This window comes from Convolutriloba macropyga, chromosome 1, assembly GCF_964194025.1.
Source record: "Convolutriloba macropyga chromosome 1, txConMacr16.3, whole genome shotgun sequence".
NCBI classification, from domain to species: domain Eukaryota; kingdom Metazoa; phylum Xenacoelomorpha; order Acoela; family Convolutidae; genus Convolutriloba; species Convolutriloba macropyga.
This window is the reverse complement of record NC_134468.1, coordinates 22160670-22232758: the sequence shown is the minus strand read 5'-3', so window position 1 is coordinate 22232758 and position 72089 is coordinate 22160670. Positions and strand designations below refer to the sequence as shown.

The 72089-nt window shown below is 35.0% G+C and overlaps 4 protein-coding genes across 5 annotated transcripts in view; 3 read left to right on the top strand and 1 right to left on the bottom strand.

The window, feature by feature from the left end:
* LOC142336488 (uncharacterized) overlaps nucleotides 1-1689 on the top strand; it is a 10917-nt gene extending 9228 nt beyond the window's left edge. For both annotated transcript variants that reach the window (XM_075385383.1, XM_075385375.1), the window contains one exon: nucleotides 352-1689. In XM_075385383.1, the coding sequence (XP_075241498.1) occupies nucleotides 352-1560 (1209 nt within the window). In that variant the 3' untranslated portion in view covers nucleotides 1561-1689. The remainder of the gene's footprint in view (nucleotides 1-351) is intronic.
* Nucleotides 1690-4566: 2877 nt separating this feature from the next.
* Nucleotides 4567-5318, top strand: LOC142347185 (uncharacterized). Its single transcript, XM_075398916.1, has one exon. It carries the CDS (start codon nucleotides 4715-4717, stop codon nucleotides 5243-5245), a length of 531 nt encoding a protein of 176 aa, XP_075255031.1. The 5' UTR covers nucleotides 4567-4714; the 3' UTR covers nucleotides 5246-5318.
* A 19027-nt stretch (nucleotides 5319-24345) lies between these two features.
* Nucleotides 24346-49863, bottom strand: LOC142347169 (uncharacterized). The gene is made up of 3 exons (XM_075398915.1): nucleotides 49507-49863; nucleotides 37629-37837; nucleotides 24346-24925 (listed from the first exon to the last, which is right to left on the bottom strand). The coding sequence occupies exons 1-3, from the start codon at nucleotides 49538-49540 to the stop codon at nucleotides 24782-24784; spliced, it is 387 nt and encodes a 128-aa protein (XP_075255030.1). The 5' UTR covers nucleotides 49541-49863; the 3' UTR covers nucleotides 24346-24781.
* On the top strand, nucleotides 27455-33308 carry LOC142347153 (maleylacetoacetate isomerase-like). Its single transcript, XM_075398914.1, has 2 exons — nucleotides 27455-28282; nucleotides 33009-33308. Exons 1-2 carry the CDS (start codon nucleotides 27739-27741, stop codon nucleotides 33140-33142), a joined length of 678 nt encoding a protein of 225 aa, XP_075255029.1. The 5' UTR covers nucleotides 27455-27738; the 3' UTR covers nucleotides 33143-33308.
* Nucleotides 49864-72089: the final 22226 nt, after the last annotated feature.

Here is a 72089-nt window from a genome sequence, read left to right as displayed (position 1 = left end):
TATTTAAGCTGTGCTTCTCTAGTGGCGTGTATTTTATAGACCGCTAAAAACGTATATCGACGCAGTATGATTTGTTATCTACGCACCATAGTATGCTTGTATCAGAAAGGTATACTACAAGTAATAGCTTGTTAAATGGTTTTGGTTGAAAATAATTGACTGAAAATGAACGAAAAATTTTAAATTCTCTTAAACACGCATAGTTTCTTTGATCATATTTTCTTTCACATTTGGTAGTTTTCTACAACTATATTTTCGCTTTCTGCATACTTTGGTCTTTGTTCAAATTAGAATTTATCTGAAGCTGTTTACTTTATAATAGCTGAGTTATTTATTTTTAATTTGCTTTAGATAAAGCAGTCACATTGGTCCGTCAACATAGTTGCCAGCTCGCTCTTTTTGACCTTGGATGAAATTTCAAACGGCGGCGCAGATTCAACAGACTTGCAAACAAATATGGATCCGGCCGAAATAGAATCAAAGCCTATCAAAATAGAATCGATGCGGAAGAAGTGGGATCAAGTATTCCATTTTGCATTGAAAGAAAACGAACTTCAGCAGAGGCAGAATGAAGTTTTCGAGGAGATGAAGAATCGTAAGACGACGTCACAGTGGAGTATGCCGAACGGATCAGTCGCGAATAGACAGTTTTCAAATAGTAGTTTGGACCATTTGCCTATTGAGAAACGCCCCACTTGCGATAGAATTGAAATCGTTCCTCAAAACGATGCCGACGAGTCAATTCGTGTCAGAAGCCGAACTCTAGAGTGGAACCAACGAATCAATGCCGTCAACGACGGATCTCAGAGCCCCCTTGGACTTGACCGTTCTCTGAATGCCGGATCAAGTAACGCAACTAGTCCAATCATAGTGGAAAGTCCAAAGAAATTTGACAGTCCTCAGAAACTTGATAACCCTGTGAAAATCGACAGTCCAAAGAAACCAAATGATTCTATGAAGCTTGACAGCCCAAAACAATTTGATTGTCCTCAGAAACTTGATAGCCCCGTGAAGCTTGACAGTCCAAAGAAACTAAATGGTTCTATGAAGATTGAAAGTCCAAAACAATTTGACAGTCCTCAGAAACTTGACAGTCCCAAGAAAGCTGATGTTTTAATGGATATGCGAATTGATAAAAGCAAAGAGAGAGAAAGAATAAAGTTCCAAGAGTTGGAACAAAAGCGGAAGTTGCGTTCTCAGAAGGGAAATTTAAGTGCCATTGAATCCTCGTCATCGGGCTTTGACCAACCGGGTTTCGGTTTTCTCTCGGAGCCGAAACATGTCACAATTCAAGAGAAAGATGATACCAGTGGACGAATAACTATCACATCGAATGGAGAAATAAACTCGCCTATTGTGACAAAGGAAAATGAACACAAGAAAGCTAAAGAAGTAATTGAGATTATAAAGATTGATCCAGTTCAAGATTCCCAATCCCCAGTTGCTCCTAAAACGAAGAAGAAAATTGCGCCACCACCCCCACCTGCATCGCACTATATGAATGGACATGCCAATCACATGCACGTTGGCAAAGCCCAAGTCACCGTTGAGAAACTGTGACTCACCATTGTCATTTATCAACGAAACTATACATATCAAAACTTAAAACAAGTTTAGTTAGGATATTTAATGTTTAAAATGCGTAATTTGTATACATATCATTTTGATTTAGTTTATTTTTCACGATTATCTGCTATTTTCTGCATTAGGGTTTAGCAGTTCTCTGCGTAATGGAAATGTGCGAGCGGCTTAGATGTCTTTTCAGCCGATACTTCAACGTATTTCTGGCCATTCAAGCTTTTTTTTCCAATTTCCAGTTATTGCCTTTGAGCGGCTCTATAGATGCATTAAAAGAAAAATTCAAAGCAATTAAGAGATAATAATTTCTGCTATGATAATGCTATTCGGACACCATTTTTGAGCTTTGTTAATTTTTAGGCTTTGCTATTTGGTCATACGGGGCATTTGGTCTTACTTCGAATTTCACGAAGTATTCACGTATTTCATTTCTCAAAATTGCGAATACTGTGACCAACTTTTGAATTGCGAATACTGTGACCAATTACGCAAACAAAATTATTTTATTTTGTTTGCGTAATTTGCCCCAATTTAACCAAATTTTTGCTAAATCATGCAATTTTGGTTATTTTATCTCAATATTCCGTCATTTTATAACCACTTTACATTCGCTTCAATCTTAAATGTTTATTTAAATTTATTTCAGAATTTGAATTTGAGTCTATCATATCCACATTTTCATCTAATATGCATTGTAGGCAAAAATATTTGGGCAACGAAATAATTTCGAATTTTTAACTGCTCTAAAGCGGAGTTTTTAGCTATTGTATTAGTCATGCTGGTCGTTTTCACGCAATCTTCCTGCTACGGACTCGTTTCTTTTTTTTTTCGTTTGGCCATTGACTATTCGTCCTTAAAACGGGTTAATCAGGTGAAGCCGAGAGGGCCACCCGCGTCAATTAAGCTTTAGCCTATCTAAGCCGGAGCTAATTACTGACAATTAGCTCCAGCTGATTGTCAATAATTACTGTCAATTGAGAGCAATTAGCCAGACGTTAGACGGTTATGTTCAGTTTTGAGAGATTTTTGAATCTTCATTTTTTCAATTGTTTTGGTGCTCAATCATTCAAAATGGTTTGAATTCGGTCAGCTGGGCATGCCACGAATGTTCGGATTTGGCGGGAAGCATTGTCTCTATAATTTTCTCTAATCAATTTTGGGCCATTAATTTGGCAATTTTTGTGTTTTAATTTGTTATTTCGAACTAGTTTTCATTATTAACTCAAGTGAGCAAATTTTGTTCGAAAATTTTTTTTTGTAATGTTGACGAAAGTTTTTCGTTTGCAAAAGTTACGAAAGTAGCAGAGGAATATTTTTTGCCAGATTATCAACGAGTGTTTTTCATTTTTTTCTAGTTTTCGTGAAAAATCAAAGAATATTTGTCCCTATGTAAAAAGTATTTTTGATTTGTGATCGAAATCTAACATTTAAATATGAACTTTTTAATTCTTAGTTTTCAGTGAAGTTGCTTGGTTTCCAATTATTTTGCTTGTCAAATGTTTATATGGCTGTTATATCACAGTTCTCAACATATTTAGGATTGGAAACTCTTGTGGGTATTTAAATTTGCAGACATTGTTCTATTACAAACCTTTTTCTGCTGTTTCCACACCCTTTCACGATAGTGAAAGTTCCGATGTACATCTGAACAGCAGAAGGTAGTCAAAACCCACTCAATGATCTTATTGTTTAGATTGTGTCTAGATTTTGAAACTAATAACCAAAATTATGAGTTATGAATTTGTCTGGATTTGTTTTTTTGATTGATGCTGACAGAGCTTTATTTTTTAACTGAGTTTTTCAAATACCTTCTTTGAAAGCATCTTGTTTTCCGTTCTCTACACTTTCAACGGTGCGAGTTTTCATAGCAGGGCTAATATCATTGGCGAAAACAATGAATATTTTTGTGTAATGCTGACTTTAAACCTATTTGTCGATTTTTATTGTTTATATTTAATGTCTAAGATTTAATACCTGGGCATTGTTAGATCTCAGCTCAATTTTGACATGCTTTTGTAGTGAAGACTTCGTTAGCGACAAGTTCGTTAGCGACAAGTTCGTTAGCGGCAAGTTCGTGTTCGAGTCATCTTGTTTCGGCATCTGTTAAGTTTATTAATTGCTCTCAAACAAAGTTTGTAGCAATTATATTAGTCCTTCTGGACTTTTTGGCTGATGGTTTGTTTCGTCTGAACATTGCCTTTTCATCATCTTTGTCTTGCGGCTCACCAGCCTCTGACATGCGATTCATCGAAACTGTTGGAGAGATATATATCTTTGATTTGACCCCTTCTCACTTAACTCCCCCTCCCCCTCACTTGGTCGCCCACCCCCCCCCCCCTCCCCCAATGATTACCACGCCCCCATGCTCACCCCACCCTCAATTAAGTCAAATCTAGCCTCTATAAGCCGCAGCTAGCTACTGATTAAATCAACCGATCGCCAGTTGCTTGAGAGCAAATTACCCGGCGTTAGTCGGTTATGTTTTTTCCGTTTTATTTGCCGCTTTTTTGTCAAATATTTTTCTGCTAACCCCGTGTGTACAAATGATCAAATCAAGTTAATGGTGTATGAAATTATAAAGATTGCAATTTGCTAAATTTTGTTTTTGTTACAAAATTGTTCTGTTCATGCGGCATCTGTGCAGCTAAAAACGTTTGACATTTCTGGAGCTGGCCTTCAATTTAGGATGATGTAAAAAAAATTTTATGATTTTTAGCTTTCCTAAGACTTCAAGTACTATTTAGAACATGGCTGATAATCTTGTAGCTATACAAAATTAGCTTGATGGCAAAAAAATAATTCACTTCCTTGTCAGTGAATAAATAAATTGATTGATAGCAACTTAAAGACATAACTTGCAGACAGCCGCAATGCTGTATCGACAAACATGGCAGGCTTTGTTATGTTTACCAGGTGGCAAATTTGCAGGAAACATTTATATGAGTGGCGTCATTGCCTTCATGCTCACATTTTGCTTCATTTGCTTGTCAATTCCGTTGCTTCTAAGTTCAAGAATGAACCCAAGAAAACTATAACAATGTGATGTTTTCTTTTTAAAAACCTTTTGTGGTGAAAGTCACGGCTGTTCCTTGTCGATAGTTGTTTTGACACCCTTCAGGTTCTTCTAGATTGCAATATGAGCCACAGTAGTAAAGCCCCTTTAGACACCCACCACCGACATAATCCATCTGCAATTCCACAAACATCTACAGAGTCTGCACAGCGGAAGCGCAAAAGCAGTCCACTGAATGAGTCGGAACCGACACGTGAACAGAAACGAAAATCAGAGCATTCAGAATCAAAAGATGAAGTATCAACGAAAGCAAAACTTGGAAAGCATACCAGCACAGCAATGAAACAAAACAGTGCGCCCATCAAGAGCAGTTCAAAAGTGACTGACCGGCCTAAAATGACGGTGGCTAATGTTTTCGGTGGAGACAGTTCGGATGACGACGAAGAAATGCCTTTTGAGGCAAAGTTAAGGCTGAAAAATATGGGTAAAAATACACCAACATCAACTGGTCCCAACTCGTTTGGAAAAGTAACTGGAAAAGGATTCATCGACCCCAGAGTGCAATGGAAAAAGGTCATTGAGGATGCAAAGAAGAAAACAGACGAAGAGGAAGATAGATACAAATCCCAAATTAGATCTACTTCAAATTCTTGATTCCATTAATATTGATAGAGGTTATTATTGATTATTTATCTGTGGGACGTGAATTAATGATGCTTTTGTGAAAGACGTTATTTCTTAGGCCATTAGTTAGCGGGAATCTATTCAGGTTTTAGACTCCTCGACTTAAATAAGGCTTCTTTGATACAATAGAGCAATTAACATAGGCACAAATGACTGCTTTTCTCGGAACAATCGAGTAAATTGATATAGTCAATATAATGTGCGGTTGATATACTTCTCTCTCAGTAACGATTGCCTTTTGCGTATTTCTTTTGAGGATTTATGTGTAACTGTAAATTGACGAGGTTGGATTCAAGTTTTGTTAACAATTAATCGAATTTGAAACGTATCGGAGTGCTGCAGTCTTTTTTTTCTGTTTTCCAGAAGGACGAGAGATAGATAGAAATAAATAAGGCGCTCGTATTAATTGGAAGAAAAATGTTTGGACGAATCGGCGTCAAAAGTGCCCGGTAGTCGAATTTCCACGTTGTTGAAGCCTATCATCGTACAACATGTTTTCACGGTGTTGGTGATTTTTTTTCAGTTGTTCTCTTCGCGTTTGTGAAGCTTGTCAACGATCAATTTGAATTCTGAAGGTATTAATATATGGTTATTGTTTTGAATTTTTGAACAATTAAAAAAACGGCACCTGTCCCTTTCTGCACTAATTTTTTGGTAACATAGTAATTGCTCGCGTTAATCACCAACGTGTGATAAATTTGCATGTCCGACAATTATAACTACAAGGAGGCTGGGTAATCGGCGTGTACATGTTGCGACTCGTCTCAACAGCAATAGTCGCTCAGCTCAAATTCTTACATCAAAATTGAAGTAAAAATTGGAGATAAAGCCAAGGTTTACTGAAAACTGAAGAAGTTTAACCAAAAAACTATAAAAGTTAAACTAGAAAGACAATTTAACAAGTTAAACAGTTAAAGACAGAAAAGACAATTTTAAAATCACAGAAATGAGTGTCAGTAAAGATGTTTCATTCATCATAAGGGAAAATTCGCTAAAAGGGGGAAATTCACGCTGACGAGGAAATTGTAAATTCTCACATATAGAAGCGACTGAATGAAAACTTAAGATCGAGGGTAACTCACTCAATTTTGATTAAGTTCAGTCGTCTTTTCTTAAATTTTATCTCATTGAAAATATAGGAGCTGAGTAATTTTTTGAAAAATTAAATTAAAAAATTTTTGAACAAATCTTGAACAAAAACTAATAATTGCAACTGTTAATTTTGAAAGAAATATATTGAATATATAGTTATTACAGTATACAGAGCCCATGAAAATTAAAAATACCAGGATGTTACTTAAACAAATTTTTATCGAGAAATACTATGGAAGTTAATTCTGTGAGAAGGAATTTTTGGGTTTCGTAATTTCTTGGGGAGATATCGAGGTTTAAAGTTTTGTGTGAGCACTTGATATTTGGCATGATCTTCACTTTTTTGCCCAAATTTTCTATAAAAATGTTAATTCAAAATTAGAGTTCACGCTAAAAATGAAACAATTTGACGTTCCTAATAGACGAAAAGCAATAGAAGGATTAGTTTTAGTGTCATCGGTAAATTCTATCAAAAAAATTCGAATTCTGTTGGAGCGCTGTTTTATTTTAATCTCTTCGTATTTTTTTGTTCGTTTTCTGCATGTCAATTAGAGACTAGTCTCTTTTTTCAAATCCAGGTTCAATTAATGGCAAACCTCATTTACAGTCAAATGAGGCCCAATGAACAAATAATTTGTTTTCAAGGAATCGATCATGTATTTTCCTTCGACAACTTTTGTAATTTTTAATAAAATTGTGATTTCGTTTTTCATGTTTAATTGTATTTTTATAGTTCTTTGGTATAGACTTGTTGAATAAAAGTGCAATTGGATGCATAAAGAGCATTAAGTGAACCTGTTTAGGGCTCTGAGTGGAAATGTGCTGTTAAGACTTAAAAAAAAAATTCTAAAAATTCGTTGTTAACCGATTTTAAACTCATTCCTGTGAACGTGTAGTTCACTCCCACTAACCACAGCAGCCATGTTTTTGCCACTTAATTCAAGTCTAAATTTGTTGGTGGTTTTATGCGCTAACTATTGGTTGTATGACTTCGATGTAACTATTTGATATCGTTCTCAGTCATAATTTTTTTGGTGATGACAGATTGTTGTACTTAATTACAGATGTCATTGGCTTCCCATTGATGCAGAATTTAGCGTTCTGATTGATTTCGATTGAAAGCTACTAATTTTATTATCTTTGATACTTCCAGATTTCTCAGACATTTCGTAGTTTTTGTATAATTGTTCATATTTGTTGTTTTTTGAAGTCTTAGAGTATTACAATAACCAGGATCCGATTGGCGTGGACAAAATATTTGAACATAAAAACAGTTTTCTCTGAAAGGCTTTTTATTGGCTGCGACACTGTCCTCGGGTAATCGGCGTGTACGTGTTCCGACTCCTCTCATCACTAATAGTTTCTCAGCTGAAATTCTTGCCACTATAACCAAATCTTAAATTTGGTGGTAATTTTATGTTCTAACTATTGGTTTTATGACTTCGATGTTAGAAATTTTCGTATATTTTTTTCTATTTTTTGGATATTTGTTTATAATTCTAGTTCTTTTCGAAATCTTATCAACTTATCTCAGCATTGACCGATCCCATTTGCGCTTAGGAGACGTCCAGTTAAACATAGATCAGGTTTTCAGAAAATAGCTTATGGTTTTTATGGCTTTGTTACTTTCTTCTCGTTCTCGGACTTTTCTATCGAAATTTATGTTTCCGCCTGTATTTGTTGTCGTTGTCATTTTTTTTTGGTGATGACAGATTTTTGGGCTTAATTACAGATGTCATTTGCTTCCCATTGAGGCAGATTTTAGCGTTTTTTTTATTTCGATTGAAAGCTGCTGCTTTTATTATCTTTGATACTTAGAGTTTTCTCAAACATTTCGTGGTTTTTGTCTAATTGTTCATATTTGTTGTTTTTTGAAGTCACAGTTTTACAATTGGTGTGGACAAAATAGTGACTTTTGAAAGTTATTTAGTTTAAAAAATGACATTGTTCAACTTCTTTTTTTTGTGGATTTGTTGCCTATTCTCATCCCACACAAGTCTCAATTGCTTTGTAGTTAAGAAAAAGTCGTTGTTTCAAAGTGAAAACACCATTATTGAAAAGATAAAGCCTCAATGAGGATTTCATTTAAGTTCATTTGAGAGGGATGTAACCTATATTTTTTCTGAGACTACGCTGCAAGGTGACAAAATTAAGATAAAAATTGGCAAAGCTAAAAAACGTTATTTTTCGAAAGCAAACATTGTCATAACCATAAGCTTTCAACTAAAAAATAAATAAATTGATTAACTTATAGCAGCATAAGAAGCGAATTGGACCTTTCATTTGTGAGATTAAGTCAATGGACAACCAAATGACGAATACTGGCACAAGTCAAAATTTCAACAATTTTACGCAAATAGTGTTGAAGCAAAAAAGTAAAGCTTCTCACTGAAGTTACAATATCTGTTCATTAGACCCGCAGTTGGACTTAAATTTGATCCATTAGTAATTGACTTTCGATTTGAGATTTTCTAATCTCTAATTAAATTAAAAAAGGGCAAAGTTAAAAAACACTTCTATACTTTTTGAAGACAGTTAAGTTCAACTTCACCAAAACTATTAGCTGTCAACCGACATTATTTAATAGCTGCAATTTTTGATCCGTAGGAAAACACTGAGTTATAATATTATTATTTAGTATGTCATACGACTGCAAAAACGAATACCTGCAATAATAATCAAAATCAGTTAAATTTTGCTAGAAAACGTCGAAGCCGTTTATGTCATAATCTATTTCATAAAAACGTCGAATATTTAACTTTTTTAAGGCTATTTATATGATTTTTTACTTTTGATTAATGTGATAGTATGACAAGACGGTACCACAAAACGCGAATTAGCCGAAAAGTCAAATAAAAGTTATTTAAATTTATCGTATCGAAGAATAAACGACTGTTTAAAATATAAAAAAGCAATGACGACTGACTTATGATTCACATAATAAAGGATAGGATGCAACCCCCACCCCTGTCGCTCTCTCTCTCTCTCTCTCTCTCTCTCTCTCTCTCTCTCTCTCTTTGCTGGTAGTACGCTGCAAGGTGACAAAATAAGGTAAAATGTGGCAAAGTTTAAAAAAAATGTTATTTTTTTTCGAAAACAAACATTTCTTGAAAACGCCAAAACAACCTTAAGCAAATTTTATAAACTATTGAGTCTTTGAACTGATTTCAAATGCAGTGTTTGAAATTCGATTCTCGCAAAAGTTTGTTTTGGCAACGTTATAAATCCATGTCGGCAGAGTTGTGTGTGACAGTTGTGTTGTGTCTTGTATTTAAAAGCCAACCTCTGTATCACAAAAATCAGCGAGTGAACAAATTTTATTCATTGAAACGCTTCAGAAATTTTAGTTCGACTTCGACAAATCTGTGAGAACGCAGTTCAATTGATCGGATTTTTCTCTGTGGTTGCCTATGTAGAATTCAAAATGCACCTGAGGTGGTTCGGGCTCAGCCTCTAAAATTCCAACAAGTTTTAGAAAAATAACTCTTCAAGTCTTGTCCTGACTAAATTAGTTTTCGTAGCCGAGTTCATCTCTCATAAAGCCCTACTGCCTAAATAAAAAGACGAGAACTATCCTATGTTGCCCACCAAGTTGCCGGTACCAGCAGCTATCTGCCAGTATTGATGTCATCTATCAGGTTATATATCCGGAACACGGCTTATCTAGTTGGTGGACTCCGTTGCACTCACAAAAAAGAGAAGCTTTACCTACAAAAGTTAGTTAAAAATAACTTGGAATAAATTACGAAATATAGTCCGCAATGTAAATAGTAAGAAGAGATAATTATTTCCAAGGATTATTTTTAATAGCCGCATACCGTTAGCTGGGGCTGTTATTGGCCTTCTCTTGGTTTTTTACATTTCAAAGAATTTGAATTGTATTGGGGCGCTGTCTTTTTTTGCGACTCGAAGAGGAGTTTTTGGAGAAGTCCTTTTTTAAAATCACTTAAGTTGGAGTGAATTTTGAAGCAGGAAATGAAATGCGTGAAATAATTTTGGAGTGATTTTGGTCCTGAACAAAGTTTGAACATTTTGAAGAGTGGAAGCAAAAAGAGTGGTAAACAATTTCCGTAAGCGAGCGAAATTGTGTGTTCATGTGCGGGTTTTTAAAACCGTTTTTTGTTTATTTTTTGGTTTAGAAGTTTGATTATGATATTGTATTATTTTTAGGGTTGTTTTGACAGTGGTTTGTAGGTTTCTGGTCATTAATATGATTTTTTTGTACCATTTTGCAGGTTTTTCAGCTATTTTGAAATTTGGCAAATTTTTTTTGAATTTTGTTTTGTTATACTGCTTTGTATGGGCTTTGAATAGACGCATATTAGTTATGGAGTCTTTAGGTACCAAGTGATTACAGTTTCAAAGGTATTAAACGATTTTTTTTGTTAGGAGAAATCACAATAAACTGAGAAAATTTAAATTAATTATTTTTCTTAATTTTTTGCTGTTTTTCGTTTTTTTTTCTAATCTTAAAAAAAGCATCTTAGCCTATTTTGCTTGCCTACCTATTATATTGGAGGCTTTTCAATACTCTATGTGCTCCGATATACGTTTTTTGGCTCTATTTGCTCTCGTGAAATCAAAAAATGTATAATTTTTTAAAAGATTTTGTTACAAATTGTTTTTAAATGCCCTTCTTAAATTTTTTTTAGCATTTGGGGATACCTATAGTCCGAATCAGTTGTTTTTGATTAATGTTGTTGGTTTTGATTTTAGTTTTTTGTCAATTTAAATATAATTGAGTATTTTTTATAAAGATTTCTGCGATTTTTCGTGTTTTTTTGCTTGTTTTTGCTGAAATCTTTGTGTTGTGTGCTTTTTGCTACTTTTTACAGTTATAGTTTTGAATAGAAATCTTTTTAGAGGTGTTGATGGAATTTTTTTAGTGCACTTTTCAATGACTTTCGTTCTTTGTCTTTACTTTGTAAATCGACAATGTTTTGGATTGGTGTACGCTTTTTCAGAAGTAGTATTAAGAGTTTTTTTTAAATAATGATTTGGATTCAGCATAATTGCAGTCGAGCCATAATTTGTGGCTAAATTTTGTTGCAGTTTTATAAAGAATATATTTGGTTTTGTTCTTCATTTCTTTCTCTTACCTCCGTTTTCTCTACTTGAAAATATGTGCTGGTTTTTTCTCTCAATTTGCAGTCGTTCAACGAAATAAAACTAAAGATATCGCATGGGTTTTCGCAAAAAGTTGTTTTTTAAACTTGCAACTCAATATGAAATTTTAGCACATGCTTTATCGTCTTTTGTGGTCAGATACTTCTTCATTCTTTTTCATTTTCTTGTTTTAAAGTGAATAATGTTATTCAGTTGGAGAAGCATTGTGTTGTTTTTTGTGGTCACTCAGTAGATTAAGATTTATATTAGTTAGGGGCGTTAGTTTTTTCCTACTAGTCGTTTCCGGAATTCTTCCGGCTTTGTTTTAAGATATGTTAACACATTTTCATGATTTTTTGAAGTCAAATTGTAGTGATTTTGGTCACGCCGAAACAGGAAGTAGAGTGAAAAAGCGAGTAGTTTTGCGGCGTGAAATTTTTTCACTCTAATTTTAAAGTAGCGTGAGAAAACGTTGTTTTGACAAAAATTTGCTTTCGCTAGTGGTTTTTTGTTCACATGCGGATTTTGACATTGATTTAGAGTTTTTTTTATGTTTTAAGTTTTTTTCAATTCCCTCATAGTCCGTTTTCGGTCTAGGTTTTGTTTAGTCAATGAGAATTTTTTGAATTAAACGTCAGGACTTGTTCTGCTATGTTTTTCAATTCGTCTTCAAGATGTTTGTTACGAGCATTTGACGTCACATCCACATCAAATCTGCTTTTTGTTCATTCGTTCATATAGTTTTATTTGAATTGCGTGCGTGAAGTCATTTCTCACTCAATAGTGGAGCGAGTTGTTTTGTTCATTCGCTCGATTAAGTTTTGGGTCAGACGTGACTTACCTCACTCTTAAAAATGACTTCCTCACTTTGAAATTGACTTTTGTTTACTTGAATTCAAAGAGATAAGGTCAATTGAATGTGTGTTTTTTCTAAATGAAGGTTATTTGAGAGCAGGTAATAGAGACAGCAATGAGTTATACAGATTCCTTATCAAACATAACATATCATCCTTTAATGAAAAGAGTATCTTTTTGGTCAGTCTTTTTACTGTTTTTTGAGACCGTAGATCTACGAAGCTATGGCGGCTATTTTCTGGCAATCTGCTTGCTATATTTATTATTGTTTATGAAACAGTCCCAATTGGTCTCATGATTAATTTGATTTCATTCCGTAATAAGTAGTTAACCTCTATATTGGGCTGAGAAATCTGAATATCTTAAGAGCTTCAAAATCTGATCAGATGAGTCAAAGTCAGTTTATCAAGATCAATATTTGCTGAATAAATCCCTTACGTTCTAACTTAGTTAGCCATTACAATTTTCAATTCGATTCAAAATTTCTGAGAAATAATTTTTTGCTATTGATTTTTTTTGCCTGATGTTATCGGAGGAATTTTACTGTATTTTACAAGTCAATTTCGATTTGTATTTTTTCTTAATTGTGAATTGAATTGTATCAAAATAAGTCAATTGAATCAATGTTTTTTAATAGCCGCGAAGCTATAGTGATTGTTATTGGGGACATCGTGGGATTTTACAATTCAAAGAATTTGAATTGTATTGTGGCGCTGTTTTCTTTTTTAAAGATGTGTTCACACATTTTTCAATGACTTTGATCTTTCAAAACGGGATAAACAGGTAAAGCACAGCGGACATTAAGTTTCATTACAGGTCCAAAGTAGATGTTAGCAGTCCTTCAATTGCTTAGAGTGGTGGAGCTGCTGGGATGGCCTCAATTTAAGGTTAAAAGGTCATTTTTAGGACTTTTTGGGCTCAAAATGGTACAATTTTTCATATTTTGTGATTTTTCTTTAGTTTTTTGTTTGGTTAGTCTTAGGTTGAAGTTTTTAAAAGTTGATGAAGGCCTTTTGCGAGACAAATTTACTCGTTATGACCATTTTATGAGCTATATGTTTTGGTACTACAAACACAAAGACGCAAAATGATACTAATTTTTGCAATTTTTATGAAACTTTTGTAATTTTTTTGAGTTTTACCAGTTTCAGGGGCCAGGGAGTCTTCTATAGGGTTTGATAATATGGCACTGTATTGTTTCTAGTAACAATGGATTGGTTTTCTACATTTTAATGTCTCGAATTTTAGCATTTTTTGATAAAATCTGCAATTTTTTTAAAGCTTTCCTTAAGTTTTTGTCAATTTTTGATATCTGTCCATTTTCAAGTGCCAGGACACCTATTCCACGATCTGAAAAAAGAAACTGTATGGTTGTTAGTTTCAATGGATTTGTTTTAAACAATTTGACCTTTCGAATTTTAAAAATTTTCTGGTAAAATTTTATAAGTTTTTTCCAAACATTTGTCTTTCACTCAGTTTTTCTTGCCTAAGTAGCCAGATAACCTCATACAGGGTTTGATAGTATTTATTATCTAGTTGCTAGGGGGGCAATTTAATGGTTTTCAACATTTTAAAAGAGCAAATTTCTTGAATATATATGAATTTTTTTATAAAAATTATTGCCTAGCGATCTTTGAACCAATTATTTTTTTAAGGCTTGGAATTGAGTTACTGGATAGCCTCTAGAGGCACAGAGTTGATTTCTAAGATATTAATATCGCAATTTTTAGCAGTATTTCATTAAAATTTGCAATTGATTTCATTTCTTAAAAAATTTTTGTTATTTTCGAGTTAATCGATCTTCAATGGCCAATGAGTTTTTTCAAGCCTTGCAGATGTAATACTGCACCAATTTCAGACACAAAATTTGGTTTTGAACATATTTTTGAAATCGGTATATTTAAAGGGATTAAATTTTGCCTTAGGGGTAAAAGCTACTAAGTTTTTGCGATAATTATATTTTTGTTCAGTTTGTTTGATTGTTTGTTTCTATGTTTTGAGATTACTTTGTTTGTGTTTTGGCTGGCATTGTTCAATTGATCTGGTGGTCAGGTAGAGTACTTCTAAGTGTTTCAATCAATTCTTTGAGTTTTATTTCAGGACTTGTCCTGCTATGTTTTTTTTAATTCGCCGTCTCCATCGATGATTCTTTCGACCTGACTGCTTGGAATTGACTTTTTCAATGAATTCAGTGACTTCTACTGCTTTACAGTTAAAATTTGTGTACAAGACGTCATTTCTGCTCTAGTTCAATTGCTTGACTTACTTCACTCAAAAAAATGACTTCTGAACTCACTTATGGAACTTTAAATTTTATTAACATTTACTAGTGTGCATCTAGTAAGTAGTGCCAAACTTACATGCTCCAATTCTTCTTTATTAGTCTTGAGTTTTGGATTCAGAATGTCAATTTTGAAAAGGCTCTTTTAGGACTTTTTCCTTATAGACCGTATGTGTCATAAAATTGACTGTCCGAATATATCCCGAAAAGTCTAGTGGTCTATTAAAGGACCTGTGGTCGATCTGTCTATCTTATTTCTTTAGTTGTTTCAGTTCATGGAAGGCCACAAGCGTCTATCGCGGCTCTTTTCAGGCAATCTACTGGCTATGTTTTCCTTTTTTGAACATTTTTTTCACAAAAAGTGCCCCTCCCCCCTGTCAAATATTGGTAACAGCGGCGTTGCGAAGTAGTTAAAATTGCTGGGATGCGTCCGCTGAAGCATACTTCAATTAGTATTCATTGGTAAAAAAAATCTATACTTAGATACGAAAGTCGGTTTCGCATTAGTGTTTCCCTAAAAGCAATGGTATGCTGTCTCTTTGGTTGGCAATATCAAGCTTTTTCAAAAAATGTCACGAAAATTTGGGTTGTTTTCGGTTTTCTGCGAGTGGTATTTTTTTCAAAGTACCGCTGTTTTTGGGACTGTTACTGTCTTCAATCTTCACTTTTAAATTTCCTTGTACCTTTTGACCCTATTTGCTTGAAAAGTTACAAAAACAATAAATGTTTCTTTTTCAGCGCTTCAGTTTTGGACTTCTCTGTTTTATTCACTCAAAGATTTGACTCTAATACAATTCACAATTTTTCTTTCCATGGGATTTTTGAGTCAGTTAACAGGAGTTTCACTGAATGGAAGCAGAAATCAGAACTTTCAAGAGATATACTATCTATTTTTTATTTGTTGTGAAGTGGAATTTTGACAGTGCGGGTGTTATGCTTGCTCAATGATTTTCTTGCTAATTTTCATGGTAGGTTAAATCAAAAACAGTTCGTGATTCATTTCTTGTATTTTTTTCAAGTTCTGAATTTTTAATCAGAACCTGGCTGTGTGGCGGTATATTTGTACAAAAGCGTTCTCCAGCGAACATGATTTTTTGCGCTCATAGAATATTAGAACTTTCTTGGCCAAGCTTGCACTCAAGAGAGCGTTGTTTTTTGGTTTTCTCTTCTGCATTCTTTTAAGTTTTGCTGATCCCTCTTATGTTACAAATTTTCCACAAGTTTCTTCCTGGGTTTATCCGGGGTTGGTAACTGGTGTATTAGCCGGTGGATGGGATGTTTGAACTAGTTTTGGGGACATTAGGCAAATGTCAAGTAAAGCACTTACTTAAAGAGGGTACTTCCAAGTCCACTTGACGCTATGAAATACTAATGTGTTCCTAATGAATGTCGTTACATGAAAATGAGTAAATAACCTATTTGGTAACCGGTGTATTATCCGGTGGATGGGATGTTTGAACTAGTTTTGGGGACATTAGGCAAATGTCAAATAAAGCACTTAGCACTTAAAGAGGGTACTTCCAAGTCCACTTGACGCTATGAAATACTAATGTGTTCCTAATGAAGGTCGTTACATGAAAATTAGTACATAAAGCTTATTTAAATAATACCATTATTACAAACTGTTTTTGCCCCTCGATAACATTCGGGCAAAGGTAATCGGCAAAAAATTGAAACCATAAAAAATATTTTCATTGCTTTATTCTGAATATTTTAAGAGTTATGGGGCGTAAAAATTCTAGAAAAATGTTGCCTTAAATGCTGGACGGACATAAAATGAAGTTCTTCAATTGCAAAATAATGAAAAGATTGTGACCATCTTTGTAAGCTATTCTCATGCAGACATTTTTTGAGGGTCACTTGGATACTTTATAGCGTCAAGTGGAGTTTGAAGTACCGCTTTTAAGTGTTTTATTTGGTATTGGCGTAATATCTACGAAACTTAAGTTCCAACTTTTTGCCTAATGCTACAAAAATAGTGTTCGCCTAATCGAGTTTTCGCCTAATATTCTGCGTTACGTATTTTTCATTCTTTTCTTGCATCTGAGTAGTTTAGTGCTCTGACCTGAACCACAGCTCCAGAGAGCGACGAGTTGCTCTAGATCTGAATTAGGCTGCGGTTACTGGCGAGGAATATTTGTTTTGTGCTCAAATGTTAAAACAATTTGTACCAAGCTCGGAGTCTATTCCTTTGCATTCTGTTGATTGAGCTTCGCTATTCACTCTTATATGATACAAAGTGTTTTGACAAGTTATTTCGAAAGTTTTTTTGTGCTGGCGTATTTTTGTTCAATCTTTTGTTTGTTTTTCTACGTTGTTCTTCAAACTTCAAACGCGCACTGAATTGACTCTTATTGTAATTGATTTTCATGCTATGAGTATACATTATGTCAAAGAATTTCTATTTGCGTTGTGTATTGAGACTTTCATCTGCTTTTATTTTTTTGTTTCGTCTTTTCACTTCTTGAAAATCATTGTTTCGGAAAAGTAAAGGCATCGGTTGAGAATTTCAGGAGTTCAGGAGAAACATTCTATAGATATGTTAGAGTTACCGACGAGCTGGTCTGGAACCTCCCACTAAGTGCCCCCTGATCAATGCTTGTTGTTCCCCATGAGTTTGCAGCAATTCTATTTTACATAGCCCCCTCTTGAACCCTAGACATATATTTTTAAATCGAGCAAAATTCTGCCATAGGAACTAGCGCAATTCGTCCAAAGTTTGGCTAATACTTTTGCTAAATTTTATTGTCCTTTTATTTCAAAACCCAATCACTGTAGATATTTCACTCAATGCAAAATATATAGTTATGCTTATAGAAAAACATATGCTTATAGAAGAAAAACACGACTGCCAATTTTGCAACCCCTATTCTACTTGTCTGTTGTGTCCGAAAGAAATTAGGAAAAGACCAAGTAATTTTTTAATCCATTGTTTGTTGTAATCGATTGAACTTCTTAACTCTCTGCGCCAATTGGTTATAAAAATCCGTTCCATTATCAAGCAGATCTGGCTACCAAAATTTCAAAATGAGGCAAAAGTGACGAAGAGAGTTCTGAAGCTATCAAAAATAAAGTGATTGATACATAAAGAACGTGATATAAGATAATTTAAGTTTAAAATAGTTTTAATTTACCATTGTAAAAAACTGTAAAAGTTATCGACGAACGCTAGATAAGCTCTTTAGTTATCGAAGAAAGCTAGATAAGCTTTTTCTAATGAGGCCTTGCACGTACAGCTGAAAAACAGCTTGATCAATAAAAAATAAGTGCACCCAGTTCTGTTCGTAGATTCATCAGAAGTGTAATTATTGGGGCAGCTAGCTTGGTAATTTCTTTTCAGGCGCTGTGATTATGTCTTCTCGTCGCAGATTAACTGCTCATGATTTTTCTATCGGTGCTTCGATTTAACAGATTGGGTTTTGATTTTAGACAGATATGCCACCAAGCGGAGGTTACTTGACGCGAATCCGGCATTTCAAGTATCTGAAAAAGGACCCTACAATGAAGAAATGGAGGTATAAGTTCGAACTGGATGACGCTTCAGTTCCCTGGTCTTACGAATCGGATAAACGTCTGTCACATGTTATTGATTACGGTGAGCCTGTGCTTGGTTATTACTTGAACACTGAACAAGGAAGACAGAAATTTGTTCATATACCCGAGATGTGCCCTAAACTTGTAATTCCTGACCTTACGGGATTCAGACTAAAGCCTTATATGAGTTTGTCCGTTGAGAATAAAAGTCTGAAAGATATAAGTAAACCTTTGACCGCAAGAGATTTGTATGATGCCAATTATAGTAAATAGATTATTTGAACCTAATATTTTCTTTAGTTATGGAAAATTTCCAGAATTTTCCCCAAAAGTTAAAGAAAATGTAATCCAAATGATTCGACAATATTGTATTTTTCTTAATTATACTTGATAGAAATGAACTTTGTGATGTTTTATAGTGGTTGGCTTTTCGGCTTGTTTTGATGAGTTTGAATATAAATAAATAAATGATTAATTGCTCTTAAACGGGCTTTCCGAGTCCATTCTTAGCCCCTTTGTAGGCCGTTTTTTGTTTCATCTAAAAAATTCTTTGAATTTTAGTCCACAACTTGTGGCTGTTTGTTTTTTAGTTCGATTTTGTGATTGAACGATGTTTTTGTCTCAATCTTTTGACTTTTTGTCCTGAAAACGGGATAAACAGGTGAAGCCCAGAGGACATTAAGTTTTCTTAGAAAACCCAGGGTACGATTTCATCGCTCACTAAAAAATCGAGGCAGAGAGCTTAGGATGAACGTTTTAACTTAGAGTAAAAGATGTGGAAGTCTAATTTTTGGTCCTAAGAGTTAAAGAAGTGAGCCTAGTTTTGTTTTGTCCTTGACCCAATGTCCTATTGGGCACTAAGTTAGGGATAAAAGTTTAGACTTTCTTTTTTTGAATCAGACCGCTATAAATAATCAGCTGCTGCGCTATCAGAGGGGGAGAAGTTTGGTTTATTTCAGCTCTTGTATATTTTTAAGATATTTTTCACTAATGTGCGAATGAAATTATACACTCTCGTACCCTTTGGTTCTCTAAATACGTTAGCAATATCTTGGTCCCCCTCGGGCCTCTTGCCCAGCACTCGGGCGCAAGCGCCCTCATGTCGGCACTAATTCCCTCTGGCGACTAAGATTTTGTTTAACATATACTTAGAGCCTTTCGGCTTGCTAGACTCTAAGCATGTGATTAGCCTCAGCTCTTTTGGAGACATAAATTCGTAATGTGCAGGCCGGTTCTAAGATTTTGACACCCCATTCCACCCTTTCCCCGCAAATCCCCAACCTATCGCTTCTCCTGCACATCCCTCCACCCGTAAACTAGCGCGCGCGATCACCCTTGTCCACTATGCATTTTAGCATTTTTAACATGCGTTTTGAGCATGAGACAGAGAAGGTTCTAGCGGTATTGGTAGCTGACTTTTTTACATACATTGGCCTCACAGTAGATGTTTGGTCGTTATTTTTCTTAAATGATCTTATTCGTTCTAAGTGCTCAAGAAACTTTAGTAAAAATGCATGTCCTATATCAGCCAATTTGCGGTTATTGCAAACAAGCTTAAGTTTATAGAACTCAAAATTTTAGACTTTTTGGGTATAGTTAATTAAAGGCGCTGATGAACTCTTCCAAAATAATAATGGCGTTTTTAATTAAGTTTGAAAAATCAGTTTTTGTCATGCCAGCTTTAGCAGCTGATGTGTTATTGGTATAATTTTGTGATACATTATTATGGTGTTGTTCCGACCGAACTAAGTGACCGAACAATTTTAGGTATGTTTTAAGCAAATTGCAGCTAACTTCAGTTTCATTAGTTTCTTCATTCGAAAAACAAGTTCGAAAACAGAATACATTTAAATAGAACAAACAGTGGGCTATTTGGTGCTTTTACTTTCACAGGGTTATAAAATTTTACTTTTTTGTTGAAATAAAGCCTTTGAAGCCACTTTGTTGCGGTTGCCTTTAAAATTCGTTTTTCAGATTTTAAGTTGTTACAGAAGGTTTCTGTCTTATTCCCTAATTTTAATAAAGTGCAGAAATTGCACTTACATTTGAAGTACTTTCCAGAAGATAGTGAAGTTGGCTCTTTCTAGATAGGGTAAGTTGGCTCGAGTAGATTTGTTTAACTAATGGAAATCTTCATGTTCAATCAGTGTTTGAGATGTTATTGCTACAACGCCTTCCAGAATAAATATCAGATAAATATGGTTGCAATTCACAGTGAGGTTCACAATGTTCAATTTTTCTTTCAAAAGATTGCATTTTTGCGCCAATTGATGAGAATCTGCTTCAGAGAGTGTTTACAAACAAAAATTTGGTTGCAAAGGGATTCAGAAAAAAAGGAAAGTTGGACTGTTTTTCAACTATAACCCTCCATCATAAAACTTTTTTAATTACCCGAAACCCCGATTGTCTTCTGTTGTGCTACCTCCAAGGTTAGTTTTTTTTTGCTTGGTGTACAAATTTGTCATAAAATTGTCTTGAAAATAAAAGCTCTCATTACAAATTTCGAAATTAAAGGCTGGGTTGAGTGGGGTCGGAACATTGTATGCGAACGCACAATACCGATCATCCTTGTTCAAGTGTAAAATAGTTTTAATTTAACAGTGTAAAAAGGTTTAAAAGTTATCGACAAACGCTAGAACGAGCAATTTGTTTTTAATTAGGGCAACCGATAGCCAGCTCGGAGTCGTTAGTCAATTAACCCTGGAATGCTTTCATTGAAAAAGTATAATAAATCGTCAATGGAAATTCACTGATGAATTTGCCATGGTGGTGGTTTTTCCTCCTCGTTTTTATGAAGCCCGCTTTCTTAACAAAAGCAAAATTTAAAACTGTCATTGCAAGAGCCTTCGAACGATACCATTTGTCTGTTGGAAATATTGATCAATATTTGGCTAGGGCAAAAATCACAACAAAACAAAGAAACTCAGTCTAGCATGTAGTTCCTTACCTCGTTGTATGAGGTCAGTCAGAACAACACAAGCGGAGAGAATTGCAAATTATTTTTGAATTTTTCTCTATCTTTTATTTTGAACAAGGAGGCTCGTTAATGTGCATTCGTGCATAATGTTTCGACCCCGCTTATCCACAATTTTGGCTTAATTTTCTACCAAATGAGGAAATAGAAAACTTTCGAAAATTCGAATACTGTTCAAAATTATTTGGTTTATGAATAAAAAACTGCTTCCAACTCAAATCACTTAGTAAAGTGAATAGAACCACATTAGTGGGCCGATAAAACCTGCCATTAACAAGACTACGAGACAGACAAACAAAAAAAAAATCGAATAACAAAATACATTTACCGCCAAAACTCAATTTGTACTTTTTATTGAAAAAAATTAATAACCAAGTCAAAATGAAACCTAAGCTAAACAAATTAATCTGTACTTCACAAGAGGAAGATGAGACCAGATTTAACGGCAGCGTTAAAAAACACGTTTCTGTTTTTAAAAAATAATTTCAAATAATGAAAACTATTAGATAATAATTAAAATCTTTTAATTGGTTCAAGTTCATTCATATCTCAATATAAAGACAATGAAACCTTTCAATATACAGAATATGTCGTATATCTACAAAAACTTGATTAATATTTTATGAAAAACCAGTACTCTAGCCGTAAAAACAAAAACCAATGCACTAAAAACCCTAGATATGTTCAGTAGTGCCTTTTGTTCTGCAAGAACACTATACAGTGCAACCTGTAATTAATGAGACAAGGTAACAAGTAGAAGAAAAGAACAGCAAAGTTGAAAAACGTCTATTTTTATATGCAAAATTTGCTTTCAATGTCATGAAAAGTTTTAGCTAAAAACAATTAAGTAAATGGGTTCCTTTACTCGTGTATGGGAAGGCTTTATAGGCTGCAGTTATCGAGAATTGATCAAACGACTACAAAACGAACAAAGACAAAATTCAAAAATTATACTATTATTCTGAGGAAAACCCGTATCGAAGCCCTCAAAACAAGAAGCAATGCAGTAAAACAATTGATATGTTCAATCGTGCATTTTATTACAACCAGTTATTTTATATGCGACCTGTAGTTAATGAGACTAGAAAACAATTAGACAAAAAATAACAGCAATGCGCAAATTTAAAAAATGCGTCTATATTTTTTAAAACATTAGATTTCAAAGTCATGTAAAACTTTAACTACAACCTGTATCAGTAATAGAACCTGAATCAGTAAATAAGTTCCTTTGTCCAATCAGAGGAAGCCCCTAGCAGCTGCAATGTTCCAGAATTTTTTTAGGACTACAAGAATGAAGACAAAAAAGAAAAATCCGTTAAATTCTGCTGGAAGGCAGCTTCGAAGCAGTTGCATCGATAAACTGTTCACTTAAAAACTGAAATGTTCAATTGTTGTGCCTTCTTTTTATACGCCAATCAGTGAATATTTGACCTTTCAATAGTGTGAAAAGTCGAGAAAAGGAACCTCGAAGCTGGGAAAATGTCCACGAATCGAATTTTTTTTGTGAAAACCCGAAGTTTCAAGGCCGAATAGCATTTTTTTTGAAACCTAAAAATGCACTAAATATTAAATTTTGTTGCATAAGAAGCTGCGACCTGTCTTCGTTAGCCTTAAGCTCCAAATTGAGCAACATTAAGAGAAGAAAGTGGCAAAGCTCAATAAATCATTGTTTGTTTTGATAACCAGTATTTTTAGAAGTGAAAAGGGCCATACGTTTTCGACTAAGAGGACTAATTGGTTTCCTTGAAACTCTATAGGAAGCAATTGGACCTATCAGTGTTTGATATGCTTTTCTCTGAATCATTCTGTTCTGTAATTAGCATTAAAAATAAAAAGAATATTTTAAAAAAAGACTGACTGATTACAATCAGAATCCCTTTTGGACTGTGTAAAAGAACTAATAGACCAAAACCAGCCTTGCTACTGCTGTTCGTCCAATAGGAGCAGATGTTTGTTTCGAATGTTATTTACATGAAAATTTTGGCGAAAAAGTTAATATATCAGAAAAAATAATGGCTTTTGGATAATTATCGAGTTAAGTTAGCAAAAAAACGGCGAGTATCAATCCAAGAACACTGTCAAAGGGTGCATAAGTAAAACAATCTTCTTTAGAGTGAACGAAGATTGTGCCAGTAGTTTTTGGTGTTTTAATCCGGCAAACAAAGTGAACTAAAAAGTTTATTTCTTAATTTTTAGACAAAAATTGGATGAAGCAGTTCAAAAGCACTCTTCTGTTTTTAAAGTTAAAACCAAAAATACAGTTTTTACCATTTTTAACATACTTTTTAAAGCAATATTGGCAAATAATTTGGAAAAAATACGGAAAATGTGAACAATAATAACGAAAATCAGTCAATTATTCACAAAAATTTAAACCTCGATAACTCGGGGAAAAGACGAAATGAAAAAAAATCTATTTAGTTATATTTTCTACACTGGACGGGATTTCTAATGAAACCACTCACAACCCTCTGCGATGAATATGTCGATCCGAAAATTGAGAAAAAAACCCATTTGAGTATATAGTTCCTCCCCCACTAAAGTGGGTCGGAACAATAACACGTATCATAATTTCCTCTTTGGATTTTTTAAATTTATTTTAGGAGAGACTGGTTGATTTGGTATTTGATTATTTTGTTCCATTTAGTAGTAGCATTGCTCTTGGCTTCTAATTAGTTCGTTTATAACTTGGGAGGTTATAAGCAAAAGAAGCAAATATGGGGAACAATGAAAATATTCCCATAGTTTGTTGACACCATCTGTGAAACCACAATTACCATTCAGCAATTACATTGTTCGAATATTTTGTTTTTTCCATGTAAGCTTGATTTTAAGGAAACGAGAAAAATTTTTGACTGAATTTGCACATTCATTCAGTTTTTGTTTGCAGTGATTGGTGTCGATGATATTAAAATGTTATTGAAATTTCAAGTTAGTTTTAAGTATTGTGGCAAAATTTTTCAAACTTTTGTCTGTTTTGCTCTGTTGGCATCATGAAAAGGTTTTGCAAGCCTGCTGGGTTTGCATTAGTATTAATAATTACGTGCTGATTCTAAAAATATTAGTTATAAAATAGTTCAAAACTTCGGAGGCATATGCGTTCGCAAAACTTTAACTGAAGTTAACTGCACGAAAAAGAGGCAGTTTGATGCAACCTCTGACCCGCTTTTTACAAAAATTCGAATACCAATAACAAACAAAATTTTCCCTGTTTCTTGAATTGGGGGATTAGGCAATTTTTTTGCTCAATTTCAGCCGAAATGCAGCCAACATAAGTAAAATTTATAAACAAATTATCATTCAGTAACCAACAGAAAGAGTGAGGCCAGTTGAATAAATTTGCAATGTATGATTATTAGTTACCTTTTGCGCAGTTTAAGTGGGATAAATTTTATTTTAAAATCGACAGAATTAGTTGAAACAGGCTGAACACAACGATCCATTGATTTAAATGTTCCTTCCCCTACTAAAGTGAGGTCGGAACAACAAACACTCTGAACGATTCGTAATTGAATGAAAATAGAGCTGGGCATTGTCTTCCGAGAAAGTTTATTTGTAGAAAAATTGTTTTAAAACTAATAAAAGCTAATATACACAAGATGATTTTTTGTATGCAGGTTGTATAGGCTGGAAAGGATTTAAATATCTTGCATTGCGAAACTAGCTAGCAGCAGAAGAATGTCTTTGATAATAATTGCTGGTAGAATGGTTTGCTCTTTCTCTTGCCCTGGTTGGAGCCTGGTGGAGGTGCATTCATCTCAGCCTGCATCATTGACGTCATCACACTTGGCTTCTCTTTTAGCCGAAACTGGAAAAGAAAGAGCAAGCTGGGCTCGGTACATAAAATGGATTTTAAATTATTCTTCAAAATTGAATAGAAGTTTTTGATTGTCGACTATGAGGATTGTGCAGTTTGTCCGAAGTTTCATTTGTAGGAGATAGTGTTGTTCTTGAGCAGGTAAAGGTTTATTAATTGAACTCAAAATAGCTAACTGCACATAATTTAAGTATTTCTAGTTCGTATCAGTGTGGAAATTTACAGATCCGTTTAGATATAGATCAACTGATATGGGGTAATTTACATCTTCGGTAGGAACAAGTTTTTCCGTTGCTATTTAAGGGCAAGCAAGTACTAGTGAGTATCTTTGCACCTAACACATTATTCTCCTAATCTGGTTTATGATCATCAGTAATGATGGGAAGCTCAAATTTATCGCACAAACTTCTGGTTTGTTTATAACAGTAATTTCTGGTTTGACAATTTTTAACGAGGACAACGCAGTCCCACATAGAGTAGCCCTAAACTGCAAATTAGTCCCAGACAAAACAATCTAGGTCAATGAGATACTCAGATACATGAAATAGAAAATGTAGCTTGAAATCTTGAAAGAATGCTTTAAAGTCGGCAAAAAAACAAAACTAGGAAAGAGGTATAATCTAGATTTTGTTGCGTAGTCGAACTCTGTCATTGCATGTTGTAATACAACAGCTCCCAGAAGATGTGGCATCGGTAAGTTGGCAGTGAGGTGCAACCTCATAAGGCCATAGCCTTCAAAAGTGAGCAATTGTGATTTTTGGTTGTTTGCCTGATTACCATGAAAACAGTTTGCGATGATAGCATGACGGCAAACGTCGCGAGGGACTTTTATATGCTCATCAGTTAAAATAAAATCTGTCATTTTGTTCAAAAACAAGTTTTCCGTCCGTTTTTAATACTTTGATACATTGAATTTGATAAGCTTAATTGGGAGACTAACTTTTGTTAATGAATTCTTTGAGTCAGTATCTATTAAATGTTTGGGACTGTTTCGACTAATTTTTGGGACTCTTTCGTATCGCACTTTTGCAATTGAGGATTACTTTATCCGCGATTTTTTTCAGGTCACGAATTTGGGTTATTTTAGAAGCCATTATTTAATATTACTTCAACATCAGGTAAGAAAGTTTTCTGAAGACTAAGATCTAACTTTGAGCTTCAAGTGTAAATTTCTCAAATGCTAGAGGGAATTCAGTGGCGATGAGACTTGTTACACGATCAATTTAACATTTTTATTCCTCGTTGACATAATTTTCCTTGCTTTGGTGATATTACTGTGATTAAGGGATTTATGAGTGAAAATTATGACTGTATGTTGTAATGATTTTACTGTGGTGGAATTTTCGATGTGGCCTCTGGAGGCATAGTTTTATTTGATTTTTACAGACTTAGAAGTTAGCAAAATATTTAGTTATAACTCTTATAAGGACTAATTGGGGGAAAATGCGGTGTTATAAATTTTTATTTAGGTAGTTTTTTTTCAATTTTATCGTTGATAAAATTATTGCTTTTTTACTTCTATTAATTTTGTTTTTTTTGTGCATTGGTTTGTGTTTCTGTCTTTGTTCATTATATTGTGAGATTGTTGCCGATGGATGAATTAGTCCTTTGCATCCTTATAAAATTGTTACTCGCTCAAAAAAGAAGAATGTTTGCATGCCAGTTTGATATTTTCAATATAAATAGTGTCAGATAAGCTTCTCAAGATACATTTCTCAAATTAATATAAAGCACAAGAATAGTGGAACATAAGCAAGCTAGTGATTTTTGTCTTTAGTTTTTATTGCATTTTGTTAACGAAGGGAAATGTTGATAAAATTTTTGGCAAAATGCATGACTTGTTTCATTTCAATTAGTAATAACACTCAAAAAGGAAGCAAAAAGTACTAATGCCTTAGGTTAATCGGTTTGCACGACATTTACTGTCAGCCTAATGTTGATAGAAATTAAGTTGAAGTTTGCAAAAACTTTCTGCCCTGATAAGATGAACTGTTAATTTGCGTGGTACGCTTTTTTTTGTTGGCGTGATCCGCACAAAAGAATTGTCCCATAAGATTTGAGTTGGCGCAATATCAAAACAATGAGATACAAAGTCGATGCTATTTTATCGAGGTTCGTGCATCTAAAAATAGAGGTAACTGAAAGCGTAGTTAAATTGCTAAAGTCTTTGTTGTTACTGCTAATGTCTGTGCGTATTTTTATCACGTTCATCAGGATCAGATCATAAGTTGAATAGACAAAGCTTCGACTAGTGGAATGAAGAGATAATGGAGAACAACCCGAAATGGGGCTAGGCGTTCTCAACTCCATAGTATGTGTAGCCCCCAGAAAGGGCTAGGATTAAGTTGATTTCATCTTGCTTTCAGTTCATTTCAGTTTTTAAAATAACCTCAGTTGATATCTGATTTTATAAGGGAGTAATCGCTAAGGTCAGATAGCATTGGGTATTTGTTCGATCAGGTCACCTTTGCATAGTTTATATTTACATTTAATCACTTAGCAACATTTAACACTGGTGTATTTACCTTGCACCTTGTAGGTTCGAAAGTAAGCTTTGCAATCTGCTGTTGATGCCTACAAGACCTTAGTTCTAGCGAAGCAGTCTTACATTATCTAGTGTGCTCTGAAGACTTCAGAAAACCCGCCTTTTGAACATTTGAACTTGCTCTGAGTGTAAGGAGGGGTGTTGTTTATTGATTATCATTATCTCAGAACAAACAAAGTTATTGTAATTTCTTTTGAGCTAAGTTCTCTGAAGTTTGGAATAGTTAGTGCTTTATAACTAATTGAACCTAAAAACTGACATGGATTCAGATATGCCTAAAGTTATCCTGTACTCTTACTTCCGCAGCAGTTGTGCATGGAGGGTACGTTCCTTGTTGACCTTCAAAGGAATCGAATTTGAGTACAGGCCAATCAATTTGCTCAAATTGGAGCACAAAGAACCGGAATTCCTCAAGATCAACCCTGGAGGTCAGCTTCCAGCATTGGTCTTCAATGGACATGCAATGGCCGAATCAGGCACCATTATGGAGTTTTTGGAAGAAATGTACCCTGATCGGAATCCAGCAATGCCCACGGATCCATACCAACGTCAGATTGTGAGACGGCTTTGTGCGCATATTGGTGGCTTAATTCAACCTCTTCAGAACGCGTTTGTGTCCATGAAAATAGCCGATAAGTACGCTGATGGAGATGAAGAGAAGAAAGCGTTCATAAAGAAGGATTGGCCGAAATCTGTAGTTACCGACGGCTTCATGGCTCTTGAAAAGATGCTGGTTGAACACAGTGGCAAATATTGCGTAGGGGATAGCATCACTATGGCAGATTTCTTCTTAGTGCCTCAAGGTATTCAAGCTCTTCCTTTGATATCTTTCATTTTTGCACATTTTTTTCAAAGCAGGCGTCACAGGAAACAGGATGCAGATCCTTACTGCGTGTTTAAATGCTCTCAAACAAGTTTTAGTCATGTGCTCTTTTTTCATGAGATTTTTTGCTTGACCGATTTTTTGTCTGCCGCTTTTCGCCCCCGAAAGCGGGATAAACAGGTAAAGCCCGGACTATTTTCAGGAGACAACTTCATTGTGTGAATGTTCTTGATACTAAAAGTTTGACCCCCCTCACTCACTCACTCACGTCCCCCCTGTCACACACCCCAACCAACAACGCCCGACGTTAGTTGGTTATGTTTTAAAATTGCGCCACCCCCACGTTGAATATGACCATCTGTAATTGAGATTTGTACTACTTTACAATGGTATACGTTATTTGGGAGAGATAAATGCGGCATCTTTTTTAATAGAAGGTAAAATTAAGGTTTCTTAGTTCATCAGTGTGCTTTTGCGAGGCTGAAACACGCAGTCTCCTATTTTTAAGTTGGCTTCTTAAGTTGGTTTCTTAAGAGATGTGATACATTTAAATGCATCGAGAACTATGTCTGGACATGTGTGGTTCAAGGCAGTTTTTCTTTTTATAACAAAATTGGAGCCTCAATTCTCAGTTGAACAGTTAAAATAGTTATAACTTTTTCAGAGACGTCAGGTTAACGCCTATTCGAGAAGAGTATAAAAGTTTCAAGTTCACCATAAGCTGCATGGTGCTTTCTTTGTTAGGTGAACAACCTTCTCGCTGCAATCAGTTTTCTTTCAAGTTGATGAAGAAAATAATGTCGGATTTTGTTTTTAATTGAGAAAGAAGAAACCAGATTTGATTGCTCAGAAGAACCAGATTTTCATTTAAACTCAAAGCTGAATTTTGTATAACTGTTAAGTAAATGTTTTTTGTCCTAATTTTACAGAAAAATATGCAGAAAATTTAAATATATCTGTAATGGAATCAGATTAAAATCAAGTGTTTTCTAGCTCGTTGAAAGCTTAGTTTTAAAATAATTCAGGAGAATGCAATAGTATTTTTGAAAAATAGCTTTAAGGCTAACATTATTCAACTTTAGCATTATGCTTTTGACTTATGTCCGCAAAGCTCGAGGGCATTTAGTGCCTGTTATCTGCTCTTAGTCTCTACTAGTGCTGAAGTTATCATCAAAACAGCTGAAGATGTGGATTTTGATGATTTGAAGGTAAATTTTGTGGTCTCTCCTTTTGTTCTACCAACCTCCATGTTTTAGCGACTGTAGCAACGGAGAAGCTGTAATAAAAAACTTTGATTAAGTTTTGATAAAAATGGTTTTGCTTATCTTTGAAATAAAAATTGAGGAGACGCTGATGAGACTGAATACTGATAGTTGATACTGATCACTAGTCACTGAAAGTTTTGAAAACAGGACGTTGTATAACATAAAATAACAAGGCGGCTCGTTAATGTGCGTTCGCACATGATGTTCCGACCCGAGCTCATCTACATTTTTGACTTAATTGTCAACCAAATGAAGAGATAACAAAAATAGATGTTTGAATTTTAAAAAAATGCTACATTTTAAGTTAATTAAACACACTAAATTCTGCCTCGATGAAATAGCAATCATAGGTTTCATTCATGTGACATCAATAACTCATCACAATAAGTCGTATGGCAAAGAAAAATACATCAAAACCACGAAATTTTTGAGAAAACCCATAGTATCGAAGTCAAAAAATTCTACAGCTTTCAACGGAAGGCATTTAATACGCTAAATTATGCCTAGATGATGTGACGACTAGGATGTGTGTCATTCAAAATTTATCAATAAGACATTACAACAAGTCATTGACTATGAAAACAACAACAAAAACAGGCAAAATCCAAAAGTTCGGTAGAAAATTGAGAGAAGAAAGTGTCGAAGCTATTTAAACCATAAGCTTTTTTCTCCGAAAACTTTTTCAATTATCCATTGAACGTCTTCACTAAGCCAATGGGAGCTATTAATATTAGGATAATGTAATACGATTTCAAAAGGAACCAAAATTACTAAAAAAAAATCCAAAAATTATAAAAATTATGAAAACTTGTGCACCGAAGTCAAAAAAACCAATAGTTTGAAGACAAAACCGCTAACTAGATAAATTGTTGCTGATGTAGAAAAAAAGCGGTTCTGTAATTACCGAGACTGTCTTACAATCCACGAAAATAAGCTTAAGATTGATTTATGTTCAAAAAAAAATTTATGTTCAAAGTCTTAACAGCCATTAAACTCAAAAGCTTTCATAGGAATTCAATGAATACGCTCAGCTATGCCACAATGTGAATACAAGGATGTTTATGATGCCTAGGTAATCAATTAGACATCACAATATGTCTTATGACTATGAAAAAAAAACAACAAATACAGGCAAAAACCAAAATTTCTTTAGAAAAATGGGAGAAGAAAGTGTTGAAGCCATTTAAACCATATTTTTTTCTCAGAAAGTTTTATCTATGATCCTTTGGACGCCTTCACTAAAGGAAGATGTAGACATCAATATTAGGATGACGTGATAAGATTTCAAAATGAACCAATAAAACGAAATGTCCAAAAATTTTTTTAAAAAATTTGAAATCTTGTGGCATTGAAGACGTATAACCAATAGTTAATTGATAAAGCCGCCAATGAGATTAACTTATGTTGCAGTGGTATGAAGGATTTCAATCCTGTTTTTACTGAGACGAGCTTACAGTTCACAAAAATAAGTTTATGATTTGCTAATTTTAAAAATTTTCGAAAATTTATTTTCAAAGTCTAACAGCCATTAGCTGTCCACTCACAGCACTAGATAGGTTCACTTAATGCTCATTAGCAAATCTATTGCACCTCTAGTCAACAATTTTATGCCATAGGATTATAAAACTTTAGTAAAACCTCAAAAAATAAATCAAAATTTCATTTGAAATTAAGAAATTTGAGATACGAGTCCAAAAAAAAACATGAGCGATCCCTTCGAAACAATTTTTGGTTCGTTGGGCTTCATTTGATCGTAAAAGAGGTTTGTCATTAACGGAACAGAACTTCGATATTAAAAGTGTCTAGTAGTCTCTAGGTGACTTGAAAAAATGAAAAAAATTGCAAAATTTTCTAAAAAAAAGAGCTCCCAAACCTAATTCGAATTTTTTTTATATATTAAACTTCCCTCTAAGACTAGAACTAGTCTTTATTATCTCCTTTCGTCTATTAAAAACCTAAAATTGATTTACTTTTTGGCGTGAAATCTAGTTTTTAATTAAATTTTTCGTAGAAAAAATGTTAATTCGAACGAAAATTACGGTAAAAGTGAACAAAAGTGAACCATATATCCAGTGTTCACATGAAAATTTAAACCTCGATAACTCCTCGAAAAAAACAAAATTAAAAAAAATCTTTTTAATTTTGAATTCTACGCTGGACGAGCTTTTTAATGATACCACGCACATTTCTCTACGATGAATATATCGGTCGGCCAAAATTCACGGAACAAAAAAAAACCCATTTGAACATATAGTTTCTCCCCCCCACAAGTGGGGTCGGAACAATAAAAATAATAAATTGGTTTTCATTACGGTTATAATAACAACAAATGTTTATAATTTATTATTCGCTTAGGCGCAGTACCGAACGGATGCTAGGAGGCATTTTGCCTGCTTGGGCACCGTTTCAAAGCTGTTTAAAGTCAATGGCTACTTTGATACGTGCTTGAAATGAGTTTTGGTGGAACTTCTCACATAAAAACTGGCCGCCAAATCAATCCCATGAAAACAGGAAATGCTTTATCTAGAAGCCCAATTCCATACAACTTATGCAATTGGTCACTACAAAAGCGAGATGTTATTTTTGGAAAATTATAAAGAAAATCGAAGAACTATGAAAAGAAAATGTTTTCTTTGTTTATGTTAAGGAAGTCTTCCAGAATATGTTTCTAAAAAATGCAGAATTGAATGTAGCATTTCATTAAGATGATTGTTCTCACAGTCCCTTGCATTTTAAATTATGTTCATGTCAAATTTTGCGATTTAGTTATAAGCATTTTAATTCGAATGGATATGCGTTTTTTTTTCTGATTTCGGACTTTTCTGTAGAGGTTATAGTATTAATCCGCCTCTCATTATCAAGCGATCCCGTTATTTTTCTCTGTTGAGTAGGCTTCTGTTTTTTCATTAGTGTTCATTGTTTTCCGATCCGCAAGGTCTTACTTCTTTTCGTTTCGGGAACCCAAAAATTATTCTCAATAAAAATTTTTGCTGATGCTGTTATTTATATAAAAACTTTATATAGTTCGGTCTTGTTTGCTATTCTGTAAATAGCAACTCCGTTTGCTGTTTTTTGGCTCAGTCGTCTCATCCAATGGCTATTAGTCAAGTCTATCAATTTATCATGACAACGCAATGATCAGAAAACCAATACATCCTGAATTCTCGTGCAATTATCTTTTTTTTTGGAAACGTGATTATACAAAGTCCCTTTTAAGAAAACATTTAGTTTAAGGGCTTTAATATTACCACTTTTGTCAATCTTCACAGAAAGTATCGATTGGCCAAAAATTCACTCACACAAAAAACTCCAGGCGACTATTAAGCTTCTAACCACCAAATAAATTTGGGATGCCTGAAACAATAATGATATCAGCTCTGTAATATGCGATGTCTTAATATTTGTAGTACAGTTCTTCTGTAGCCTAATGGTTTGTTTCAGTGGGCAATGCGCATCGATTTGGAGTGGACATGAGTCTGTTCCCAACTATTGTCAGACTGAACGAGACTCTGTTGCAAGTTGAGTGCATCAAGTCTAATCATCCAATGTTACAGCCAGATGCACCTCCTCAATGAACAACTTATTGACTTAATTTCAACTCAATTTCATCTTAAATTCAGTTAATTGCTGTACGACAGATGTTTCTGATGATAAAAACTACATATTAAAGCTAATATTGCGGGCACGTGATATTTTTGAGTATTGAATTTATTAAAATAATTTAACTTGAATTGTTATATAGTGTATTTTAATAGGAAGTTGTTAATGAGCTTACTCAGGAGTCATTATGATTGAAATTTTACCTCATCTTTCTATCAACTGTAACTCTGATATTCCTCCAAACTCATGCTTTTGCAAGTTGACGGGAGAGGGAATTCACGGTATATAAGTTAGTTTACTCTTTCTAACCGGAAGATTTTTTTCGGAAGTTGTCCCAATCCCATTTTGCTCAGCTCGTTTTTTGTTCAAAGATATTAAACACCGAAGCGAACCGAAGAGATATTTACTGAATAACTTTGAGAGGGCGATAACAACCGTGTGTTAATGTATCGAGTGGTAAAATTGCATAACTTAAACCACTGTTGCCGTGATTAGACTCCGAGTTTATCACACTCTTTATCGCCATTCTTTATCAAGTAACAGTACAGGTAAAAGCGTTTGATAAAACTGTAGTCTAATAGAGAAACAGATTTCGTCATGTTAATTTGGTTCACCGGTGAGTTAAAAACATAGGCAGTAGAATACTGGAAACCACTCGAAGAGTCGTTCAATAAAATCTCTAAACTTATCAACTAAATAAGAAATATATAAAAGAAAGAAATCTCAACAAATCTAACTGCCTAACCAAACTGTTGGAAATGTTTTTAAAAAAACTGATAACTGAATTTTTAGTTCATGGTTCGGTGTCGGGCCTGGGGTAGGTAAGTGAAGTGAAAGGGAGGTTTTGGGATAGGTAGGTGGGGATTAGCTAGGTTTGGGTGGTAGGTGGTGGGATGGGTGGGGGGGGGGGGGGTGTAGGCGAGGAGGGGTTGAGTTTTCTGTAGTTTGGATAGGGAGGAGGGACTGTTATGGGAAGAAAATTGTCAAATGCCGTTTTGACCTTGAACATTACCGGCAGTTCCTAATCACTATGTATTAGTAACTAGGATACTGTTAAAGTCCAATGTTCGAAAACAGAAGTCAACGTTCTAAAACAGAAGTCAATACCCGAAAACAAAAGTCAAAAGTACAAGTCATGAACAAACTTGCGTCAGCTAAAAAAACTGCAGAATCTCAGTAACCCTCTTCGAGTCGTAAAAATTGCTGCTATCGCAATAAGAGTTGATTCCTTTTTAATAAATTAATTCTTTAGTCAATCGTGTTTTCTATCTAAAACTGCCACCCCTGTTTGTTGGTATTTATAGCAATCTGATGACTGATTTATGATGATGCGCGTAGCATGTTCATAAGGACTTCAAGGCTTACGCTGTGGATGAATAAATGTGAATAATTGGTAAATAATATACAGGAGAAATATATTTAGTGAATTCTTCTCATTGCTCTGATGAAATGTGAGCTAATGTCTGCTTAGTTCCTCTCAAGCGAAGTTTGAAACAATTATTGATAGGTGCCATGGCGACAGCTGAAAGGAGGTATTATCGGACTCCTCGAGGGTTTTTATCATCCAAAAGATTTGAATTGTGTTCGGGTGATGTCTTTTTTAACAGCAATCAGGCTTTCTGTTTAAAATTTGTTGATATCAGTTAAAGTCGAAAGGATCACCCTGGTGTTTTTGGTGTCTTGTCGCTAAATTAATGACAAGTCTTATTGGATTTCTTTCGAAGAAGAAGTTGATATTCTTACTGGTTTTAGATCATAGTTTTTGACTACCTTTGTTTTTATAAAATTATTTAACTTTTGAATCTTGCCTGCTTTGTAGCATTCTGTTTTAATTGTTGTTCAAACATTGCCTTCGTTTTAAAGATTATTTAGCTTGCTGTTTTGGTTTGATTGCTTGTACACCATCAGAGTTCTAAATAACAAAAATTGGTTTTGTTTGTTTTAATGTGAGTTAAAACTTTGTTGACTGTGGAAGACCGATCTTCAATGGACTAGTACAGAGTTCTGTATTTTTTGGGTTGTATTTGAGGACCTGTTGTACTGAGTTTTTTTAATTTGTCAAAATTTTTGTTACCACCTGTGATAACTCTGATATTCCTCCAAAGTCATGCATTTGCAAATTGACGGGAGAGGGAATTCACGGTATAGAAGTTAGTATACTCATTCTCTTTCTAACTGGAAGACTTTTTCCAGAAGTTGTCCCAATTCCTCTCTACCAATGCTGCTCAGCTCGCTTTTTGTTGAAAGATATTAAACTCCGAAGCGAACCGAAGAGCTATTTACTGAATAATTTGGAGAGAGCGATTACAACCGTGTTGTCCCAATCCCACGCACACTTTAATTTTGCTTTTTGTGCATTTTATCATGGAGTTTCTCGAAAGAATTGCGTCCGTGACGTCATTTCACACTTTTTAGGGCTAGTTTTTTTGTTCATTCGCGTGTACAGTTTTCTTTTTACACGTGACTTTAACACGCTGTGAAATTAACCTTTTCTTTTTTTTTCTCAAACATGTAAATTAATAATATAACCGAAAGGTTAAAGTTTACATGCTTTAAGAATAATCAGCAATATTTATTGAAATAATCAAATTCTTTGTTTTGTTTTAAAACACTTTCGATGAAGTTGTCAAATTTAATTAGCGTGAGTGATTCTAAGTAGACTAAATAGGCGTGAAGGTCAACTTGAGTGTAGTCTTGAAAGCGGGCATAGCCGACCAGTTTTGGTCCTTTTGTTATTGACTTCTGGGCCGTAGTTTTAGACTGGTCCGCATAATCCCTGGCTCTTTTCAGATCTTCCTTGTCCAACGTCACAATAGACTTCAAAGCCCACAGACATGCATATCCAAATATCATTTGATATTCAAAAATTTTGGATGGCTTGCGCAGGTCACCCCATATTAGCTGGCCCAGGTAGTCTAAGGCGTGATCAAACCCGTCTTTGTTCAACTGATCAAGGGTTTGTTCTCTAGCTTATTGATTTTTGTATACTTTATTTGGAGAATTTCTGGACAATTGAGTATATCTCTATCTAGTTCATTCGAGGTCACAACAATTGGTAAGAAAATCGACTTGTTTTTTAATTGTATCTATAAATTTTTTGGTCTTTTGAAGGTAAAGGTCCGGAAAGTTATCGTAGCTATTTTTGAAGGTGAAATTTTGTTTAATATCAATCTTTTGTTTCATTGCAGGCTTTTTTGTTCATGAGTAAGACCCAAAATTGCAAGTCCAGCTCTATTTAATATCGAAAGTCAGATTGAGAAAATTACGACCTTTTTCTGTTTCAATTTAGCAGTTCTCAAACAATTTTCTGAGAATACCCCCTATGCTTGACAATACCCCCGTCTGACCCATCCTGTCCCTCCGCCATTTAGTCAACCCCCGCTTAGAACTCGAAACCGCTCACCCCATTCAAGCTAGCGACCCCCCCCCCCCGGGCGCTGTGCTTTATGTGCGTGCCATCATTTGTTACAAATATTAACACTGAATTTTGTTGTTCTCAAATAACTTCTATCACTCCTAGCTAAACCATTTTTGGGTCAATGAATTACACCTGTGAATTGAATGCTAATATTTACATAACTTCCCGACTGTAAACAAAAATTCATTTAAACCTTCAATGTCGTTTTGATAGTTTTTTGTAAGGTGCTGCAGTCACTTATAGAGTTTTGACCTAATCTATTTTGCCTATCTATTTTGCTAGTGTTTAAGGGTATATTATGTTTTCTTTCTGTTAACTTTTTCGGTTGCCTTTTTTGTTCGATATTGAAAATGTTCCTTTTCAAATGTCTTCTTTGTTTTAAAGTATGAACCTATAACTGGTGTTTGCAGCTGATTTCAATTGGTGGAAGTTTTCTTCGAAGACTCGAGTCTTTACCATTATAACCCCCCACGAAATTATACCCCCATTATAGTATAATTATACGTCATATGACCACTTAGCTGGGGGTTACAATGGGAAATACCAGAAAATTCAAGTGAAAATGCGCCAAAATGGTGTCTTTTTTTAAATTCAAAAATTCGAAATGGTGTACAGTCAAGCTCTAATAACATCTTTTGAAGCACCTTGGTGAAGTTTTTGCCAAATAGAGTCAATCTAGCCTGTTCGAGAGCAATTCGTCTGACGTTAGTTTGTTATGTACATATAGGCATTAAATACGTAGAATCAGATTCAGAAAATAGCTTGAAAGCTTTGAAGTCGTTGATATTTCGCGGAAAAAACTTTTTCAAAACGAATACTGTTTTGTTCTAGCATTGTCTGGGGAAATTTTACGCGAAATTTCACTTCTTAAAGAGTTGCGCCCGAATTCGTGATACTTGCGAAGATTGGTTTCAGGTCGGAGTTTTAATTTATTAGCTGATAATGCGCATCTAAAAAGCACTAAAAAGGCAAATTGACTTGAAGCACTCTTCGCTAATACTTAAAGAAAGAGGTCGAATAATTGTGAAATATACTGAACTAGCCTTGCTCCTGGTATCCTTTCTCCGTTTCTCCCTCTCTGCCTCTGCCCTCAGGTGTTTCCTCTTCCTCTCGTACTCCTGCATGGCCATCTCTGAGTTTAGTTCTCCCTCGTCCATACCCTCATCTCCTCCTCCTCCTCCATCAGCTGCATCCTCCTTCTCCTCATCCTCTTTCTTATCCTTGGATTTTGGGAGCAAACCCTTGATACGGTCTGAAATGATTCAATTTAATCGCAGGACATAACTTGAAATACCTTATTTCCCGTCACCAATTTTCTCAAATTTTTGTCTAGTGGAATGGTTATGGCCTGCATACGATAGAGTGGAACTAGAACAGCTGTAAATGGCTGGTTTCCTAATGTCTAATACAATTTGGAGGTTTTGTATGAAGGCATTATTGTTCCGACCCACTTCAGTGGGGGAGGAACTATATACTCAATCGTTTTTTTTGTTGAGTCAATTTTCGCTGGATCGATGAATTCATCCTAAAGATTTGTGAGCGGTATCATTAGGAAGCATGTCCAACGTAGAAATTCACATGTTTCGCAATTTTTGTGAAATTTTGATCAGTTTTTTTCCTAAAAGTAGGTTAAAACTGTTAAAGATAGCCTCATTGATTTTACGGCTAGTAATAAAAAAAGATGTTTTGAAATATTTGAACCAACTGTTTTGGCTAAAATTTTGGCTAAATTTCAGCATTTTTCACTTTTTATAAAAAATTGCATCAATATGCTTTTTTGGCCCACTTTGTCCAGTTTGAAAGGTAATGCAGACAAAAAGCGGAAACACAATTTTCATTGTCTCAGATAACGGTTAATTTTACCTCTGTTTTCTTAGAAAGCTTTCCGGAACTAGTACTTTAGCGGTATTTTGCTAATTTAAGTCGCTAATTATTTTAAAAAATGCATTTGTTCGATATTTTAGGATTTTCGTTGGCCAAAAAACTATTTGGTAGGCAATTACTAGGGAGAATTGCCTTTTTTAACAACCGAGTAGCGCTTGTGAGGCCAGTTTTGGTCTCATCATAGATTTTTGCAAAACATGCAAAATGTTTTTTGGGTCTGTCTTTATAAAATATTTGTTGCATATTTGTTTGAACTACAGACAAATGCGTCTTTATTTAAAATTTGAATTACAAGAATTTGAATTACATTTACGTTCAAATGAGGGATCTCAAATAAATGTTTTGTTTTCTGTGTAAAGCTCACGGTTTTTTATGGCTCCCATAAATCGTTTTCGTTTGTTTTAATGAGTTCTTGAGTTTTACCAGCATTTTATTTTTTTGCGTAGCCTTATGACAGAATCATATTAATCAAATGTCCAATTTGGTATCTATGGAGGTATTAAAGCGATGTTGATACGATGTTTTTTTGCTAATTTTACTAGATAGATATCCAAATTTCATTTTTTTTTCGATATTTTGACTTCAATAACTTTTGGAACAATTTTTCTGTTTGCATGGCCAAGTGGCAATAGAAAGACCACAGTTTTGGCCAAATTGTGGAATTTCAAAATCCAAAAGATTTCGGATTGTAAGGGGCCCTGTTTTTTATATTTTTTCGTTTTAACTTTTTTCGTTTGTTAATACTGTTAGTTAATTACAGTTATTTACTTACAGTTAATTACAAACCAGAGTGATTTAAAATCAAAACTAGTTATTTGACAAGTTAAAGTTACGTAAAATGAAGGCCAATGGACATATATAGTAAGTCCAGCAATAACATATGGTATTTTGGCTTTGTTTGCGTAAAAGTGTTTCAAATTTTGAGTTCTGAGTGTAATCGTTGTAGTCTTTTTGCATTCTGGATGACGACAGACCTCAATGAAGTTGTAAATGAAGCTTTTGATAAATTTCAGTTGATAGCGAATGGTTTTCATGACTTTGAAATTAAGTATTTTTAAAAGTATAAACGTATTTTTTTAACTTTGCCCTTTTTTGTTTCCTACTTGTTAATTATTCGCAATAATGACAGGTCCCTTATTTAAATTTCGTGAAATGGAAGTCAGTTAGTTTTATTTTAGTTTTTATCTGATGCTATCTTGTCTTTTTCAATATTTTTTTTAGAAAAATAGATAGACATGAGTTTTGGTCGTAAGTAATGCTTCATTTTAATTTTGATTTTGTCGTTTATCTTGTCTCTTACTCTCATTAATGGCAGGTATCATCCGCTTTCTAAAGAGTTATTATATAATTTTTGTGGTGGTTTTTAGCTTAAATCAATTTATTAAACGGATGCACCAATTATTTTCGAATATATGAATTTTCTTCTCTTCCTCATTTGATGGACATGTAAGTCAAAAAATTTGATGAGCGGGGTTGGAACATTATGTGCAATTGCACAATACCAAGCGTGCTTGTTTTAGGATCAGGTTAAATAATCTAAAGTGTTTTTTTATTGCGTGATGTCCATAAATTCTTTTTTGCTCTTTTTCACCAGAATTTGATTAAGTTGTAGAATAAACTATTTTATTTTTATTTTCAATAGGTTCTGACTTAATAGTTGACTGAATTAGTCTAGATTTTTTTGTGCCTACTTTAAAATTTGGAAACCTAAAATTTGGAAACTGTAACGTTACCAATTTTAAGTTTTCAAAAAGAGGGATCGAATATCTATTTCTCACTTCTAATTTTTGAATGCGGCAAAAGCACTCAGTTCTTTTTGCTTTTTTGAATTTGGGAGGATTTTATTCGGATTGCGAAAATTGACAATTTATGCTTCGAAAATAAAAATAGCTCGTGTTCTCGCGCGTCTGTGATTCCGTATAGCTATATCCGACCTTCAAACAATCAGACAGATGAGAAGGTTTGAATTATTTGAGCATTTTAAGTGCTGATGAGGAAATAATGAAGTATAACCAAGTACTTCACTTTTAAAAAAACAGATTTTGCTGTCATTTTCAGACTTTTATAAGCAGCCACAACTCCTCATAATAATAATAAATAAAAAAAATATTCTTGATCATAGCCATTATTTGTGTTGTTGTGTCCGAAGTAGACGGTAAAAAGCAGATGATAGAAAAATAGATTTCCAGCATTGATCACTCATTTTACTTTTTTAAATCTAAATTTTATAAATGCGTCATAAAGGTCGCAGCAAAAATATGTTTTTTTTTTCATTTTTGAAGTTTTTGCGTCTTAAGTAGGATCCAGAATGCTGCTTCAATTGTCGATCACTAATTAAATGATTGAATCACAAGAAAATGTCGGGTCCAACTTTTGAGAAAGTTGAGTAGTGGTCAATACCATTTATTCTGTCAAAGTGTCGACCTTCATTTTTTTTACATATTAAATGAGTCTGAAAAAACAATTCATTGCCAAAATAAATGAACACTATTTCACTCTTTTGTCTCATGAACCATTTAAAAAATTTTGATTTAAAATGGTTTTACAGCAAAATTGAGGCAATTTATTGTCATTCCTTTTTAAAAACCGAATTTCTTGAAATAGTGTGGAGTCAACAATCAACTTTTATTTAAGCAGTTCAGTAAATTTTTATAATTCAATCTGCAATGATTTGTAAACATTCTAGAAAATGTATGTTCTTGAATTTGGCGTCTTATCTTTAAACAGTGTTGCTGCGAAAATTGTAATGATTTTGAATTGAATTCCGTAAATTCAATCTAGACGCGTATAGATCATTCAATGAATGTTTTTGAAATGCTTTTTTTCTATGATGATTTAAATAATGGAAGATAAGGTGGATGCTTACGCTAATTTTTAAGGCAATTCTAAAAACTAATAATTGACGTGTTCTAGATATTTCGGTGAAAAGCAACAAAACACTAATTAAAGTTATGGGCATTCATCTAATAAAAACAGCTTCCTAAGATGAGAAATTAAACAAACGGCATCGTTGTCGATAATTTGCCCCTAATTTTTTGGAAAAACTAATTCTCCGTTCAAGATTTATGTAATAGCCATCGAATTTGAGCCTTTTGCTAAATTATTTCCTGACATAAATAATTATATATCAGCAAAAACGAAATTTAAAAACGTTTTTGTGTAAAAATTCAACTCTGCATGGTCGTTTAATTTTCCGATGATTATTTAAGGGATTCAAAAATGACAGAAATGATAAGTGAGGTTAGCATAGAGTCCCTTCCCTCATTACATCATGTCTAAACAACAATCGAATTAACAATTCACCAAATCAGTATATCCGTTTATCGTTTTATTGCAAGCTGTGATAACCCTGACTATAGGGTACAATCGTGCTGTGAATCCACGTAGATTTAGATGTATGGATTCGAGGTGCTAATCCAAGTTTCCAACGTCAAATGGATTGTTACTTTTAGAATTGACCACAATTGCGGTGCGAATGTAGACAGATTAAATGAGGATGGATTTCTCCTTCAAATCCGCTAAGATTTTATCTAGTGGAAAAGAGATTAGATTGCGAACGACTGAATTCAATAAGAAGATTCAAAGGAATGAATAGTTGAGTAAAAGTGGGAGGTGTGAACAGTATGAAATAATGACTTTTTAGTCGGCGGTAATTTATAATTATGTGAACATTGACTTTTAGTTTTACAAGGACAAGTATAAATTATTTAAGTACAATTTACTAAATGAGAACTAAATTATGGTACAACCGTACCACATATCCTGCGCTGAACGAAAAATTTTAAACTGCATCAGTATAAAATTTAGAATAATATTAAAATATGTACTGGTTATTATAGATAGTATACATAATGAGTAACGATAAATGAGTGCCGTAGGATTAGTGTATTTGAGTCTCGAATGTAAGAGAGAATGAACATAACGGAAACTGACGACATATGCATTAAATTTTATGCACGCGATATAAATTAATGCACAAACGTGATTCGAATCCATCCAACTTTATAATACGCGAATTATCGTTACAAATGCAACATCAAATTAAAGGAATGGAGAACTAACACACAATGAAAATTAAAATTAAACGAAAACATAAAATGAATGGAAAAGCAGGGCAATTCCGAAATGATTTTAACAATTACAGATTGGAACTAATAAGTTAACAATGACAGTTTGAAATAGTTTGAGTTTAAATTTGGTTTTCCGCATCGAATACACCCATGCTAACTTCACGAGCGTAATCGTCGTAATTGTATTCTTCAGGGGACCAAGTTCCCAATGGTGGTGGTGCAGAGGGGCTTGCAATCGTCAATTCATAGTCTGTTTCGGCAACTGGCGGCCGTGTAGCTTCTTCATGGAGGATTGTTTCGATCACCGGATTTGTTCGTTTCGGTTTCTTGGAAACCGGAGCTGTTGAATCATCACTAACCGAATTAACCGAGCTTTCGAATCCGTAATATTCTGGAGCTCGTCGGTTTCGGTTAGTACTAGTATTCGAGGGAGACGTGGTTGAAGACGTTACTGAAGGGGCAGCAACAGACGATGCATTTGACGTATTCATAGTCACCGATGTGTTACGTGATCGTTTTCCCCCGACTTGGGGCTTTCGTGGTTTTCGTGCCAACATTGCTTTTGAAATGTTGCTATTGGCAGATGACACACCCGATGCTGCATCTGACTGTGTTGGACGGTGTCGAATTTTGATCTCCCCGCGAAACTTCTTCTTTAAGTCCTTCGTGTGCTGTGCGATTTTCTCTTCCGTGGTTTTATCGTAAGGGAGGGGTCGACGTTGCTCATATTGCCAGAGTTCAGTAGTCCTTTCGGCGCGAGTACCGAATTTAGCAATATCGCTATTGCGAACACTTACTTCAGGTACTCCTGGTTCTTTGATGACGGTTGTCGTATCTGATGTACGAACAACCGTACTTCCTGGTGCCAGTGTTTCCCAAAGACCGCGAAGGTCTCGTTTGGAGCGTTTAGTCACCTTGCGAGCGAGCTTCAAGTCCAGTGACTTTTCCGATCTGGGGATGGGGTTATTCAGTTTGGGATGTAATATGAAGCGAGAGACAGATTTGTTGTGTTCGCCGTTGTAGCGGCGTCCGGCGTCAACTTGTGCCCGTTGCATTGCCTCTTCAATCAGGATGTCGCTTCTGTCTCCCGTCACCCATCCATTTTCATCCAGATAGTCCTCAACAGGGACAGTATCAGCGTCTAAATAGTGGTGAAAAATGTTTTCATATGACAGATTAGATGATTTAGGTGTTGTACTTATATTACTTAGTGGTGTGTTTGGCTTACGTCCAAAGTGTGCTTGGAAAGGTGTTACATTTGTAGTCTTTTGTTTACATATACGTAATTGATATACAATTGACTTTATTGCTTCTTTAATTGTGAATGTTTTATTTCTATTGTCTAATTTCATGCAGCCTAAGCGTCTTTTAATTGTTTGTATCAAACGCTCCACTAATCCTATGGCTCTATGATCATTTACAGGGGCAGGTAGTATGTTAATATTGTGTTGTTTGCAAAAGTTTTTAACTTTATAACCTATTAAACATCGTGCTTGATCAAGTCTAATATTTCGGGGAACACCGTGGGTTTGAATGTAATCGTCTAAAAATTTTAGTACATTTGGTCCATTAGCTTTATCAAATACTTCTACAGAAGGATATTTGGAAAAACGATCAATACATGCAAGAAAATATGTGTCTTGATCTTTTTCGTTCGTGATAGGACCTCCAAAGTCAATCTGTATTTCTTCATTTGGCTCTGTACATGGCAATAAAGGTTTCCAATTAGACGCCGGAATAACAGGTTTAAGGTTCTTACCAATATCCGTGCAAGGTTTGCACGTGGCCGCTTTATTTAGAATTTCGCGGTGCATATACGGCCAGAACGCGTATTGGCCAAGCGTTATCATCCCCCAACTTCCTGGATGCGTTAAGTGGAGGCTTTCCAAGACCGCGTCTTGAATGGAGTGTGGAATCGCAACGCGTTCGTCCACACAAACACATCCTGAGCGGACGTGCAAGTCTCGCCAGTACAAGAATAGGTACGGGTTGACTTCCTTGCATCTCTGGGGGTCATCTTGAAGTATGCAATCCCGTACCTCCTTCAGAACTGCGTCCTTGCTGGTCAGTACTGCCAGAAAGCCTTTTGTGAACAACTGTGTCAAGTTGTTCTCAAACACCTCTTCTTTTGACAATTCGACACTAGGGGAAGGGTGTCCATCATTTGAAGATCGGGTCGTTCCTGAATTTGGAGTGGATTGAAATGTCACTCGGCTGTGGGTAGGGGGAATTTGCGGGTTTCGGCTGTGTGAAGGAGAAGTACTCATTTTGTGGTTTTCAATTACGTGGATATGAGTTTGGTTGGATCTAGTATTTACTTGTGACTGGATTTGAGTTGAATTTGTACTGGTATTAGAATGAGATTGCAATTGTGCTGCGTGTGCAGAGTATTTAAGAAGCAACTGATTTGTGTTTCGATTAATGGCAGAAAGCAAATTGGAATAGTTTGTTGAGCGAGGATGTGAGGCACGTGTGGAATGTGTGTTAATGACGCTGTTAAAGTGTCGTGATTGACAAGTTTGTGGTGTGGTATTTACATAAATTGCTGCAATTGCGTCACGAATGCGGGTAATTGTTGCTACCGCAAATTCCTCGTCATATTTGTTTGTAACTTTTGCTTTTTGATTTGGTTGGCGGGAAATATAATCTACCAGCCCCATTTTTGCACCGGGGATATGTCCAATGTTAAAGTCAAAAGGTAAAAGACGATCAATCCATCGTGTTAATCTACTATTACAAGATTTGTTTGATCTGTGTTCTTTCATGATTGAGAGTAATGCTCGATGATCTGTGATGATTGTAAATGAGTTACCAAATAAATAATATTTAAAATATTCGACGGACCACACAACACCTAGTAATTCAAGTTCGTTAATGCTATAACGTTCCTCATTTGACTTAAGGAATCGAGATGCAAATGCAACTGTATGCCAACCTGTAGGTGAACGTTGTTCTAGTGCTGCTCCTAACCCTGCTCTAGAAGCATCGCATTTGATCCGCGTTTCCAAGTGAGGATTGTAGTGTGTGTTTTCTGTGGCGTTTGCTACTCTATTTTTAATTGCTTGGAAATGTGTGTCATGTTCTATGTTCCAAATAAATTTTGTGTTCTTTTTTAATAATGGACGAAGAGGATGACATAATTGGGATAAGTTAGGAATGAATTTACCAAGGTAGTGTACAGAGCCTAAAAATGATCGAAGTTGTTTTAAATTTTTAGGTGCTGTTAGTGATGCGATTGCCGCTGTTTTTGACTCAAGTGGAGCTATTCCAGATTGACTGAATTTATGTCCTAATCATTCTATTTCGGTTTTTGCAAAATGACATTTAGGTAAGTTGATTCGTAGATTATCCTCATCTAATTTTTGTAAGCACTGGTAAACAAGTTTTAAGTGGTCTTCTTTGGACCCACGGCTAACCACAATAATGTCATCTAGAAAACAGTAAGTATTTTTTAGTCCAACTAAAGTATAGTCCATTACTTTTTGGAAAGCTGCTGGCATATCAGTTAAACCGTAGAAACCAGTAATGAACCGATATGTTCCCGTTCTCTCACCGCTGATAATATTAAAGTTACAATGTCTAGCCGTTTCCGGGTCTAATTTAATTTGACTGTATGCGTACTTCAAATCCAGTGTGGAATAATATGCTGTTTCTTTTGATGCGGATGTATTTAAGTTTTGCTGAATTGTGTCAATCAAATTATCAATATTTGGCATTTGATATTTGATTTTGTGAATAGACTTATTTAAAATTTTTGAATCTAGAGCTAATTTAACTGTTTTATCTCTTTTAATTGTAATAACTATAGGTGAGATGAAATTTTTGTCGGAACAACTATTTAATTTTATGATGTGTTTTTCATCAAGTAATTTTTTAAGTTCTATATTAACTAATGGTTGTAAATTAATAGGTACTCGTCTTCCTTTTTGATGAGTAGGTGTAAATTCACTATGAAATGTAGACTTTACTGAATGTTTTAATGATTTACCGACGCGGGTGATGAGTTCAGGAAAGTCAAAAGAATTTTGCCGCTTAATTGGGCATTGATTTTGATCAATGTTTGCCACTTGTTTTGATTGGATTACTGAGAAACCTAGTTTTGGGAAAAGATCTCGTCCAATGATTGGTCGGTGACCATCTTCAACGACAGTTACGTCAACATCTGTGGCTATCCAGTCGTTACACTTTATTGATGTCTTGATTATACCTAATATCTTGATTATGTCATTGGAGAAAGTTTTTAAATCGTGTATTTCAGGGGACTGTATCCAATAGCTATCTTTGCATTCCGATACCACTTTGTCTGCTAGACTTTTGTTAACGATCGTACAAACACTTCCTGGATCTACCAATGCTTTCGTGCTTGTATTTCCAACTGGAATGTCCAAATTTACGGGTTCTACCTCACGGGTGTCAGTTTTGTGTGAGATTGCCGCTACACAATTGTCATCGTAATCATCGTAGTCTGAATCGTAATTGGCATCGTATATGCTCTTTTGTTGTAGGAGTTTGCTAATATTGTTTACTTGTTCGGTTACTGATGTCGTGGTGCCGACTGTAGCCGCTTCCGAAATTGAGTCATCTATAAAATTTACTCGAGATCTAGGTTTGCTAACTTGTTTTGGTTTTCGACAAACCTTAGCGAAATGGTTAGAGATTCCACAGTTTTTACATATTTTCCCACGGGCGGGACAATATGTCTATGAGCGGGAGTCCAACCATACCCACAATTTGGACAGATTGTCGGTTTTACGAACTGATTTGTAGATGGTCGCTTTCTATTCCACGATCCTTGGACATTGTTTATCGAATGGACTTCATTAGTTGAATTGGTTGTTGGGGTTCCAGAGATTTTGAGTTGTGTTTGTATGCCCATTTCGATACTGATCGGAACTTCGAGAGCTTTTTTAGGTTCTCGTGTTTCTTTTAGCAATTCTCTTTGGATTTCTCCATCTTGCATGTTAGCGATAAACACATCCCGTATTATCGATTCCTCACGGCTTCCTAAATCACAATTTAGGGAGCGTTCTCGAAGGCACCCGTAGAACTTTTCCACTGGTTCGCCTTTCATTTGTTTTCGAGTTAAGAATGTATATCTGTCAAATGTAATATTCCTTTGTTTGGTGAACACTTCATCAAGGCATTCCCAAAGAACTTTCATGGTCACTCTGTCAATTTGGATACTTGGTTCCTGTGAACCAAAAATTTGTCTCCCTTCAACTCCCAGGCTGAGATTCGTTAGGGATACTGCTTTACTGTCGCAGTATTTCCAAGGCTTTTCCCCACATAGTATGCCAACAAGTTCTGCTTTCTGGCATCGGTTAAGCCATGAGTTTTTTAGCTGCTCATTCCTAGTACGTCTGTCTCTTTCGCTTTGAGCTGTGCTGTTCTGAACGTCCTCCTCGTAGATGGGTTCTGGAGGTAGGGTAACCTTGTCTGGGGGGTCGTCAAGAAGAGTATCGATTGATATTCCTTCTTTAGCCATGATGGCTAACTTTAGCATGACCTGCCATCTGTCCCATTGCAATGGAGGTTCCAACGTCGGTTTTTCCCAAAAGGGCTCGATTCCCAAAAGTGCGCGTTCTTTTGTAGCTGACTGCGCCATGTGATAACCCTGACTATAGGGTACAATCGTGCTGTGAATCCACGTAGATTTAGATGTATGGATTCGAGGTGCGAATCCAAGTTTCCAACGTCAAATGGATTGTTACTTTTAGAATTGACCACAATCGCGGTGCGAATGTAGACAGATTAAATGAGGATGGATTTCTCCTTCAAATCCGCTAAGATTTTATCTAGTGGAAAAGAGATTAGGTTGCGAACGACTGAATTCAATAAGAAGATTCAAAAGAATGAATAGTTGAGTAAAAGTGGGAGGTGTGAACAGTATGAAATAATGACTTTTTAGTCGGCGGTAATTTATAATTATGTGAACATTGACTTTTAGTTTTACAAGGACAAGTATAAATTAATTAAGTACAATTTACTAAATGAGAACTAAATTATGGTACAACCGTACCACACAAGCATTTTAAATTTTTTCTTCAAAATTTTTGTTTAATTCTTGAAAAATTTATTTGATAGAATTTTCAGATGATGGAGTTATACAATGGCGTTCCGGGAATAAATATTTCTCCTTAATGTCAATCATTGCTTCATATTGGTTAAACGGTAATTGAGTTCACTGATTTCATTTTTTCTTCTGAACTGCTTTTCGTGAATGAGAAAAATTTTCTATCGAAATGAAAAACTGTTTCAAGTACACTTGTTAAAAATAAGCATTGGAAATGCAAAATGACATTAAAGCGGTACCTTATTTGGAGCTCATTTCAAATATTTGCGTGGGATCGGTTTTTCAAAGATTGCGTATGATTCAATGTTTAGTCATGAGAACTGTATTTTTCTTTAAAAATCTTTTGTTGATTATCCGACAATTTGTCCAAAATTCAAAGTAAACTGGCACAGAAAATGTGATGAAAATTGGCTGGACAATGTGTTGTTGGTGTTAAACTGCGATTGGAATGAAAACGTATTGCACTATGTTCGTAAGATTTTTTTAATATTAAGTGAGCTGCAATGCTTTGTATGGGATACATCATGTTTTTCGGATAATTCACTTGTTTTCGTTAATGTAAAATAGAAGCATTTTTGGGGAGGAATGTTGAAGCCTTATTTTGTTCAATTCCAATTTTTATATAAGAAAATGTTATTTTTCGGCTATTTAGTTTGTGTTGTTTTTATGACATCTCTTAGGTTTCTTTCAACGTTTAAAGGAATGTTGAGCCGACTGTAGATAGATAAAATGTTTAGCACAATTTTGCAGAAGTTAAGAAAAGAGGTCATATGTGAAAAATGGGCAACCAGGATATTCAAACATCTAGAACTCTGTATGACAGGTTTTTGTGATTATTTTTTGTGATCTCTTCAATCATGGGTACCAACGTATCCGAGAGTGTTCCACACTTACTGAGGACGAGCATATTGAACATCATGCCTGCCATATCTGCGGGTGATACTGTAGTACTAAAATTGTATAGGGTAAAAATGCTCTGGTCAGATAATAGAAAAATAAAGCAAACAACAAATACTTGGTGTGGAAAAAAATAATTAGCTTTTATGATCTAAGGAGATCAGAAAGTCTTTCAAAATAGGATTGTTGAGCTCAAAATTGGAGGCCGCAAATTTTACTTTGCTCTCAAAACACGTCAATCGTCGTACGTATTTATTACATTCAGTGTACGAATTGGTTGAACAATTTAAAACACAGCAATTTTTATTGTCAACGTGCTTGTGCTTAAATTTCGTTTTATGTTTCTGAGCTATGCAGCGTAGTAGATGCTCTTCTATGACGTAACATCATAATTAGACGAGTGTATAGAAAGTTTAAAAATGTTAAATTAGTGGATACTATAAAAAGTACATAAATAGTGTTTTAAAAAGTACATAAATGTCTTTCAAATTTGGACAATTTATGTCAATGATTTAACTCAATTGAACATGAGTAGATCATATAAAACTTTCCTAAAATCCACGTTCTGATTTTCTGATTGAAGCTTCTTTTCTTGGAAAGAAACCACCAGAAAAAGATCAGACATCAAATGAGAATCACTCCAATCATAACTCCGATTATAATTGTTAACCAAGGAGACTCCTTTATCATCGATCTACGTGAGTTCGGGGGAGGGCCGTAAGGGTACATCATTTGGGCGTTTCCGTACGGGTTATTTCCGGCCATAGGATTCCCACCGTATCCCGCGCCCTCTCCTCCCGCACCCTGGTTTGGGTTGTAGACTCCATTCTGGTACAGACCCTTTTTCTCCTTGCCCTCTTTCGTGAACTTGTCAAATACGGCATTACAGCCATCCCACGTACAGCATGTTGAATGGCACTGGTACCCTCTATCTGGGACTTTTTCCAGTTGGAAAAACGCCTGGATGGTCCGCTGACAAAGAGGGTCTGGAATAGGATCCATGCACACCTGGGCTGAAGGGTACAAGTCGGGACCTAATTGGAACCCGTTCGCCGATAGACACCCAAACGCGAAGATTATCTGTCCTTTGAATACGAACTTACTCGTTACACAGGTGTTGTCTCTTCCATAATCACTGCACCTCGTCGGCTCGTTTTGATCAAAAATTCGTTGATCGGGAGAAAGGTGGCAGTTTTTCCACACTTCGAGTTCTCCAGTGTGATTTGGGAAAATTGGGGGCGAGCATTCCCAGCAAAGTATGCCGTCAACTTTAGGAGAATTGATTAAGAGGAGGAAGAGTAGCGAGAAACAGGTAAGAATGAACGAATGTGAGAACGTTTTCAGTGTCATTGTTAGAATTGTGTGATGAGGAAAGTCCGCTATCATATAACAGATAAATTGAGACGGTTATCTGTTGCAGAAAACCGCAATTTAAGCAATTTAATAAACAAACTGTGATGAACATACGAAATTGAAATAAAATTGTAGGCAAGAAAAGCAGTGACGAAATAAGCATCACGTCTTCAATATATTGATCAGAAACTACCGTTGTTACTGACCTCTCGTGTATGATCTGATTTTAGCTTCAATAATGATGAAAAATAACAGGATTCGCTGCGACGAGCTGTCTGCCAACGATATGAGACTATCGGGTCTCTTTTGAGATTTCAAACTTTTTTTGTGACAATTTGTAAGGCTTCTAAGCAGGTGAAATTTTGTGCTGGTTCTGAACTATTATCTCTAAACTTGCAAATGTTATGTTTGACCATTGCACCGATTAGAAACTATTGGACTTTGGCTTCTCTTATAACTCCTTCTCCCGTTCATACTTTTATCTCAAGGCTTCCTTTTTTGAGAACAGCACTTCGGAGAAGTTGAGCTAATCTTAGCTATATCAAAAAGTTATTTAATGCAACATTTATAATTCCTGCTAGTTTACAACTTCGAACATAGTCTCGTACAAGTGATTCCTGAAAATTCCTAAGTGTTTTTATGATTTCATCTCATAAATAGTATACTATTGCACCCTTTCCTAAAAATGGTTGTAATATGGTTTTTACAGTTTCACAAGCTTGCCTTTGATTTCTACTCGAGGGTATGTCTGTAAAAGGGAACAACAGAATCATTGGAAAAAAAACTAAATTGCAGCACTTAAGTTTGTTTGCGTAACGTGAAACAGTTATTCAAAATGAACAGACAAAATATGCTTTATTGATTGTTGTCATTGTTATTATATTAAACCTGTCTGAAATCTTTTAACTTCAGCTCTCATTCAATCTGTGTCTTTGCTCGGACCATCGTCTCTGTCGTGTTTTTTCTCCTTCGAGTGCTCGATCTTCTCTTTGCTCCTTGACTTACTCATGCTCTCTCCCTTCTTTCCATGCTTGCTTTCTCCGCGCTCTGACTTGGATTTGTGCTCTTTGTAGTCTTGCGGCAGCAAATCATATTTTCATATCATTTGTTCCTACCCGATTTATTTTCTATCTCAGCCTACTCTTGTTGAAGCCGTTTTGGATCATCAAATTTTTTCAAATGACTGGATGTCCTGAGATTTAGAGAAAACAAGGAGGCTCGGTAATGTGCATTCGCACATTAAGTTCCGACCCCACTCATCCGCACTTTTGGCATAAAAGTCTACCAAATAAACAGATAGAAAACCCCCAAAAGTATTTTTTTTTACAAAAAAGGTGTATGAACAAAAAGATCGCCTCCAACGCAGAAAACTCAGTGGAGTAAAAAAAGCCGCATTAGAATGATGAGATCAGCCATTATTAAGAAAGCAAGTCGTGACGAACAACAAAATCTAACAACAATAACAACAAAAATTAATTACATCCAAAACTTCGTCCATATTTTTAATAACAAAACTAACTAGCCAGGTCAAAATAGCGTCAGATAAAACTGAAACTAAACAAACCAACTTTTACATAACTAGAAAAGATATGGGACCACGCCATAATAAGGCTTGGTATCAATTGGACAAAGAACAACAAAAGAAAAATTTAAGGAATTGATTTAAATTTTTAAAAACAATTAATTTCAAAGTATTGAAAACCATTAATTAGCAATTGAAAACATCAAAAATGTCTGTGATCACGTACGCCTCTATAGTAGGGTATTAAGAACTGTCTTCATTCTTTTTTTATGTCTGTCCTTATTTTTTTATGCGGTTACAAAAAGAGCAATAAATAGAGACAACAAACAAAAATTCAATTAAATTTGCGAGAAAAGGCTGTCGAAGCCGTAAAGGCATAAGTTGCCCCTCAAAGTAAGTCCTTGAACGCCAATAATGTGGTACAAACTCGCTTTTTTGAGTATAAATTATAAGTAGACAAAAAAGAAAAGGGGTAAAATTAAGTAATACTTTTCTAGTTTTCGAAAACAATTTTTTCAAAGTCATGAAAGCCATCAGCTACAAAATGAAATTATTAAATTGTTCAGTTTTTTGTCCAAAAGAAGCGTTTGAGACCTGCAATTATTCAGAATATGTCTTAAGTCTACAAAAAAGCGTCAACTTTAGAAAAAAACCGAAATTCAGTTTATTTGCGAAAAACCTGTGTCGAAGCCAATAAATTCATAACGAAATCTTTAGAGACATTAGATTTTGTACACGTTTACAATTGTTTTCAAAGTCATGAAAGCCGTCAGCTAACTACTCAAATCAGAATATGGGCCCATTTACTCCTCCATAAAAACCAATGAGAGCTGTCAAAATCCAGGAGTATTCAAACGACTAAAAAGGCAAAGTAAAAAAGACAGTTAACGACAAATGTAAAAAATTCAATTAAATTTTTTCGAGAAAGAGGTGTCGAAGCCGTTGAAACCATAATTCACGCCTTTACAGATTTTTATGTTTTCAATTTGCCTTATTTGGGACGCTAATAATGTAATATGATAACTCTCAATAATGTGATACCGTGACAAAATGTGAAAAAAAACGTGAAGAGCTAGACACTGCCTAAAAATTGAAAAATAATGTGAATTTGAGTAGTATCAAAGCCAGAAAACCATAATTTAACACGCAGAAAAGATTAAATTTGAATTCAGTGGAAAGTAGAAGAAGCTTTCCTTCACTGCTGACACTAAGCTACAAGTTGATCAAGAGAAAATTAGTGGCCAAGTTCAATAAGCCATTGTTTATTTAAAAATCAAACATTTTTTAAAAGTAAAAACGACCGAAATCTTTCAAGTAAGGAAACTAAATAAATTACATGGAAATTGCCTATGGAGCCAATTGCACCTATCAACACTGAGTTTTAATTTTAACTGTTGTTTCTTTAATTAACATATAAAAGATCGAAAATTTTTTTTAGAAAAGGACCGACTGATTACAATCCCAACTTTTTTGGATTGTAACAGTCCAAAATTGGACCGAAACAAGCCTTGCTTTTGCCGTTTGTCCGTTCATAAAGAACGCTCAGTTGTTTCCAATTTTATAGATCAAGAAAATTTGTTAATTAAAAGATCAAAAATAAAGACTGCGTTTTTGATAATCATAGAGTAAAGTTAGTAAAGAGCCCTAAAATTTTGATTCCAGAATACTCTCAATGGAAGTTGAAGTGGGGTTATTTCCTTTTGTAGTTTACAAAGATTATGTTAGTTGTCTCTGGGTGTGTAATTCCAAAAAATTTAAAGTGGACTAAAGAAGCTTATTTCGGACAGTTTTTGATGAAAAAGGCTGAATTTTGATATATTTAGCCGAAATTTTAGCCAAAAAACTGAATCAAAATAGCCAACAATAGTTTTCTGTCATTAAAAATAAAATGCAAAGTACTATTGTTCATAATTTTATTATGTTTTAGCAAAATTGACAAAATTTTACGCAAAAATTCCGGAAAATGTGAATAAAAATAACGCAAATCGATCTATTATTCACAAATATTTAAACCACGATAACTCGCTCTACAAAATGAAATTCAAAAACATAGCTGTCACATTGCCGGAAAATAGCCGCAATAGCTTCGTAGATCTGCAGTCTCAAAATAAACAATATAAAAGAGAGACCAAAAAAATTTGTCTTTTCATTGAAAGCTGATTTTATATTTTGATTTAAAATCGGTATAGGTTTTTGATGCATCTTTTATCTATTATCTGCTCTCAAATAACCTTGGTTTAGAGTGACACACCCATTTGACCTTATCTCTTTGAATGTAAATAAATAAAAGTCAATTTCAAAGTGAGGAAGTCATTTTTGAGAGTGTGGTAAGTCAAGTGTGACCAAAAATTTAATCACGCGAATGAACAAAAACACTCGCTCCACTAAGAGCGAAAAATGACCTCACGCACGCAATTTAGTTGAAATTGCATGAACGAATGAACAAAAAGCAGATATGAAGTGGTTGTGACGTCATATGGTCGTAACAAAAATCGCGAAATAAAGAAAAACCAAGAGAAGGCCAATAATAGCCCCAGCTATCGCTGTGCGGCTATTAAAAATCTTTTTTAATTCCATATTCTACGCTGCACGGGCGTTTTAATGATACCACTCACAACTCTGCGATGAATATATCGATCGATCAAAATTGTCTGAACAAAGAAAAACCCAGTTGAATATAGTTCCTACCTCATCGAGAGGGGTCGGAACAAAAAAAAAAATAAAGCCAAATGGCGCACAATAAAAATGTGGCCAATTGAGTGGCCGAAATAGCAGCATAAATTTGTGAATGAGACCGAAATTTGGACCATGCAAATGCCAATATCGTAAATGTAACTCGAAAAGACAAAAACGGTCAAGCAAAAATGTTGCAAAAAAAGATCTACACGACTACAACGAACGCAATCAGCAGATATAATTTTCCTTTCCTTGCTTTTTGAAGCCCTTATATAGGCTAAAGGAAGCTATTGTTATTAATAAGTAGAATTATTTTTTGAAGAAACTGGAATAAACTAAGGAGTAAACTAATGACAAAGTATTTATCTTTTTATTATTTTTCATTATCTGTTTTTTTTTTCATTATCTATTGTTTCTCGTTAACTATTTTTTTCCGTTTATCCTGTTATGACAGTCAAAAATGCTGAAAAAATCACGTTTTCAACAGTTGGCACGTTTTAGTAAAATTGAATACAAATTTTACTGAAACATGCCAACTTTTGAAAACATGAATTTTACAGCGTTTCTGGGATTTTTACTTTTTTAAATCATGCCTTGCTTTAGTGACTTTAATTGAAGATAAAATGCCCTTTTCATTTCGTTCCTATGAAAGTTTTCAGAGAAAAACTTTATAACTTAGTAGTAGCTTACCACATGATATTGATTAAGGGAGAGAGAGAGAGAGAGAGAGATAGAGAGAGGGAGAGAGAGAGAGAGGGAGAGAGATAGAGAGGAAAGAGAGAGAGCGAGAGAGAGAGAGAAGAGAGAGAGAGAGAGGGAGAGAGAGAGAGAGAGAGTTATGTAGCCAAAAAAGTTTCTGAAACAGGTACTTGTTCCGACCTACTTTAGTGGGGAGGAACTATATGCTCAGCTGTGTTTTTGTTCTGTTAATTTTGGCTGATGAATAGATTAATCGTAGAGGGTTGTAAGTGGTATTGTTAGAAAGCTCGTCTAGCGTAGAATATATAATTGCAAAGTTTTTTTTAAAATATCTTCATTTCCACAGAGTTAACGAGGTTAAAAGTTTTGTGATCAATTGACTGATTTCAGTTGTTTTTGTTCACATTTTCCGCCTTTTGCTCAAGTTTTCCCTCAAATTGCCATCAAAATTGTTCACTATAATCTTGTTGGTTTTTTACTTCTTTTAAAATAGAAAAGTTTCGCTGAACTGTTTGATCTTTCTCTTTTGTCTAAAATTTTGGTTAAGTTTTCAGAATTCAGACTTTTTTCATTAAAACTGCACCAAATTTGCGCCTTTAGCCTACTTTCTTTAGATTTGCCGGTAGTGCCGCCCTAAAAACTACTGACATAATCTTCGTAAGGCTCTAAGGAGGTCTAGTTTTACTTCCACTTCCTACGAGAGTATTCTGGAAATTGCTGTTTTTTGCTAATTTAACTCAATAATTATCCAATACATTGCATTATTATAAAACTAAAACATACCCGGCAGATTGCCGGAAAATAGCCGCCGTTGATTCCAATAAGCATGATTGGGATTGAACGAATAGAAGATATTGAAAAAAAAAGATTTTTGTACAAAAAAAATTTTTTAAATCCGATTTATTTTGATGGCATTTCGTAGTTGAACATACTTCTGTTTCTTAGAGAGAGGCTACAGGGGCTACTATCAACACCAATAAGCATATGAGATGGTAACTAAGACTTATAGGAACGACGTTCAAATAGCGGGCATCTAAAATTGGGTTTATGGGTTTATCCCGTTTTTATTTCCGACTTCAATTTTTTATACTGACTCTGTTCATTTTGAATTGCTTTGCTGAGCAACTGATGTTCAAATTCACTTTTTGCAGAATGAGAGAAGAGAGAAACTAGCCTACAGAAGTCAAAAAGATTTCACGCAAAATGTCGAAAAAGCGGCAAAATGGTAAAGCGAAAAAAAGTTCGACGAAGTAAAAAAACATAGCAGGACAAGTCCTGACGTACAATTCAAAGAATTTTCATTGACTAAGCCGAAAACCTAGACCTAGAATGGACTATGAGTGAAATCAGAAAACCATTTTTTAAAAAATCAGATAAAAAATAAGAAAAAAACAGAAAATCAATGTCAAAATGCCGCATGTGAACAAAAAAACCACTAGCGAGAAATGAAAATTTAATTCAAACAAAAAACTAGGCCTAGAATGAGCTGTGAATGGAATGGGAAAAACATTCAGAAAAAAATCCGATCCAAAAAATCGAAAAAAGTAAAAAATCAGAGTGAAATTGCCGCATGTGAACAAAAAACCACTACCGAGAAACCGAAATTTTGTTCAAACACAGTTTTCTCACTCTACTTTAAAATTAGAGCGAGAAAAATTCACGCCGCAAAACCACTCGCTTTTTCGCTCAATTTCCTGTTTCGGCGTGACCAAAATCACTACTCCAATTTGACTTCAAAAATCATGAAAATGTGTGAACAGATCTTAAAAAAAAAAAAAAAAAGACAGCGCCCCAATACAATTCAAATTCTTTGAATTGTAAAAAATAGGAGCGCAACAATAGCCGGCTGAGAAGATGAGGGTGGCTATTAATAACCCGTTTTAAGATAAACTATTTTGAAATTCTCCTTGCAGTGGAAATTTTGGGGCTCTGAAAAAAATCATATAATGCAGAGCGTAAATATGATATGACGTTTCGATTCTCGTCTATCAAGTGTGCTTTTGCTTTTTCGAGATTTGGACTTATGTTTGTGATGTTCTTTCTTCTCCCGTTTCTCTTCATCTGAAGAGCTGTCCCGATGTTTCTTCTCAGACTTCTCCTTCTCCTTTTTCTCAAGCTTGTCTTTCTCGTTTTTCTCCTTTTTGTCTTTTCCTTCAGATTTTTCTTTCTTTTCACTGTGAGATTTCTTATGCTTCGGCGTTGATTCTAACCTTTTGTCTTCGGCTGAGAACTCTGAGTCAACTATTGAAAGCGTCGATCTACTTCTTTTTTTCTCAGTTTTGCTCTTCTCTGTAAAGCTTTTGGAACTCTTTTTCTTCGCAAGATTTTCGCTGTCATCGTCTGAGAAGATGCTGCTGAACTTGCGTATAAGAGTTTCAGATCTTGATCGATTTAGTCGTTTTTTCTTGTCTTTTTTCTTTTCCTCACTACCGTCGGATGACAGTCTTCGCGGAAGATCCAAAGATTTTGACCGATCTCGTCCTTTCAGTTTTTTGTCTTTCTTGTCCTTTTTATCTTTTTCACCTTTCTTTTCCGACTTCCTGATAGACCTCTTGCTCTTCCGTTTACCCGATTTTGACTTTGATTTTCTGCTTTTCTTTTTGCCAGATTTGCTCTTTCGTTTCTTACTTCTATCCTTTTTCTTGTTCTTCTTTGCCTCCCACACTGTCTTTAAGAGCTTATGCACCCGCTTCTTATCCTCAGCAGACGATCCAGAAGGAAAAGTTGCATCCAACTCTGTTTTGGCTCGCAATAAGAACACTGTGAAGTCTTCAAGCATCCGCCGTTCGTTTTTGACTACATTTTCGAACTGAATCAAACGCTTTTCTGGGATTTGAGGTGCCACATCTGTGCTTGGATGAGAAGTTATCATCTGAAACATAATTATTATCAACCTAAGGACTCACCTAGTACTGTGAGCTGCATTCACTATTGAAAATTCACTATTGAAAGACCTTAAAAGCCTCGAAGAGTTCGAAAAGCATCACCTGAAAACCTGGCTATAATTTTACACTAATTTTACAATAATTTTAATGATGAGCCATTAATGACACCTCAACAAAATTAGACTTCGACAACCTTTTTTCTTCAATTGCAAAAAGAATTAAAAAAAACGTAGACAAAGATCTCAGATAAACACCAGAACATCAAGGACACCTGCAAACTCTACAGTGAGTTAGTATTGGTGTGCCAGGGAAGCAGAGGCTACGCTTAGATAATAACTTTTTTGTAGAAATGAAGAAAAACTAATAGAAGTCTCATTTTTTAAAAATTTCTATCAACCTAAGCCGTTTGGTTTTCAAGACTGTAAAACTCCTTAAATTGCTTCCTTAAAATTTTCTAGTTGTTCAAAAAATTTTTTATACGAAAAGCCAAAGATTCTAAAATTAGCAAAAAAAAATCACAAGAGAACAAAGCAAAAATTCTGATCCTTTAATGTTGATTTCTGTCAATTCTCCACAAAATTGTTTTCATTTTTCTTTTTACAAGAAAAAATCTCATAAATAAAATCTCAACAATTCTACTAAGCGTCAATAAAATAGGACTATATTACAGTGACGTAGAAAAACAAATTGTGCAAATCAATGAAGTGAAACGTTCTCTCAGAGTGACCTTTTGACAATTTTTTTTATTAGCCGTAATTGATTCAGGCAGTCTTTGTATGACTGATTGGTATTGAATGTGAACTTATCAACGTCTTTTGTCTCTAGTTGCTAGTATTAACCAGAATCATAGCCAAAAACAAGAAGGAGAACTGATTTCGAAGGCCACTTCACCAAATCAGAATTAATTCAAACTTAAAAGTTTATTGACAATAAAGCAGAATGTTAACTGTTGCTTGTCTTCAAAAAACCTTAGACTCCTATATGCAAGGTTGCGTTGGAAAAGTTATCTGTCATTTCTGCTTAAATATCACTTTTGGTCAGTCGTGTCATTTTGTTTTAAAACAGATACAACCGACTACCGTTGGAAGAATTGCTCTTGAACGACTAGTGGGAGCTCTAATCAATTGCAGCCTGCTTCATTGGGGGTGAGCCTGAATGGCACTAGAAAATTCACTAGGGGCTTCAAATAAGCTCATTAGAGGTTAATTTATACCACTGTTAAGATCTAAAGTTAAAAAATGGCACCAGTCTCGACGCACTCATCATGACGTGCCAGAGGACAAAACAAAAAACTAAGAGCACCACAATATAGCTCCGCTCAGCTTACATCTTCGCAGCTATTAAAACCTGTAAAAAACCAATACTCCTCTTCGAGTAGTAAAAAGGCACACATGTTTACAATAGTTGCAATTAAAAAAATTAAAAAATCAACACTATATAATTCCGGTCAAAAAATTGGATATTGACCATCTGCATGTGCTTTAAGCAATATCAGGGTGAAATGATCAGGGGGGTATAGAAATTGCATTAGGCGCTAAAATTTCATACTATTTTAGAAAAATCTCAAACAAATAAAATTCTTTCTCTGTATTAAATTTACCGCTAGACACTTAGTTTAAAAACAAGGAGATGTGAAATTCTGTTGTTTAAAAAGGAAAAGGTTTTCGTTGAAAAGGTTGTCATTGATGTGAAAAACTGAAAGTCAAATTCAGATTAACGGTTGCAAAAAGTTCAATATATTTATATTTTTTCAGGAAAATATACATTTTTGGCCGCTTACTTTTGTTGGTTCCAAACAGAAATTTAAAAATGCATTTATAGCGCTAACCAAAACACGAACTAACCAAAAAATATATGAGATGCAGACAATAACCAAAATGACACCCAATTCGTATTTTCTCAACATTATGAAGTATCTTTTTTGAGCTTTGGTTTCACATATTGAAACCACTGATGTCTTAGAAACAGAAAGAAACGTTTTGGTTACTATTTTTCACTTTAAAAAGCATTAATGAAAACAACAAACTAAAGTTTCAATGTATAAAGATTATTTTGTGTCAAAAATAGTTTAATTTTACGCAGTTACAGCTCAAGTAAAATCTATACTTGCTAATATACCCATATAAATATACCCATGTTTGGTAGGCTCACCGCCTTTAAATAGTAGTAAAATTTAAGCAGTATGTTGTGTTTTAGTTTCATATTTTTTGAATTTACAGCTGAGCCAGCTGTATCACGGAGATCAGTAAGAACAATTTTGTTGATATAGAATTTTTTGTTTGCTGGAAAAAAATTGAAGGCTAGGTTGTTGGATTCTTTGTGTCAAGAGCTTTCATGTGGCACCATATTTATTTTTCTAGGATGTTTATAGACAGTTCAAATTTGGTCTGGAGAAGTAATATAATACATATTTCACCATTTCTATGGAAATGTTGGAACAATAAAAAAATGTTCTCTTATTGTTTCAGATAAATAAACCCTTAAATTTTATACAATAATACAGAGCGATGAATGAATAACAAAATCAAATTAATTCTGCCATTATTCTAAAATAATTGCCGTTGTTCAGCTTTTCAATCTTAAAGTCTTTAAAAACAACGTTTTCTGTACTATGTGCTTCGGACAAGACGCTTTTTGTTTATTGACGTTATCGTCGAACATCCTTGTTCCAAATCGTAAATCAAATTTTGAACTAACATTAAAAATATCCACTCCCGCCTCTCGTCCAAAGAGGTGGTTCATTTCACTGGAATGCGGTGTGCTCTCATGGGCCAGGGTCAATGAAATCATCTCCAAATTCCGTTTAACAACTGTGGGCAATTGTATCTCATAGGCCAAGTCCAGAACCCGACTGAGGTCTTTAAACATGTGTGCCCAAAAATGGCGCACTATGATGGAATGTTTCAAGTATTCACTGACGTATCGTGGGGCTGTCTCCTGCACACATGCATTGTCGATGCAATCCAGTATGAAACTGATTTGTGGAAATTCTTGGTGAGATTTTTCGATCAGTTCAACCAGTTTGTTCACTTGAGATTTCAGCGTTTTTCTCATCTAATAAGCAAAATATAGAACATTAATATGTCTTGACTTAGTTTCCAGAACAAAAAAGTTGTACTAATAAATTATGTAACGTGAAAATGTGACAATGAAAGTAGAATGTTGTTTAAATTAACAACAGTTGATAATATAACAGCTATAGTTAAAGCTTCTAAGTGCTTTGAGATGAATTATCTTGAAAAGACTGACATACCAACTTACAGTGACCGTCATCGCGACCAAAGATGGTGAACTCATTGTCCAAGTAGCGATCTGCGTACGGTCTAAACCAAAAATAAGTCAATCTTTTATTATGAAATTAGTTTGTAAAATGTGTAAAATGTATTAAAAACTTACTTATTTTACATAGTTAAACCTATGTAAAATTTTCCAAAATTTCATCTGCATTATTTGATGCCATTTGAAGCAGAAACCACATTTAGTTCTAAGGCATTTGATATATGCAAATCCTAAAAAGCAATGCCAAGAAAGAGATTAATAGTTTTTGTGCAAGATTGTCGATGCGAGCTATAGGCCACTGAAGTACGAATTAAAAGCCCTCAAAAAATGGCTTCCTAAGGTCAGCACATTGATTTTAATTTTATTATCGGCGACCATAGTCGAAGTCGAGTCAATTTTTTCTCAGACAAAATTAGTCGAGCCTCATTATTTTCAAATATAAAAGTAGGTCGAGCTAATTTATTTTCATAATTGAAATTGGTGCTTGTTTGCGGGTTCGTGGGTGCTTTAGACATGACTTTTCAGCGTACCAAGATAAAAATAGAGCACCAAACTGCTGTGATGTGCGTGCGAAACCGACAGCGTGTCTGTAAAAAAAGGCTTTTGATATAATAATAATCTGAAACTTACATAGCAAGTCTTCCACAAAGCAGAGCATTGGTCTCTTCAGTTTCGCCCAGAGTATTCAATAACGTGAAATCATCTCTTTTCAGTTCACCCTCATTCTCCTCAGTTAAGTATACAGTTGCTGATTTCGGAATCCGACAATGTTCAAAAGAAGTCTTTGAGCCGCCAAACAGTTCTTCCGCGTCCCATTTTTCACCCTCCGGTTGAACGCAAATTCGGGTTTTGTGAGGCAACTTCAAAGCTGGTGAAACTAAAATCGGTCAACTCGTGACTTCGTTCCTAGTTTGCAGTAAAACGAAAATCAGTTTGCCAGCCCCTCAAACAACAAACAAGGCTCAAAATTTTATAAACTTGGGCGAAATTATTTCAGACTTATGGTAGTGACTTGAATTAAAAAGGAAGAAAATTGCTGTGAGACCATTTGCAGTCTCACATTGCATTGTCGTACTGAAGTTTTTTCCGAAAAAAAGACCAGACAACGAAGTTTCCATGCATTTGAATTGGAAGTTTCGTGAAAGGATTCATTCAAGTTTCATTTGCTAATTTCAATTTTACGTAGAAACGAAAATGCTAAAATTTCAAATGAACTTTGATTCTGTTTAAGTAAGATCTTGCGCTGCTCCCTAAAACTAATTCAAAAAATTTAGCCTGATCTGTATTTTATAATTGGATATTCATTGACAAAACTACGACGTTTAATATAAAACGAGCACTTTGATTTGATAAATCCAACCGGTAACCGAAAAAAACTGAAAACGTTTGTTTCGTTCTCCATTCAAATTCTTACGTTCTGGGATGGCTTTCGAAAGCTAATAAATTAGCTATTTAGAATTTAGCTATTAGCTATTTAACAGTCAAGGAGCAAACTGACAGTCGATTGCCCCGACACCCGTTTTCAAGTTCCCGTTGATACAGCGCTGTTTTATTCTGATAAAAAAGACAAACTCTTTAAAATAATTGTGAAACACCACAAAAACAACAAAACTAAGATCAGTTATGAAATTTGGGGACCACATTTTGATGGCCACATTTTATATAGGAAATGCTCAATTTAGCTCGCTGTCGTAAAATACAAAAAAGATTCCTCGTGATATAGCAGGCCGCATTGACGAGATAGTTTTGACTGGTGAAAGATAAATAAGCTTGAACACAGAAGGCAATACTTGTCCATCAAACAGGATTCTTTTTGAACGGCTAGACATTTTGTGAGAAGCAGATTTCAATGACTACGGTATTTACCTGTCAAATTTCGACTCAGTTGGTTGGACATTATCACCAAAACAATCGAGGGATGTTTCTCACATCCCAACTACACAAAAAGCTGGAGCAAGCAATTTGCCACTAGTAAATGCATATTATGACCATCTAACAGGGGTGGAAGAAAAACACAAAGAAAAATTTTTGTCAAAAAGTTTTGTGCGCTGGAAAGCGGGGGACTACACCCGAAGTAGGTATGAAAAAGCTTCGATGAAGCAATCGAGAAAAGCAGTTAATGAAACAATAGAAGGGCTTGCAGCTGGTGCTAAGTCGTTATGCCTACAAAGCAAATTCAGAAGAGCAGCAAAAGTTCTCTCATCTGATGGAGTAACAGCAAATAATATCCAAACGTCTAGAGAATTTAAAACTCTATACCCTTTGGAAGAAGAAGCCGGGATGCATTTTCAAGACTCTCAAGCGTACTAATTTGATGAACCAACTGTATTTGGCCAAACAGAAGCTTTTCTCAATTTATCAGCCGCTGGTTCATCCAAAGTGTATCCGGAAAATATTTTACACGCAGTTAACAGAGCAGCTTCTTATCAATCGAAACAAGCTGTTACAAGCCTAACGAAGTTAGTGAATTTGGCCAGCAGAGGTCAAATCTCTGTTCCAAGGGCACCAGTTTTCTGCAGTGCTTCTTTGACTGCTTTGAAGAATTTAACAGGTTTGCGTCCGTTGCGTCCGCGAGGTCTTGCGACGTTTAGTTGCAAAAAGCATAGCCAAAGAAGCACAATCAGAGTCGGCTAAACTGTTTTCGTCTAAACAACTGGGTACAGGAACAAAGGGTGGAGCCAAAAGTATCATACACGCAACCAAAAATACAATTGAGAAAGTGCAGCTTTCACTGAATGCAGGAAAATTAAAGATCGATTTTAAAATATGCCTTTGATTCCATTAAAAGAAGTCAAATTTTTAACGCAGCTGCTTCCTTATTTCCGAATCCAGCATCATTTGCCATATGTTGCCACTCACAGCACAGACATATTTATTACAGCAACAAATATGTAACTAGTCAATCCGGAGTGCAACGCGAAGATCCATTGGGCCCACTGCTGTTTTCCCTGACCTAATTTCTCAAAATAGAACAGATTGAAACAAAAATATCCAATCTTACCCAGCACTGCTGGTACCTTGACGATGGTATTATTGCTGGAACAGATACCGAACTAAATTAAGCTTCAGATATAATGACTGTCTCAAGCGAAACTTGTGGCTGAGAACTCAAAAGAGACAAATGTGAAGTCTGGTCAAATGGAGCTCTAAACACGGTTGATATGAGAACTAAAGAAACAGTAAAGAGGGACACGAAGTACTGGGTGTTGCTGTTGGTTCCCCCCGGTTCGCTACAGAAGCGTGTTCCAAAGCTCCATAAACTGCTACAGAACCTGGTTTGCTTAAACTACCCACAGCGTGCTCTTGGCAAGTTGCCTGGGTGCACCAAAAACGATACATTCACTGCGCTGCGATACACCGTCGGAGAAAACCATAAAATTTTTTGAACAATTTGACCCTATTCAAAACGACATCTTTCGAGAATACACTTGGTACAGTCCTGTCCAATGTATCATGGTATCAAGCTTGTTTGCCTTTCAATGACGCTGGAATTGGAGTTAGACAAGCACCTGACTAGATAAAGGCAGCCTATATTGGTTTGGTATCGCACTCTGCTACACTGGTAGAGTTATAACTGGCCAAATTCCGACAGCAGACCACACCTATACAAAAATGATTGATGTTTGTCAATATCACAGCTTACTCAAAGCGAAATACAGGAAGTCCTCGATGTAGTTGCTCTCAATAAATTAATTGAAAACCAAACGTCCGATAGGGAAAAAGTTCGCTTATTGTCAATCTCTCTGCCTCAATCAGGAGCCTGGTTATTGGCAGCTCCCATATCAGCTCTCGGCCTCAATATCTTGCCCAACGGGTTTCGTGCAGCTGTGAAGTAGAGACTGATTGCTCCCATGTATGAAAGAAAGAAAATATCCCAATTGTAAAACATTATCATTAGATACACTCGCTGATCATGCTGTTACATACAATGTCCTAGGCGATAAGATTTCGCAGCACGATCAAATTTTTGTCCATTTTCAGTGATGCCACTCTTTCGCCAGTTTCCGAGCAGAAAAACCTGGTACCAGAAACAAATTATTGACCTGGAGATGTGTTTTTAGCTTGTTGGTAACGACAGAAGCTACCTTGATTTTTTACCACCCAACGAGAGGGAGTAGTGCCCAAAATTGATAATAGCACGCCCCAAAGATATATAGAATGATATACACTAATGATATAAAGAAGCTGAATAGATCGAGTGATAATATCGCAGAATGGTTGCTTCAATTTTGAGGCTGAACTACTATGTCACCCAATTGGAGGGGGCTTATTTCATTAATTGATTCTTCTCTCCAATGAAAGGGGAGTTGAACAAATTGCCTCAGTAAACGAAAAAGATGGAAGTAATTGATGAAACTAAAGAAGAGGAGGGGGATGGTAAACTCAATTAGTAGACTGATCATTTGAATTAGAGCCATGTCAGCAATATACTAAGTAATTTACAGTTATTACTTTATGAAATAGAAAACATTGCTGTATTGTAATGAATTGATTGGAAAGTATCATTCGAATGTTTGAGTTTTTGACCGGAACCACTTTTGCATCTTTTTATTTAGTGATCTGCCAAAAATTTTTTTTAATGCAACTAAGATCTATAGTGAAAAAAATTTAAACCAATGATGGTGCACTGGTCATATGAACGTTAGTAGTAAACTTCTGACAATTGATTTCAGCTGCATAACATTTTTGTTGAAAGATTAAATTAGAAAACAAAAAACTCAAAGAGTAAAGGACTAAAGTTTTATAGGAATGTCAAAAATGTTCCAGCAAACAAGTTTGTCTGCAGGTATAGACTTTTCGGGAACAACTATTTGAGTGGCAAGCACCATATACGATCTACACAGTGTCAAAGAGAGAATATTTATAAATGTATTGACAAAATTTTGGGGTTGCTGCGGGTATAGATAAAGTTGGGGCATGCATATTTTGGTGAGGGAGCGAAAACGAGTTTTATCAAAAAGAGCAATTTAGACTTGTTTTATCCATGCAAAAATATAAAAAATTGATCTCAAAAGAAGACAAACTTTTTTCAATCACAATTTTGAATCAATTTATAGATTGAATGATTTCTTACAAGATAACAGAGCAATACCGAAATATTTCATTTAAAGGTAACCAATTTAAAGTCGAGACAGGATTTAAAAATTTAACCAATTTAAGTTTTGAGACAGAATTTAAAATACGACAAAATGCGACAAAAAATGGCTTTAAAACCCAAAAACAACCAATCATTTTTTATTATTCTTAAATTGGCAGTCGTGCCAGACCCTTCTAGGGTGAAGACCGATCAGACCGTTCTATGGTGAAGAGACCTCTGATCAGATTGCTTCAGACCTTTTCAATTCCTGTATTTTTCATCTTTCGTCTGAGGTTTTTCCTGCAAAGAAGGCATTAGTATTCCCTTCATTAGAATTCATTTGATCCCTTTCAATGTTGAAAAACAAAATGCTTACGGTTGTAGCGTGCTTGCTTGATCATTAGGCTGAAGGTTTTTAAAGTATCTGTTGCTCTATACTTGACCACTTTGTCAGGCTTCTTTTTCTCTTTTGGAGTCTCTTTGTCTGCCTTCTTTACATTGACCGATCTTCGCTTTGCTGGGTAGCGAATACGTGCAACCATGTACTCTCCAACTCCCAGGTACGTGTCATGAAAACCTACACAGGAAGATACCAGATACCAAGCATTTAATACTCAGATAATTGCCCGCTGACAACAGAACAAACAAGGGAACATAATTGGAATCGTAGCCCTCATTAGAGGCAATTCGGTTTCGCAAAAAAAACTCACGGAAAAAAACCCCAAGGAAGTACCTCCATGGAAATAAACTCCCCTTGATTTTCAAAAAGATGTAAAATCAATCCAATGAAATTAAATGAATTGTATCACAATTACACAGATAAAAGGCAAAAGTTTGAAATGGTTTCTCAAAATAACATGTCTGAAGCAATTGCTTGCAAATATTCTAATGGTTGATATTCGTATGCGGCACAATGTAACACAGTTAATCAAGCTGAGAGTAAAACCTGCATTTCTCTGACAGTTTGAAAGTTCCCGTTCAAGTTTGAGTTTTTGGACATTGTAGCCTCTTGGTTTTCGTAGGCAAGTTTGCAGAGCTCGGTTCTGCACGTTTTATATTTTGTCATTGAGGGCCTGGGAGTGATCCAATCAGCAGGCAATGGAAAACAAAAAGAGCAGCCAGATCCAGGATTTAAAAAACCAAAAGAAGATTTTCGTCGTTGATGTTCAAGTTACTCAGCTTACGGAGTTGAAATAGTCTGCTTTTTGCTCTCATTATTGAATTTTGGCAGTGGTCATTCCACTTTAAATGAGGAGTGAAATAATCACCCAGGAACTTTAACGACTGCGTTTTCTTAATGGATACTCCTTTTATCTTCAGAAACTATCACTTCCGGTAGAATTTATCTTCACACAAATATTTCTTTGTGACAGAAAGAAGTTTATCCACCTTATAACTGAAGTCTTTAGTCCAATTGATTTTAGGTTGTGAATCAGTCCTAAACGCCACACAGAATCGAAATTTTCGGCATCCAAGCATAATGAACCAAACTTTTCAGACCACTGGAAGGCTTCACTTAAGTGCTGAGTATGTTTGATGAGATTTTCTGTGGTGCAGCGGCGTTTCTTGTAGGCATTCTGAGTCTCTCCGAATACATTTAGTCTTTCGCAGTGTTCCATAATATTTTTTTCACTACAGTTTCGCACATTTTAGCTAGGCAGTTTGCGGCCCTTGATCGGTGTTCCTCTTGTTTGGAAACACAAATTTGAATGATTAGAATGTGGTTTAGACGGCACTTTCCTGAGTGTTTTTTAGTCTGCGTAGGTTTTTAGGAAGCCCGCCTTTTTTATCTCCCAATTTCCTGATTATTAACCTTATCTTTTACAGAGGCCCTAAAAAGATTTATTTGAAAAAAAATGACTGAAGCATTCTCCATTGGTGACGCTTAATTGCTTAATTTATAAAGTCAAGGCGTGAATAAGTAATGAGAACGTGAAAATCGCGCGAATTTTTTAGACGTGTGTATTTAAGTTTTTGATTTGATGTTTTCATTTGAATCTCATTGTGTTTCTTTCAATGGTAAAATGGGTTCTTTTCCTTTGAGGTTCATTTCCGTGGTTTTTTTCCTCTGGGGCTTCATTTCCTATTATAAACAGGCAGGGGGAGCGTTTCCGTAGGGGTTTATTTGATAGACACGGGCCATTATTTGCGCTTCTAAGAGTTTTCAGTTATGTGCCTAATTCCAGCCAATGAAAGTGATGCTAAATAGTGGAGATGGCTTGAGGTATCACCACCAATCACAGCAAAATAAGTGACAGTGGAAGTGAATGCGATGCAATTTGTTGAAATTTGATTCATTCGGGCAGTGAAATTAAATCATTCAAACGTTAAAAAACGAACCATAGTTACGTAAAAAAAAATGCATATACGGTGCGCATACTGCACAACCACTGCATTTTAGCTGAGAATTTAAATAAACTCATGGCCATTCAAGTAAATTACTGTTTTTTATAAGTAATTTTATTTTGAAATGAAAAATCAAATTTAAAAGTTAATTAAAAGTTTTTAAATGTACAACCAGTTTCAACTGATTAAAAATATTTACACTCAATCAAAAATTTCACAGTTATTGTTCCCATTATTTTTATGAAACTTGTGGTAACAGATTTCGATTAAAAAAACTTGAATGAAAAAGTTTTAAAAACCAATAACACTTATGTTTATATTAGTACAGTTTGTTTCTACAGAGAACATTTTGTTTAGTGCTTTTTGAAATTGAGCTTTTCCTATCTCAGTTTTTTGGGGTAATTTATTCCGACAATTAAAATGTGATCTTAAAAATGACCGATTGCTATAGCTGATTACTGGCCTACAGCCACAAAACAGTTGTCCCCTCTTATTATTTGCACCCATTTTTTGTAATAATGTATTGCTAATCATTAATAAAAAAATTTGTTGAAAAAACAAGTTTTGGTGAATATATAGTTTCAACGGTAACATTTTGTTGCTCAGAAGCAAATCTCAGCGTGAATTACACTTTCTCCTTCACTTTTACCCCAAACTTATTGCCCGACGAGTCTGTCGATCTGCTGTTTGGTTAATCCAGCAAGCAAAACAGCAGGTTTGGTTAACCCAGCAAGTCAGGGATTTTGAGAGCATTACTCTTGTGATTAGATGTACTGAGATTACATTTTGGTCAAAAGATTGAATACTTTCAATTTTTGGAATTGTTTGTAAGAGTTCACATTATTGGCATTGTAGACACCTATGTATTTACAATTGTTTATCAATTTAGTTTTTTTGTCCCACATTGGATATCTGTGACTTTGTATTTTTCCTTTATGAAGTGTAATACTTCAGTTTTGTTAATGTTAAGCTTCATATTGCTATTCAGGAAATATTCTTTAAAATTAATTACTTTTTGTTTTTGATATTCTTTTTCCGAGAACTTGATTCGTTATCATTAGTACTCATGCAGATTTCCTCTGCAAACTGCTTAAACTACTCGCTAGTCTAGTTCCCTTCAACCCATATTAGTTGGTTATCTTTATCTTGTTAACATATGCAAGGGAAAGTTGCGCTGTTGCAAAAAATGCACGGTGATAGTTTAAATATTTTTTGACCGACTGTCTTCACTTTAGCGGCCCTAGTTTAGAACTCGACCAATGAAAAGACCGTGCTCGACCAAAATTTTGCTAGACTTTATTAAAACCAAAATTTTGCTCGACCAAAATTTTGCTAGACTTTATTAATCACCTGGACTTTTTCTCGACCACAATTTTGTTACTCTGCGCATTTGCCGGACCCGAAAAGTTCCCGAGTTTTGCTTGTTCCCAGTTAGTTTCATTCACCCTAGATATTTGCTCGACCCGAAAAGTTAAGCTGGAGTTTTGCTAAATATGTTTATTATGTAACCGGTGAAGTTATGTTTACCTCAAATTTGTTAAAGATTTTTCAATGAAAAAATACATCGTTTATGTTACGTAGTAAATGGCGAATTATTAACCAATCAGATTCGAGTATTTTAAATGCGTATAAAACGTTCTAATATACATAGAAAGTTCCGAAAAAATTCATTTAACCTAATTTTAAGTAAATATAACCACTATATGTATCGATTAAGCTGGTTTTCGGCTTAATATTTTTAGGTTTTCTAGACAATTGCCGATTGAATACGAACTGATTTTGACGTCAATGACATCAGACAAAAAACCAGTAAAAAAGCATCGAAAAAACCTTGCCGTCTAAGCTTTCACTTGTTGCTTTGGACATTACTAATGCTTATACGTGTTGCCGATAATACGTTGCTACATGCCGAAAAAGGAGTTTAAATCTTCCGAACTACAGTTTTTTACTGAGTTTATATTGGTACCGCGAACGAATCCCAGGGTATTTTCCTTTTTGGCTGCTGTATTCATTTATTAAACTCTTTGCCTATCACTTATAAACCCTTCGATGTGGGCGGCCACCCGACCTATCTTTGAGGAGACTTTCGACGAGGGGGGGCTCTTGCCCTGATTGTCAGACTTCTCAAGATGAAGCCTGGTGAAGATTGATTGCTATGCTTCTGAAACACTAGCAATACTGCTACAGATCAACAGTGACGATGTGAAAATACAACTGGGCGAGTTAGACAGTATCCACACTCTCCTGAAACAGTTATCTAAGCTCAAGAGGAGAGACCCCGACTCATCAGAGGATGCTGAGATCATGAGGATACGTCGGCGCTCTGCACTCACGTAGTCAATAATGGAAGTCAGTTCTTACAAGGACAGGGACTAGAATTGATGAATCCTCTCAAAGGCAAGGAGAGATCTGTATCTCCACAAAAGTTGTTGTAGCGGAAGAAGGTGATCGGAAACAACGAAAATTCAAAACTGTAAGACAGAGGCTTCAAATTTTTATTGAAATGTAGTGAATTGATAAAATGTTAGACGGCAAGAGACCCAACCCGTATTTTTTCCGACAATTAAGTGGTATTAATATCAAACAATTCCTGTGAAAAACATTCGTAAACAGTAACCATTAACCTCACAAACATAATTTTTGACACGAAAAAACATCAATTTTGAAAATTTTTGGTAGATTTACCAAAAATTCGAGAAAATTGATACGGTCGGTTTGTATATCCAAAAATAACCTCTGATAA

Coding starts and splice junctions, on each gene's coding strand:
- LOC142347185 (XM_075398916.1), top strand. CDS start 4,715: ATGAGCCACAGTAGTAAAGCCCCTTTAGACACCCACCACCGACATAAT.
- LOC142347153 (XM_075398914.1), top strand. CDS start 27,739: ATGGATTCAGATATGCCTAAAGTTATCCTGTACTCTTACTTCCGCAGC. Junction 28,283..33,008: donor TTTCTTCTTAGTGCCTCAAG/GTATTCAAGCTC, acceptor GGTTTGTTTCAG/TGGGCAATGCGCATCGATTT.
- LOC142347169 (XM_075398915.1), bottom strand. CDS start 49,540: ATGGCAGGCATGATGTTCAATATGCTCGTCCTCA. Junction 37,838..49,506: donor GTTCAATATGCTCGTCCTCA/GTAAGTGTGGAA, acceptor GAATCATTTCAG/ACCGTATCAAGGGTTTGCTC. Junction 24,926..37,628: donor GAAAGGATACCAGGAGCAAG/GCTAGTTCAGTA, acceptor TTTCTTTTCCAG/TTTCGGCTAAAAGAGAAGCC.